General features: G+C 36.3%; 6 protein-coding genes and 1 non-coding gene across 8 annotated transcripts in view; 3 read left to right on the top strand and 4 right to left on the bottom strand.

Moving 5' to 3' along the window:
* The first annotated feature begins 4,919 nt into the window (after positions 1-4,919).
* Positions 4,920-5,026, top strand: LOC127125143 (small nucleolar RNA R71). Its single transcript, XR_007804601.1, has one exon. It is a non-coding gene; the product is annotated as a small nucleolar RNA R71 (small nucleolar RNA).
* A 9,442-nt stretch (positions 5,027-14,468) lies between these two features.
* LOC127121952 (uncharacterized) lies at positions 14,469-15,575 on the bottom strand. Its single transcript, XM_051052373.1, has one exon. It carries the CDS (start codon positions 15,573-15,575, stop codon positions 14,469-14,471), a length of 1,107 nt encoding a protein of 368 aa, XP_050908330.1.
* A 2,778-nt stretch (positions 15,576-18,353) lies between these two features.
* LOC127121953 (uncharacterized) lies at positions 18,354-19,424 on the bottom strand. Its single transcript, XM_051052374.1, has one exon. The coding sequence runs from the start codon at positions 19,422-19,424 to the stop codon at positions 18,354-18,356; it is 1,071 nt and encodes a 356-aa protein (XP_050908331.1).
* Positions 19,425-21,345: 1,921 nt separating this feature from the next.
* On the bottom strand, positions 21,346-50,239 carry LOC127121954 (ubiquitin carboxyl-terminal hydrolase 9). Its single transcript, XM_051052375.1, has 9 exons — positions 50,174-50,239; positions 46,313-46,411; positions 45,663-46,049; positions 45,390-45,530; positions 44,063-44,233; positions 25,422-25,679; positions 25,186-25,331; positions 24,277-24,470; positions 21,346-21,416 (listed from the first exon to the last, which is right to left on the bottom strand). The coding sequence occupies exons 1-9, from the start codon at positions 50,237-50,239 to the stop codon at positions 21,346-21,348; spliced, it is 1,533 nt and encodes a 510-aa protein (XP_050908332.1).
* Positions 49,602-51,779, top strand: LOC127118146 (uncharacterized). Of its 2 annotated transcripts, none has more exons than XM_051048295.1 (3): positions 49,602-49,888; positions 49,962-50,106; positions 50,544-51,779. In XM_051048295.1, the coding sequence occupies exon 3, from the start codon at positions 50,558-50,560 to the stop codon at positions 51,689-51,691; it is 1,134 nt and encodes a 377-aa protein (XP_050904252.1). In that variant the 5' UTR covers positions 49,602-49,888; positions 49,962-50,106; positions 50,544-50,557; the 3' UTR covers positions 51,692-51,779. The 2 variants fall into 2 exon arrangements, with proteins under 2 accessions (XP_050904252.1, XP_050904251.1); XM_051048294.1 differs by having other exon boundaries at positions 50,557-51,779.
* An 11,984-nt stretch (positions 51,780-63,763) lies between these two features.
* Positions 63,764-65,911, top strand: LOC127118147 (uncharacterized). Its single transcript, XM_051048296.1, has 2 exons — positions 63,764-64,108; positions 64,686-65,911. The coding sequence occupies exon 2, from the start codon at positions 64,687-64,689 to the stop codon at positions 65,818-65,820; it is 1,134 nt and encodes a 377-aa protein (XP_050904253.1). The 5' UTR covers positions 63,764-64,108; position 64,686; the 3' UTR covers positions 65,821-65,911.
* Positions 65,912-70,751: 4,840 nt separating this feature from the next.
* Positions 70,752-72,089, bottom strand: part of LOC127121955 (uncharacterized) — a 1,383-nt gene continuing 45 nt past the window's right edge. Inside the window, exons 1-4 of the mRNA XM_051052376.1 lie at positions 71,922-72,089; positions 71,234-71,555; positions 71,118-71,138; positions 70,752-70,909 (exon numbers count right to left, since the gene is read on the bottom strand). The exon at positions 71,922-72,089 is cut by the window's right edge and continues 45 nt beyond it. Of these exons, the coding sequence (XP_050908333.1) occupies positions 70,752-70,909; positions 71,118-71,138; positions 71,234-71,555; positions 71,922-72,089 (669 nt within the window). The remainder of the gene's footprint in view (positions 70,910-71,117; positions 71,139-71,233; positions 71,556-71,921) is intronic.

The raw sequence follows: 72,089 nt of genomic DNA on the forward strand, positions 1-72,089 counted from the left end.
TAAATTAATATAAATTAAGAATGAATACTAAACAGAAATTAAAAGAATGATTAAGGAAAAAAATAGAAAAATAATAATAGAATAAGGAAATAATAAAATATTTGTGGGTTGTCTCCCACTAAGCGCTTTGTTTAATGTCGCAAGCTCGACATAAAAACAATCAATTACAATCTATAATTTCTGGAGGCATTTCGTCTAAGTGTAGGATTTGCGAATCTTCGTTGGTTTCCGCACAGTGATAGTGTTTTAGACGTTGCCCGTTTACGGTGAACGGTTCTGTGGATTTTCCTTTAATTTCTACCGCTCCACTGGGAAAGATGTTAGTGATATGAAAAGGACCTGACCATCTGGATCGTAGTTTTCCCGGAAATAACTTTAGCCTAGAGTTAAATAAAAGGACTGTATCGCCTTGCTTGAAGATTTTCCTTGATATGCGCTTGTCATGCCATTGTTTTGTTCTTTCTTTGTAGATTCTGGCATTTTCATAGGCGTCTCTTCTGAGTTCCTCTAATTCGTTTATGTCAAGGATTCTCTTTTCGCCGGCGGCCTTATAGTTTAGATTCAGATTTCTAATAGCCCAATAGGCTTTATGTTCTAATTCTACCGGGAGGTGGCAGGATTTTCCATAAATGAGCTTAAATGGGGTCGTCCCTATGGGGGTTTTATAAGCAGTTCGATACGCCCATAAAGCTTCTGGTAGTTTTAATGACCAATCTTTCCTTGAGGTGGCGACTGTTTTTTCTAATATTTGTTTAATCTCTCTATTGGACACTTCCACTTGCCCACTGGTTTGCGGGTGGTAAGGTGTCGCTACTCTATGCCTTACGCCATACTTAAACAGTAGTTTTTCGAGTACCTTGGATATGAAATGTGATCCACCATCACTGACTACTATTCTTGGGATGCCAAATCTCGGAAATATTATATTCTTAAAGAGTCTAGTTACTACTCGGGTGTCATTTGTTGGGGAAGCTATAGCTTCGATCCATTTTGAAACGTAGTCTACTGCCACGAGTATGTATTTGTTACCGAAAGAGGATGGAAAAGGTCCCATGAAGTCTATTCCCCACACGTCGAAAATCTCTACTTCCAAAATACCTTTTTGTGGCATCTCGTCACGTCTAGATATGTTTCCTGTGCGTTGACATCTGTCACATTCCTTAATAGCCGCATGTACGTCCTTCCATATACTTGGCCAATAAAAACCGGATTGTAGGATTTTAGAGCAGGTCTTGGATGTACTTGCGTGTCTACCATAAGGAGCGGAGTGGCAGTGTTGGATTATATTTTCTACCTCTTCTTCGGGTATACATCGACGGAAAATACCATCGGGGCCTCTTTTGAAAAGTAAGGGATCATCCCAGTAATAGTGTTTTATGTCATAGAAGAATCGTTTCTTCTGCTGGTAGGATAAAGTAGGTGGAACTATTCCGGCAGCTAAATAGTTGACGAGATCAGCGTACCATGGCGTAACAGATATAGCTAAGGTGGTTTCTACTCGCTTGTCAGAGTTATTCTCTTCCAAAGTAGCTATAAGTTTATCGTACGAGAAATCATCATTAATTGATGTTCTTTCTGGTTCAAGGTTCTCAAGTCTAGAGAGGTGGTCTGCTACTACGTTTTCAGTTCCTTTCTTGTCTTTGATTTCCAAATCGAACTCTTGTAACAACAAGATCCATCTTAGGAGTCTAGGTTTAGCATCTTTTTTTGTTAAGAGGTATTTGATAGCAGCGTGGTCAGTGTAAACTATTATTTTGGCTCCGACTAAGTAAGAACGAAATTTATCTAGCGCAAACACAACTGCTAGGAGTTCTTTCTCGGTTGTGGCGTAATTCATCTGTGCTTCATCTAGAGTTCTACTTGCATAATATATGACATGAAGCTTTTTATCCTTTCGTTGTCCTAAAACAGCACCTACAGCGTAATCGCTGGCATCGCACATTATTTCGAATGGTTCATTCCAGTCGGGTGTCTGCATTATGGGTGCGGAGATCAATGCTTGCTTAAGCGTTTGAAATGCTTCTAAACAGTTATTGTCGAATATGAATTCAACATCTTTCATCAATAGTCCGGTTAAAGGTTTAGTTATTTTAGAGAAGTCTTTGATGAATCGTCGGTAAAAACCGGCGTGTCCTAAGAAGCTTCGTACTTCTCTCACGGTTTTAGGGGGTTGAAGGTTTTCGATTACTTCTATTTTGGCTTTGTCTACTTCAATTCCTCTATTTGATATAATGTGTCCTAAAACAATTCCTTCTTGTACCATAAAGTGGCATTTCTCCCAGTTAAGTACTAAGTTTACTTTTACACATCGCTCAAGAACTCTTTCCAGGTTCTCAAGGCATTCTTCAAAACTTTGTCCGCATACGGAAAAGTCATCCATAAATACTTCCATGATGTTTTCGAGAAAATCGGCGAAAATTGCCATCATGCATCTTTGAAAGGTTGCAGGAGCATTACACAAGCCAAACGACATTCGTCTATAAGCTAAGGTACCAAAAGGGCATGTGAACGTTGTCTTTTCTTGGTCATCAGGGTGAATTGGTATTTGAAAGAAGCCTGAATAACCGTCTAGATAACAGAAATGTGAATGTTTTGCCAATCGCTCTAGCATCTGGTCAATGAATGGTAAAGGGAAGTGATCTTTTCGGGTTGCTTTGTTTAGTTTCCTATAGTCAATGCACATTCTCCATCCCGATTCGATTCGTTTGGTTATAGTTTCTCCTTTTTCATTTTCAATGACTGTTATACCACCTTTCTTTGGTACTACGTGTACAGGACTAACCCATTTGCTATCAGATATAGGATATATAATACCTGCCTCTAATAACTTGGTTATTTCCTTCTTCACTACCTCACTCAGGATCGGATTTAGTCTCCTCTGGTGTTCTCTAGAAGTTTTACAGTCTTCTTCTAGCATGATGCGGTGCATACAAATAGAAGGACTTATTCCTTTAAGATCGATGATGTTGTAACCTAGTGCGGTTGGATATTTTCTTAAGATATGCAGGAGTTTTTCTGTTTCGAGTCTTCCTAGGTCAGCATTAACTATCACAGGTCGTTCAAGTTCTAAGTCTAGGAATTCATATCTCAGATTCTTGGGAAGTGTTTTCAGATCTAGGGTTGGTTTCTTAAGGCATTGCGTAGGGTCCGGTGTTATTGCTAAAAATTTGTTAAGTTTGTCTTCTACAGGACAGTCGGATGATTTGTCCTTTTCTAACTCTGTTTCTTTTATGCATTCATCGATGATATCCATGAAGTAACATGTATCTTCTATTGCAGGTGCTTTCAAAAATTGGGAAAGAATGAACTCAATTTTCTCTTCTCCTACTTCGAAGGTGAGTCGTCCTCGTTTTACGTCTATGATTGCACCGACAGTTGCTAAGAACGGTCTTCCCAGTATAATGGGTGTAATATCATCTTCTCTAATGTCCATAATTGTAAAATCAGTTGGGATGTAGAATTGACCTATGCGTACGGGAACGTTTTCAAGAATTCCTACAGGGTATCTAACAGAACGATCTGCTAGTTGCACAGACATTTTGGTTGGTCTTAATTCTCCCATTTCCAGTCTCTTGCATATGGATAAAGGCATAACACTAATTCCGGCTCCTAAATCGCATAAGGCTTTGTCGATGACAAATTTTCCTATGTGACAGGGTATAGAGAAACTACCCGGATCCTTGAGTTTAGGAGGCATGTTCTGGATTATAGCGCTACATTCGGCAGGGAGTGTAACAGTTTCGCTATCTTCAAGTTTCCTTTTATTAGAAAGAATTTCTTTTAAGAACTTGGCGTATGAGGGCATTTGCGTAATAGCTTCTGTAAACGGGATTGTAACGTTTAATTGTTTAAGGAGGTCAACAAATTTTTTAAATTGGCCCGCATCTTTGGTTTTAACAAGCCTTTGAGGGTAAGGGACAGGTGGTTTATAAGGTGGTGGAGGTACATAAGGTTCCTTCTTTTCTATGGTTTCCTTATTACTCTCTTCCTTTTCCTTAGGTCTATTTTCTTCCTCAGTTGACTTTTTAGGGTTTTGGTTTCCTATCCTTGGATCAGATGGTCCTTCCACTTCCGTTCCACTTCTTAATATGATTGCATGAGCGTGGCTTCTCGGGTTAGGTTGGGGCTGTCCAGGAAATGTACCAGTTGGGGCAGCAGTAGGCGCTTGTTGTTGAGCTACTTGTGATATTTGTGTTTCCAGCATTTTGTTATGGGTAGCCAAGGCATCTACTTTACTTGCTAGTTGTTTAATTTGTTCACCAGTGTGTACATTCTGGTTTAAGAAATCTTTATTGGTTTGTTATTGAGAAGCTATAAAGTTTTCCATCATGATCTCCAAGTTGGATTTCCTAGGGGCGTTATTGTTATGTGTAGATGGGTTCGGTTTCTGATATCCCGGAGGTATAGCTGGGGCTTGATTTGGAGACTGTCCAGGTGCGTACAAAGCATTATTACTCTTATATGAAAAGTTTGGATGGTTCTTCCAATTTGAGTTATAGGTATTCGAGTAGGGGCTTCCTTGAGCATAGTTTACTTGTTCTGCTTGGATTCCTGTTAAGAGTTGACAATCTGTAGGAGTGTGACCTTGGATTCCACAGACTTCGCAATTCTGAGTTATAGCAACCACGGCGGTTGGAGGTGATACATTTAAACTTTCAATTTTCTGGACCAGAGCATCCACTTTTGCATTAACATGATCAAGGTTACTTATCTCGTACATGCCGGTTTTCGTTTGAGGTTTTTCCACCATTGTTCGTTCGGTTCCCCACTGATAGTGGTTTTGGGCCATGCTTTCGATAAGCTGGTAGGCATCAGCATAAGGTTTGTTCATTAGTGCACCACCTGCAGCGGCGTCTATTGTTAACCTTGTGTTGTACAAGAGACCATTATAGAATGTGTGAATTACTAACCAGTCTTCTAAACCATGGTGTGGACAAAGTCTCATCATGTCTTTGTATCTTTCCCATGCTTCGAAAAGAGACTCGTTATCTTTCTGTTTAAATCCATTTATCTGGGCTCTTAACATAGCTGTTTTGCTTGGCGGAAAATATTGGGCAAGAAAAACTTTCTTCAACTCGTTCCATGTGGTGACAGAGTTGGAAGGGAGAGACTGAAGCCATCTTCTAGCGCTATCTCTTAATGAGAAAGGAAAAAGACGAAGTCGAATTGCCTCTGAAGTGACACCATTAGCTTTAACAGTATCAGCGTATTGGACAAATACGGATAAATGAAGGTTTGGATCCTCGGTAGGATTTCCAGAGAATTGGTTCTGTTGCACTGCCTGCAACAATGAAGGTTTGAGTTCGAAGTTGTTTACTTCGATTGCGGGCGGAGCAATACTTGAATGCGGCTCATCTTGTGATGGAGCGGCGTAATCTCTAAGAGCACGAGCTGGTTCTGCCATCTTGGGTATCGAAGGGAAAATGTTTTAGAAATCAGGAAGTTCGACAGGAGGGAGATTGTTTGCAGCACGATATTCCCGAATTCGTCGTAAGACTCGGAGATATAGTTCGATATCGTTGATTCGTAAATAGAGCGGTTCGCCTTGTGAGCGAGTGCGTGGCATACAAATCGACGATAGAAAGAAAAGAAAAAGAAACCTTAGTCTCTACAGCGTAACGGAAGAGTTACGATATCGACTAAACAAAAGTCCCCGGCAACGGCGCCAAAAACTTGATCGAGACTTTATGAGTCGAATTTGGGGTACAAACTGCAAGTGCACAGTTCTATCGCGTAGTTTTAAAAGATATCGATCCCACAGGGACTTATGAATCGATATACCGTTATCTAAGGTTACTTCGTAAAGCTAAGGTGGATAATGTTTGATTGTTTGGGGAAAAGCTAAAACTAAAAAAATAGAATCTAAATTAAATATTAAATAAACGGATATCGGTATGTAGTTCGTCGTAATTAGGGAATCAATTCTTTGTCGGTTTCTTGGTTTTAAAATAAATCATTTCAGTTGACTTTATTGATTAAAAGTTCTATCTCAAACTCTCGCTCTGTTGAATAAACCATGATTTTATGTTAACGTAGCTGTCACTTATAATTAAGTCAAAAACCATTTTTTGAAAGCAATAAAGTCCGTAGAAACTCTTTTTAAGAAAACACTAACCGTTTAAACACCCTTATCTCAAACTCTCGCTCTGTTGATTTAGGTTATACAATTAAATTCGAATGCTTAACTCTCGTCCTCACATTCAATCTTTAAAAATACTTTTTGGAAAAGATTAGAATTTAATTAACTCTAAAAATTGCTCTCGCCCTGATCTAGAATTAATATCCAATTTACACTGTCCAGTTAAAACCTCAAACTTTCGCTCTATTGATTTTAACCTCTTTATGTCCTTTACTCTCGTATAAAAACTTTGTTATTAAACCTGTAAACTGAGACCGTAAAAAGAGTGATTTTAATTTCAAATTTAAATAAACCGACTTAGTTTTGATCCCTTATTCCGCTTACTCTACATAACGATATCTAGGCGAATTAGCCAGACATGCTAAACGAACTTAAATAATTATCATGCATAAACAGACTCATCTCAAGCAAATAATATAAATAAATAATAAAACAAAGCATTAAACAATAATGAACCTGAATAATTTAAACAGTAGTCTCGAACACTCCACCACAAGCCGGTAGGATTTGTTCTTGAATTCTTCAAATAACCAACAAATTAAAACGAAGGAATAAAAAAAACTAGATTCTAACGTAAGGTTAGATCCGGTGGAAAAGTTACACAATAGTTTCCGGTGTGGAAACTATTATGTGAAAATAAATTAAGTGCTAGAGAGGAAAATAGAGTTGCAAGAGAAAACAATAAAAATTGCCAAAGCGGTATGTAAAAGGTATGCTCAAACTGCTGAAGAAAATAAAATTGGAAAATGCCGAAATCTGGAAAAAGCGTGGAAACGTGGAAGTGTGGAACCTCTGCAGGGTTTGCAAAGTTGCTATTTATAATGATGCTTTCCGTAACGGTTTTCAAAGCAGTCCGCGTCAAGGAGTCTTCACGTAACGGATGCATCGCCGTGGAAATAGGATTCAGCGTGTAAACGTGGACTCTCAACGTCTCTGAAGTGCAGAAATGTAGGGGGATGGTGTGACGTCCGTCACACCATGTGTGACGCTCGTCACATAAGTGTATGCAGCGTGACGTTCGTCACAGCATCCGTGGCGGTCGTCACAGGCACGACGCCTGTGTCTTCTTTGGGCTGGGCTTGGCTTTTGCTATTTAGGCCTTTTCATTCCTTTTTGCACCTCCTTTTCTTCCTTTTTTTACTTGTGCTTCAAATAAGACACCTGAGACAAATAGAAAGGAAATACCGCGTAATATCTAATAAAATGCAATAAATTGAAATAAATAATAATATAATTTAATTGAATTAAGTCCTAAAATATGATATAATTTCATGTTATCAAACCTCCCCCTCATTCACCTTGAGTTCATTTTGAAAAATGTTATTTACTTTGCAAACAAAATTAGAGGTGGTAAGAGGGGTGGTTGAAGATCTACGATCACTAAATAAAGTTCTAATGATTAAAGAAGAAAATGCAGATAACAAACTAAAGAAATCTTGTCAAGAATTGAACGTGTACTTATTTTCTAATATAACTTTATCTATCATATTATAATCTTTTAATGCAATCTAAAAAGTTACATGTTCGGTAAGAGATTGGAAAAGCAGTCAAACTAAATAATATATAATAAACTCATATTTTAAACAAACATTAACAACAACATTCATCAACACCAAACCATAAACAACATAGATGATACACCAAACATATCAACTCATAGAATATTTTAGAAACTTACATGTCTCATAATGACATCCACAGTGAAATAAGGATGAAGTTGAAGTTAGAACTTTAAAATGTGTCTATTTTGAATAGATGTCATTCAGAGCCTTTCACACAAGTTTGCAACGTTCACTTTAGCTTCGTCCTTGTTATTGAAACAAACATCACTACCTACATAAGAAAATAAGAAGAAAGTTCAAAACATGATGAAACAAGATATTGAAACATAAACAATAATAGATAAACAGATATTGAAACATAAACTATAGTGAAGACGAACTTGTAAAGTAGCCATTTGCCAAGATTTGATAAAAGAAAGGATACATTCGAAGAAGGCGATTTGGATGGATAAGATTGGGGTTTCAATATGAGAGAGACGAGTGAGAGAAATGTTAGGGTTTAGTTTTGAGAGAGACGCGTGAAAGAGATGTTAGGATTTTATTTTGAGAGAGACGACTATAATGAACTGAAAAGATAGATAATTTCGCTTATATATAAATAAGTAACATCTTTCACCGCGGTTGACAATACGAACTGAGTTTATTATAAATTATGTGGAATTCTTATTTTTCCAATGCTCACTAAACATATATTCTTTCAATCTGATCTAAAATATTATAATATGACAAATTAAGTTATATTAGAAGAAAAACTTCACGTTAAATGCTTGACAATAGTTCTTCAACTCCTTATCCATATTTGCTCTTTAACAGTTAAAATTTTGTTTAATGATCCTAGTTCTTCAACCTCCCCCTCATTCACCTCTAGTTCATTTTGAAAAATGTTATTTACTTTGCAAACAAAATTAGAGGTGGTAAGAGGGGTGGTTGAAGATCTACGATCACTAAATAAAGTTCTAATGATTAAAGAAGAAAATGCAGATAACAAACTAAAGAAATCTTGTCAAGAATTGAACGTGTACTTATTTTCTAATATAACTTTATCTATCATATTATAATCTTTTAATGCAATCTAAAAAGTTACACGTTCGGTAAGAGATTGGAAAAGCAGTCAAACTAAATAATATATAATAAACTCATATTTTAAACAAACATTAACAACAACATTCATCAACACCAAACCATAAACAACATAGATGATGCACCAAACATATCAACTCATAGAATATTTTAGAAACTTACATGTCTCATAATGACATCCACAGTGAAATAAGGATGAAGTTGAAGTTAGAACTTTAAAATGTGTCTATTTTGAATAGATGTCATTCAGAGCCTTTCACACAAGTTTGCAACGTTCACTTTAGCTTCGTCCTTGTTATTGAAACAAACATCACTACCTACATAAGAAAATAAGAAGAAAGTTCAAACATGATGAAACAAGATATTGAAACATAAACAATAATAGATAAACAGATATTGAAACATAAACTATAGTGAAGACGAACTTGTAAAGTAGCCATTTGCCAAGATTTGATAAAAGAAAGGATACATTCGAAGAAGGCGATTTGGATGGATAAGATTGGGGTTTCAATATGAGAGAGACGAGTGAGAGAAATGTTAAGGTTTAGTTTTGAGAGAGACGCGTGAAAGAGATGTTAGGATTTTATTTTGAGAGAGACGACTGTAATGAACTGAAAAGATAGATAATTTCGCTTATATATAAATAAGTAACATCTTTCACCGCGGTTGACAATACGAACTGAGTTTATTATAAATTATGTGGAATTCTTATTTTTCCAATGCTCACTAAACATATATTCTTTCAATCTGATCTAAAATATTATAATATGACAAATTAAGTTATATTAGAAGAAAAACTTCACGTTAAATGCTTGACAATAGTTCTTCAACTCCTTATCCATATTTGCTCTTTAACAGTTAAAATTTTGTTTAATGATCCTAGTTCTTCAACCTCCCCCTCATTCACCTCTAGTTCATTTTGAAAAATGTTATTTACTTTGCAAACAAAATTAGAGGTGGTAAGAGGGGTGGTTGAAGATCTACGATCACTAAATAAAGTTCTAATGATTAAAGAAGAAAATGCAGATAACAAACTAAAGAAATCTTGTCAAGAATTGAACGTGTACTTATTTTCTAATATAACTTTATCTATCATATTATAATCTTTTAATGCAATCTAAAAAGTTACATGTTCGGTAAGAGATTGGAAAAGCAGTCAAACTAAATAATATATAATAAACTCATATTTTAAACAAACATTAATAACAACATTCATCAACACCAAACCATAAACAACATAGATGATGCACCAAACATATCAACTCATAGAATATTTTAGAAACTTACATGTCTCATAATGACATCCACAGTGAAATAAGGATGAAGTTGAAGTTAGAACTTTAAAATGTGTCTATTTTGAATAGATGTCATTCAGAGCCTTTCACACAAGTTTGCAACGTTCACTTTAGCTTCGTCCTTGTTATTGAAACAAACATCACTACCTACATGAGAAAATAAGAAGAAAGTTCAAACATGATGAAACAAGATATTGAAACATAAACAATAATAGATAAACAGATATTGAAACATAAACTATAGTGAAGACGAACTTATAAAGTAGCTATTTGCCAAGATTTGATAAAAGAAAGGATACATTCGAAGAAGACGATTTGGATGGATAAGATTGGGGTTTCAATATGAGTGAGACGAGTGAGAGAAATGTTAGGGTTTAGTTTTGAGAGAGACGCGTGAAAGAGATGTTAGGATTTTATTTTGAGAGAGACGACTGTAATGGACTGAAAAGATAGATAATTTCGCTTATATATAAATAAGTAACATCTTTCACCGCGGTTGACAATACGAACTGAGTTTATTATAAATTATGTGGAATTCTTATTTTCCAATGCTCACTAAACATATATTCTTTCAATCTGATCTAAAATATTATAATATGATAAATTAAGTTATATTAGAAGAAAAACTTCACGTTAAATGCTTGACAATAGTTCTTCAACTCCTTATCCATATTTTGCTCTTTAACAGTTAAAATTTTGTTTAATGATCCTAGTTCTTCAACCTCCCCCTCATTCACCTCTAGTTCATTTTGAAAAATGTTATTTACTTTGCAAACAAAATTAGAGGTGGTAAGAGGGGTGGTTGAAGATCTACGATCATTAAATAAAGTTCTAATGATTAAAGAAGAAAATGCAGATAATAAACTAAAGAAATCTTGTCAAGAATTGAACGTGTACTTATTTTCTAATATAACTTTATCTATCATATTATAATCTTTTAATGCAATCTAAAAAGTTACATGTTCGGTAAGAGATTGGAAAAGCAGTCAAACTAAATAATATATAATAAACTCATATTTTAAACAAACATTAACAACAACATTCATCAACAACAAACCATAAACAACATAGATGATACACGAAACATATCAACTCATAGAATATTTTAGAAACTTACATGTCTCATAATGACATCCACAGTGAAATAAGGATGAAGTTGAAGTTAGAACTTTAAAATGTGTCTATTTTGAATAGATGTCATTCAGAGTCTTTCACACAAGTTTGCAACGTTCACTTTAGCTTCGTCCTTGTTATTGAAACAAACATCACTACCTACATAAGAAAATAAGAAGAAAGTTCTAACATGATGAAACAAGATATTGAAACATAAATAATAATAGATAAACAGATATTGAAACATAAACTATAGTGAAGACGAACTTGTAGAGTAGCCATTTGCCAAGATTTGATAAAAGAAAGGATACATTCAAAGAAGACGATTTGGATGGATAAGATTGGGGTTTCAATATGAGAGAGACGAGTGAGAGAAATGTTAGGGTTTAGTTTTGAGAGAGACGCGTGAAAGAGATGTTAGGATTTTATTTTGAGAGAGACGACTGTAATGGACTGAAAAGATAGATTCCATTGCATAATACAAACTCGATTTCATCCATTTCATCATCAATTCATAATCACTTTCAAATCATAAACGAAATCCATTTCGTCATCGATCCAAAACAATGATTAAACCATAAAAAATCATAATTCTTGATTCAATGTCGAGCACATTTCCAAATACCTTTGTAAGTCGATTGTTTTTAGCATCGTCATCAACCTCACATAGCTTACTCTTGGGCTTTCTTTCAATGAGACCTATTCGGTTATTAATTAATCGAGTAGAATATTGAGTCATTACAATCTAATTTATTCACAAATGCACATCCCAGCCTCGACTCAACATCGAGTATTTCTATTCAAATTAAATTAAAATACCCAATCACCAATCAAATACCATTTTGGAAACGAAAAGGGGGATGGCTTTGAGTTTTCAACTCCTCTCCTTAATTATTTGAATACGAGTTCTCTTACTCGGTTAGTCAAATAGTCATCATTTCTATCCATCTAAGCACAAACAAATCGAATCATTTCATAATAAGAAACGAAAAGGGGGATGACTTTGAGTCTTCAATTTCTCTCCTCGATTATTTGACTACAGGTTCTCTTACTTGGTTAGTCAAATAATTGTCGTTCCTCTACAAACTTCCAAACCCCGATTAAATAAAAAACACTCGTATAATAATCTAAATTAAAAGGGAGATGACTTTGAGCCTTCAACTTCTCTCCTCAGTTGTTCGAATACGAGTTCTCTTACTCGGTTAGTCGAACAACTATCATTTTTCCACAAACATATAACTTAATCAAAATATTTTCACAGTAAGCTAAATGAAAAGGGAGTTGACTTTGAGTTTTCAACTTCACTCCTCAATTGTTTGAATACGAGTTCTCTTACTCGGTCAGTCGAACAATTGTCATTTTTCACCAACTCATACCGTAAGTCAAATCATTCTCAATCAAAACTATATGAAAAGAGAGATGGTCTTGAGTTTTCAATTCCTCTTCTCAAATGCTTGGATATGAGTTGTCTTACTCAGGCATTCAAGTACTTGTCGTTCTTTCTAAAATACATCAACCATATACAACCTTATTTTCATAAATATTCAAATGAAACAGAAAGCGGTCTAGAGTCTTCTATTCCCTTTCCCGATTATTAGGATACGAGTTGTCTTACTCGATTATCCGAGTATTCGTCATCCATTCAAAATACCTTAACTATTATCAAATCCTTTCTATAATTAAGGATGAAAAAGAAAGTGGTCTAGAGTCTTCTATTCCCTTTTCCGACTGTTAGGATACGAGTTGTCTTACTCGACTATCCGAGTAATCGTCATCCAACAAAAAACGTCTCAACCAATCAAAATATTTAACATATTAATCCAACTTGTCACCCTCGTGTGATCAAAACTCTTTTCAGAAAGAACATTATTTAATCATTTCTAATGCGCGACAAACTAGTGCTTAAGCCTCCGTCGAGAGTAGACAAGTCAACGTTTAGCCTTTAGAGCGCGATCTACACAGCTGTTCGGTAAAAGACACCAACCAACCGTAGTTTCCCGAATTACGAATGCTCTGATTTCCTTATTGCACCATAAGGATACGTAGGCAGGAGATTGCTGTATCTTCACGAGCACACTAATAAAAAAATCCCCCTTTCTCCTTTCTGAGATTCTCATCCATTTTTATTTTCAACATTTTATAACCCAAAGATAACAAACAAATATAAATTAACACTCGAAACGCAAATTAGAACTAAAAGGTACCCGTTGATTACAACGGACGTAGGGGGTACTAATACCTTCCCCTTATGTAATCCACTCCCGAACCTAAATATGGTTGCGACTACCATTATTTTATTTCCTAAAGGTTTTATTGATATTTTCCTATTCCTTCATTGGAATAAATAAAGTTCGGTGGCAACTCTATTCGAACATAAATTTTTCCACGACCATCGCGAGGAATCGTATTTTTCGAGATGTGACAAGGAGGTAGTTTGAATTTAGAATTAGACAACGCTTCGTAAAATGTCGCAGAATGCAGTCAAAATATGCACATTTGAAAAGTGTTGCTGTAAGCGAAACGATATAACGTTTGAAAAATATTGCCTTAGGAGAAACAGTGCAACATTTAATAAAAACATTGTATTGCGTTCATGATTCAAACCTAGATCTATTCGATTTTGAAAATTTATATAACGCTTCATGTGTTGCCTTTGTAGTTTAATGGTGATGAAGGATGTAAGCAGCAACACTGCCACCACCACAAACACCACAACTATTTTCGTGAATTTGAATTAGATGGATTCAACTTTAAGAACTACAGTGGAGAGTGGTAAAATGGGACAGTCCGGCCTCGTGTATTCAATTTAGTGTGAGGAGGTTTGAGGAAACTAAGTTGAATAACGGAGTTTTGAAAAAGAAAGATAAAAATAAAGAGAGTTTGTTTGGGGCAGAAGATTTTATGCGGATGGTTTCAGCCTAAGAAGAATGAACCTTTGTAGCCTCCATTCCTTTGGTTACGGTATCATGTACTGTATTGACAATTGCTAAAAGTCTGGAGCTAATTTTCTTGTATCATGATGCTTCAACACTTTATTATGCTTCTCTAAGATGATGAAATCATTCTAACATCAATCAGAAGAACTAACATGAATAACATTTTTCATGTTCTTGAAATCAACATGAAAAATCATGATAAAATTTTCTAAAATAAAATATATACCTCAAATTAGATTATTCCAACAAATATACAAACAATTGCAAAGTGTAAACATAAATATCAGTATAACAAAATCAGTAAATAAACATGAAAAACCAGAAAATTTTAAACCTACTAATCTCATTGAAAAGGAAGTGCAACCCAAAGAGGAGGTGGCACATGTTTGAGGAAAGAACATTCTGCATATTGATGACAAATGCTTCCATCTTTTACATTATATATTTCTACATTGAATGTTTCCCAATAATGTCCAAATGACGTATAATGTTTAGCCCTGTTAATATAATAGATAGAATCTTGTTTCAATCGACCAGAGAAACAAGAAGCTGACGCAGAAATCGAATCACAATCTCCCACGAATAAAACGTTGTCCCCGAGACTTTTAAGTTTTACTATCCGCTTGACCTTTTGCCTTTGAGCATTGAGTTGTACCTTGAACACTTCAAATTTGATCATTATCCTATCATTCAGAAGCTTTCTCACCATCCACAAATCTCCCTCTAATGACATCACAAGATAACATTTCAAATCTTTACGAAAAGATGAATTGGAAATGCAATTTATTGTCGTTGTGATATCTCCTTTGTGTAAATAACTAAGATCGGAGGATAATAGCATGTGATGTTTTGTTAAACCATATACTAAATCTCCGTCAAACATGACATCCATAAAGATAAAACCGTAATAGCTTATGGAAGTCCAACGGGGTTGCCCCGCATTAAAAATAGCTAGAGTCCTATGATAAATTACTGCAACTACGTAATCATTTGGGCTTGTTATAGGGTCAGCAGAAAGAGTAACCTTAGGCAATAGTCCTTCATAATAATCACTATATGTTCTGAGAGGTGGAAGAGTAATAGGAGAAACAGTCTTAAAAGGATTAAACATAGTTATGAATATATCCATATCAGAGTATGCATGGTATTTTGTGTGGATTGTTGTAATCCATCCATGGCTACATCCACAACAGTTATCATAATAAGGAATTGGAAATTGAAATTCATATGTGGTGTTGGATGAAATGCCATACAAACATAGGTTTGTTTTAGGGATCATAAGCATGGGTAATACATTATTTCTCAACTCTTGATTTTGATGGTTAAGCTTTGCAACTGATAGCCAATTCTTGCACACAGCACCAAACCAGATTTGATCAACCCTTTCATATAATTTATCTAAAATCAATCCGAGTGCAAGCGCTTCTAAATTTGCCCAATCTGCCTTCATTCTAACAGTAAAATAATATAAACAAATTAAAGAGAGTTAGACATAACTAAACCCTAAAAAACTAATGATGGTAACACGCAGAAGAAAGATTTAATCATATAAATAGTATAAAAAGAAGTGATAGTAAATATGATTTACCTCTTCAATGAGAGAATGTTGTTCACCACTGCTGAGTTACAATAAGGATACGTGATCTTCTGTTGTGAATTCCTCCTATTTAAGCTTTTGAGCTATCAATATTTGAATGTTTCCTATGTCCCTAAAAAGAAGGAAAAGATGCAGCAATAATCACGGAACGTATACCTAAATACTAATGTTGATCTTTGAATATTAAAATAAAATAAATAAAAACGGAAAAAAGAGCGAAATAACAGTGATACGGTTGTTCAAAATTGGAAGTCATATGTAATCAAATTTAAATGTTAAATAGATACACTAACATTTATTTTAGAGTAAATTTTAATAATTTTAAATTTAATTAATTATATTTAAGGATTCGAAATTTATTAATTTTCATTTTAGTATTTTTTGTTGGATTTATATCTCTAAAAATTCACGGTCATTCTTCTTCTCATCGAATTTGTTCTTTGATATATTTTTTTTAATAAGCAAGATGTATTATAAAATATAGTACAAATGGTACTCTAACCTACATACAAGTGACAAACTATTTAAGAAAATTCAGCAAAAATTTACACCATTAGTAGAAGTTACAAGATCTCTTAGATTTTACATCAATAATCAACCATAACCATGACATAAGTTTTGCATTAACACCGCTTCATTAACCTCGCACTCTTCTAGTTTAAAGATTTTGATATTTCTTGCTCTCCAAAGGTTTCAAGTGACTGTCATCCAAATAACACTCTCTTTATTACTCCCTGTTGAACCTTTTAATGTGTTATGTGTCTTTAGGAAATTACCAGCTTGGTCGAGTCCTACCAAGGGTGCCATATCGAGTCAAGTGTGAATCTCCTGCCATACAGAAACAGAGAAGGGCAATTGAAAAATAATAAGTGAAAAGCGTCTTCTTCATTTGCAACACATAATATGCACTAATTTTCTATTGAGTTTGAGATTACTGATCTCTAGATCAGCTGGATCATGGTTGATAACCTGTCTAACAAAAGTCTCCATGTGAATATTTTCATTTTTGAAGGTGCCTGAACCTCCCTCATCATTCTAGGACTTCTTTAATATTAATTTCCAAGGCTGAATTTTGGTGTTCCTGCATAAATTTTTTGTAGCAAGAATGCATAGAAATTTTTTTCAATGGACAATCAGTCCAAATAAACTTATCATATTCATCTCTGCCTGGTTGGATATCCTTCAAAATTTCCACCAAATATTTTTCCTCAGCTGCAACTGTATGAACCCCTTCAACTTCTGATTCAACAACCTACAAAGACCAATCCCTCCAATGACCACAATCTTAAACCTTCACAATTGGGTACTTTATAGTTGCATAGAGTGCTGGAAATTGTTTTACTAAAGGTTCTGCCCCAATCCACTTTGATTTCCAAAAATTTAAATTCACTACTACTGAAAACACCTATCACAACGGTTCAAAAAGGGATATCACCCTGTTGGACCAGCCGTTGTGAGTTAATGTGTGGTTGTATCTACGATGCTTTCCACCACGGTCGTTGTAATACCCCATATTTCCTTAAATACCCAAATTCCTATTGTAAGATCCCAATTTTGACCCTAAGATCCCTCATGCAATTTCATCATAAGCATTAGCATTGAGATCATATCTTGGCATCCTCCTTACCCCTCTTTCATTGGGTTTGTTTTGGGAGGGATCACCAAGCACTTTGTGATTATATCATACTTGTATATTATCATTTTACTAACTAAAATACCAAAAACATGTCTTTGCATCTATCTAACTCTTTTGTAGGTAGGGCATGATCTCATTTGATTCATCAAGTTCACATCTAGGGTTTGAGACCCTCATGAACAAAGAGCAAAACCAATAATTGATTCAAGAATAGTTATGAACATCATATATGAGTCCCAATGATCTCTACATGTTATATTGATAAAGTTTTCTTCAAGAGTTTGTGGGTTATTTGCCTTGGAAACCCTAGTTTGACTAGGTATCTTGAGTAACTTCTCCAACAAGCTATCTCATCAATTGATCAAATTTATCAAGGGATACTTCAAATTTCATCATCTTATGCATATATTATCTACCATGAGCCAAGAAAGTCAAGAGAATTGGAAATTAGCAAGTTGGTTGAGGGTGGTTGGCCAGATGAATTCATCTGATCAAAACTGGGTCTCCCTAGACCCTATCTCCTACAATTTTCACCACATAAAAATGCTTCCAAGAGTAAACTTACTCTAAATGATATTCCAAACAACTTTCATGTTGAGACCTAGAGCTAGTTTTTCTTGGAAAATCATTTTCTATGTTGAAACATTATAGGTCATTTTGTCTAAACCCTAATTTGAAAGTCAACTTCCCAAGGCCATAACTTGCTCAATTTTTATGAGACGAAAGATTTACAAGTTGCGAAATCAAATTCAATGTGTCTACTTCAACTTTTATGTTTGTAGTCGGAACTAATTCAACTTTTTTGAGCATGTGATATGAGGCTACATTATAGGTCACATGAAAAATCATGATAAAATTTTCTAAAATAAAATATATACCTCAAATTAGATAACTCCAACAAATATACATTCAATTGCAAAGGGTAAATATAAATATCAGTATAACAAAATAAGTAAATAAACATGAAAAACCAGAAAATTTTGAAGCTACTAATCTCATTGAAAAGGAAGTGCAACCCAAAGAGGAGGTGGCACATGTTTGCGGAAAGAATATTCTCCATATTGATAACAACTGCTTCCATCTTTTACATTATATATTTCTACGGTGAATGTTCCCCAATAATGTTTAACCTTGTCAATATAATAGATAGAATTTTGTTTCAATCGACCAGAGAAACAAGAAGCTGACGCAGAAATCGAATCACAATCTCCCACGAATAAAACATTGTCCCCGAGACTTTCAAGTTTTACCATCCGCTCGACCTTTTTCCTTTGAGCATTGAGTTGGAACTTGAACACTTCAAATTTGATCATTCTCCCATTCAGAAGCTTTCTCACCATCCACAAGTCTCCCTCTAATGACATCACAAGATAACATTTCAAATCTTTATGAAAAGGTGGATTGGAAATGCGATCTATTGTCTTTGTGATATCTCGCTCATGTAAATAACTAAGATCGGAGGATAATAGCCGGTGATGTTTTGTCAAACCATATACTAAATCTCCGTCAAACATGACATCCATAAAGATAAAACCGTAATCGCTTAAAGAAGTCCAACAGTGTTGCCCCGCATTAAAAATAGCTAGAGTTCTACGATAAATTACTGCAACTACGTAATCATTTGGGCTTGTTATAGGGTCCGCAGAAAGAGTAACCTTAGGCAATAGTCCTTCATAATAATCACTATATGCTCTGAGAGGTGGAAGAGTAATAGGAGAAACAGTCTTAGAAGAATTATACATGGTTATGAATATATCCAAGTATTTTGTATGGATTGTTGTAATCCATCCATGGCTACATCCATAACAGTTATCATAATAAGGAATTGGAAATTGAAATTTATATGTTGTGTTGGATGAAATGCCATACAAACATAGGTTTGTTTTTGGGATCATAAGCATGGGTAATACATTTGTTCTCAACGGATGATTTTGATGGTTAAGCTTTAGAACTGACAGCCAATTCTTGCACACAGCACCAAACCAGATTTGATCAACCCTTTCATATAACTTATAAAGAATTAAACTGAGTGCAAGTGCTTCTAAATTTGCCCAATCTGCCTCCATTCTAACAGTAAAATAATATAAACACATTAAAGAGAGTTAGACATAACTAAACCCTAAAAAACTAATGATGGTAACACGCAGAAGAAAGATTTAATCATATAAATAGTATAAAAAAAGTTGATAGTAAATATGATTTACCTCTTCAATGAGAGAATGCTATTCACCACTGCTAAGTTACAATAAGGATACGTGATCTTCTGAACTTTTGTGATTTCCTCTTATTTAAGCTTTTGAGCTATCAATATTTGAATGTTTCCTATGTCCCTAAAAAGAAGGAAAAGATGCAGCAATAATCACGGAGGGTATACCTAAATACTAATGTTGATCTTTGAATATTAAAATTTAATTAAAAAAAACGAAAAAAAAAAGCGAAATAATAGTGATACGGTTGCTCAAAATTGGAAGTCATATGTAATCAAATTTAAATGTTAAATAGATACACTAACATTTATTTTAGAGTAAATTTTAATAATTTTAAATTTAATTAATTATATTTAAGGATTCGAAATTTATTAATTTACATGTTAGTATTTTTGTTGGGTTTTAAAAATTCAGACTTTCGGGAATATTCACGATCATTCTCGTTGAATTTGTTCTTTGATTTTTCATTTTCTTTAGAAACCAGATGTATTATAAAATAGAGTACAAATGATACTCTAACCTACATACAAGTGACAAAATATTTAAGAAAATTCAGCAAAAATTTAAACCATTCATAAAAGTTATAAGATCTCCTAGATTTTGTTAAGAATGTATCAAGTGTGAGTAATGTGATTAATAGTCCCACATTGGTCGAAAATATGGATACTTGAGCATTTATAAGTGAGAGAACTCACTCATTCATCATTTTAAGATTTATGGCGAATATGTGGTGTGTCTCTCACAAAGGTGTTGCTATAAAATAGAAAGTCTCACAATGTTCAATACTCGCTAGTGAAACAGAGAAGAGAAAGGCATTGAAATAATAAGTGAAAATTGTCTTATGAGATTAGAGATCAGCTGGATCCTTGTTGTAATTTGTCTAACATAGAATTTTTTTTTGATTCAACAACCTACAAAGACCACTCCCTCCAATGACCACAATCTTAAACCTTCACAATTGGGTACTTTATAGTTGCATAGAATGCTAGAATTTCCAGCTCGATCGTGCGATCGTGATTATAAACTATGTAGTGCGCAAGCAAAATATAACAACGGTTGGTATACACAACTGTTGTGATATATACAACTGAGTTTATTATAAATTATGTGGAATTCTTATTTTTCCAATGCTCACTAAACATATATTCTTTCAATCTGATCTAAAATATTATAATATGACAAATTAAGTTATATTAGAAGAAAAATTTCACGTTCAATGCTTGACAATAGTTCTTCAACTCCTTATCCATATTTTACTCTTTAACCGTTAGAATTTTGTTTAATGATCCTAGTTCTTCAACCTCCCCCTCATTCACCTCTAGTTCATTTTGAAAAATGTTATTTACTTTGCAAACAAAATTAGAGGTGGTAAGAGGGGTGGTTGAAGATCTACAATCACTAAATAAAGTTCTAATGATTAAAGAAGAAAATGCAAATAACAAACTAAAGAAATCTTGTCAAGAATTGAACGTGTACTTATTTTCTAATATAACTTTATCTATCATATTATAATCTTTTAATGCAATCTAAAAAGTTACATGTTCGGTAAGAGATTGGAAAAGCACTCAAACCAAATAATATATAATAAACTCATATTTTAAACAAACATTAACAACAACATTCATCAACAACAAACCATAAACAACATAGATGATACACCAAACATATCAACTCATAGAATATTTTAGAAACTTACATGTCTCATAATGACATCCATAGTGAAATAAGGATGAAGTTGAAGTTAGAACTTTAAATTGTGTCTATTTTGAATAGATGTCATTCAGAGTCTTTCACACAAGTTTGCAACGTTCACTTTAGCTTCGTCCTTGTTATTGAAACAAACATCACTACCTACATAAGAAAATAAGAAGAAAGTTCAAACATGATGAAACAAGATATTGAAACATAAACAATAATAGATAAACAGATATTGAAACATAAACTATAGTGAAGACGAACTTGTAAAGTAGTCATTTGCCAAGATTTGATAAAAGAAAGGATACATTCGAAGAAGACGATTTGGATGGATAAGATTGGGGTTTCAATATGAGAGAGACGAGTGAGAGAAATGTTAGGGTTTAGTTTTGAGAGAGACGCGTGAAAGAGATGTTAGGATTTTATTTTGAAAGAGACGACTGTAATGAACTGAAAAGATAGATAATTTCGCTTATATATAAATAAGTAACATCTTTCACCGCGGTTGACAATACGAACTATGATGAAATGATTTCAACTTACACCATATTTGATTATAAAAAATATGGTGATATACAAGGTCAAACACATTATGTCACGATAAATGGAAAATTGTTTGATGTTGTGATTCGAACCATTTCAGTCCAGGTTTCTTTCACTATGGTTGATACCTATGACCGTTGTGAAATGTCCTTTCGTAAATACCAAAAAAATAAGCGCCTAAAAAAGAACTATTACAATGGTTAACAAGAAAACCGTTGTAAAATTGGTGTTATGAAATGTCTATTTCCTAGTAGTGATTGCTCCCATCTCCTAGTTTACAAGAGATTAAATTTAAGAAGCTATCTTCCTTAAACACCTATTCTCTGTCCACCAACTGGATTAAATTTACAAGAGATTAGAAGAGACTGACTTTTATTAATTAGTACCCGAAGGAACAAGTTGATAACATTGATAATGAGTCAATTGGTCTAGTAGTAAGAAAAATATCATTTGAGATATTTTATTACTAACTTTTAACTTTAACCATACATTACATATTATATTATATATATGTATGCGGTGGGAGAAGAAGAGGAGAGATATCATTAAAAAGAAGAAAAGTGAAAAAGAAAGAGAAAGGGGAAAGGAGAGAAGAAGAAGGAAGGAAGGAAAAAGAAAGGAAAAGCTCATGGATTCTTCACCATCTTCATCCTCATCATCACCAAATTATCTCTATTTCATCAATTTTATCATCCTCTTTTTGAATCAAGGTGAGTTCCTAGATAGTTGTAGCTTGGGGGAAAGAATTTCATGGAAGTGGGATTAGGTTTTGTGAATTTGTTGTTGTTCATGCTTCTATGTCTCATACAACGATTCCTACACGCTTTTGTGTGAGATATCTTGATTAAATATAATGATAGGTAGTGTTTCATGATTCTTGGTGTTGGTTCATGTTGAGGATATTGAGATTGGTACCATGTTATGTTGTTGTGTTGGAACCATGACGTTTTGTTTGGTTAATGTTAATTCTTGTTGGATAGTGACAAAAATTCATGAATCTATGCTAGAAAATATGAAGACATGAATGGGTATAAGTTAGGATGGTTTAGGGATGTTAAATGTGGAAGAAAAAGTGTTTAGAAAAGGTATATTTGGACTTTCTGCAGGTGTCAATCGATTGGGTGCAAAAAAGTTACAAAACCAATCGATTAGTTCATGATTATGTGAAGAAAAGTTGAATTTTTACTCATGTCAATCGATTGACATGACATACCAATCGATTGGTCCTGTCAATTTTGTGAAAAATATGTTACAGAAACTTCATGTAATCGATTGGGTCACAACTCAATCAATTGGTTCAGTCTTGTTTTGCCTAAAACCATTTCTTCCATGTTTGTAAACCACCTTGAATGTATTATAACTTGTATCATGATGTGTATGCATTAGGTTAACATTAATCATTCGATTTATATGAGTTTGTGTGTGTGTTAACCTAGAATCCCGACTAGGTTAGAATGATCGATTAATGAGTTTGATAACTCGTATTGATGAATAGATGGATGCGTTAGGAAGCTAAAATAGAGGCGTATTATATAGAGAGATGTCTATATGGATTATTCCACTAAATATTTCCCTTTTAGTCTGATAAACCCCTATCTTAGGATGATCAGACAAATGTTGTTTGAAACTTGAAAGTGGAATAAGTTAGATTGTGGTGGGTTGAGTGATAACCTTGCTTATGGACCTTGTAGCATGTTATGTCATCTTGCGGACTTTAATCTATGCTATGAATTATATGCTAATGTATGCTATATATACTGATGATTGTGTTACTTATGTGTGTGTGTGTGTGAATTATTAAGAGCTTATGATTGGTTGATTGTATTGGTTATACAATAATATGACTAAAACTTATGAGTGAGGTAAACCTAGGAGAATACTAGGTAAATGACTTAGAAAGATAACTTAAGTCATGAAATGATTTAGATAGTGATGCTTGGACGTAATCGTACTGCGGTGTGTACTACGAACCAATAGTCGCAAGAATGATGCATTGACATGCTTTGTATGGAACATGTGTGATTTATGTAATGAGAATAAATCACTACAACAAACAAGACCTTAGACAGCGCTTTTTTTAGCCTTAGACAGCGCTTTAAAGCGCTGTCTAAACCTCCGCTGCTAAAGGTTTAGACAGCGCTTTTTTAAATCTTAAAAGCGCTGTCTAAGCCCCCCCCCCCCCCCCTTAGACAGCGCTTTGGCCAAAAGCGCTTTATAAGACCCTCTTACTTTAAATTTTTTAGGTATACCTTAGACAGCGCTTTTGAAAAGCGCTGTCTAAGCCCCACCCCCTTAGACAGCGCTTTGGCCAAAAGCGCTTTCTAAGACCCTCCTATTTTAATTTTTTTAGGTATACCTTAGACAGCGCTTTTCAAAAAGCGTTGTCTAAGCCCCCCCCCCCCCCCCCCCCCCCCTTAGACAGCGCTTTTGCCTAAAGCGCTTTCTAATCCCCCCCTTAGACAGCGCTTTTTACAAAAGCGCTCATCACTACCACCTGAGATGAAACCATTTTCCTTCCCTTCATGAGACCTAGTTGAAGAATGTGCTTTTCCTAAAGGTGCCAACATTCTATGTACATATGCCTCAATGTTTGCTCCATATTGAGGATCTTCTACCAAATAAGTAACCAAGGGAGTTCCAAAGATCTTCCTGTCTCCACCCTTCACACTGTCCAGTGAGAGTCAAGATAATTGATAATCTAATTGACTAGAAATAGAGATTAAAGCGATATAATGTTCTAAATCAATGCACTATGTACGGTGAAATCTAAATAACCGGTTGGGAAATCATGCTATGGCAAACTTCTTTATACTAAGCCACAGCACCAAATGTTTGTGCATACTTTTCCTAATCCACATATAGCAGGTACCAACTTTAGTGGTGCCTGCAAAATTCTGTTAATAGTTGAAATTCCTAATAGTGGAGAAAATGACCAAAGCATCAGAAAAATGATGGGAGTAGTATTTTGGGTTATAAATAAATGTAAGGATAAAAAATTGATTGCATTGAAGAGTTAATGTGTTCAGACATGAGGCATTAACCACCATTATCAATTTCTGATTGATTTATTCCTATTTGTACTTTGGAAGAGTTCAATGGGTAAATCAAACTGCTAAAACCAAACTTTAACAGTCACCACTCAGTTGCTTTCAAGGAGGAAAAATCAATTTAACCAAGTTTATTACAACTAGAGCAGAATTCAAGTAACCAAGACGAATACAAAGGAGCCTTCAGAATAAATTTATCAAGAATTATTTAACCCAAATTTACTGTAATGTCAAGGGCAATGAAAACTATCATATATAGGAACCATGACTCAACAGGGCGTTGTGCCTTTCACATTAAAGAGTATATCTTAACACGCCAAAAGAGGTATACTTACTTATCCGGACATCGATGCAATATTTCTAGTTTTGTTTTCCTGGCTCCATTCTTGAGTCGATAGGCCACAATATGTTCTTCATCCTTGATAGAAGTCAATGACTCTAACGGGTTCTCTAGATATCGATAAATCTTATTCTCATAAACCTGAGAGATAGACAATATAAACATTAACAATAAAATAAAATTGAAGTAGAAAAGCCAATAGTAGATCAAACTTTTCTGAGAAACACTCGCCTCTGCAAGCAAAAGCATTTCATCACTCTTCAAACAGCATGCAGTGCCCAATGCTTGGCAAAGATCTCTGCAGCAACCATGATTCAGAACATTCACTGTGTACGGCATGGGAAGACCACTCCCATCACAATAAAAGACAGTAACTGTCATTGCCCGGGTGACAGTTGAAGGAAGTGGTAATGATAAATACATAAATGGATCAAAAGTAATTGAAATTTTGCCACATTCAGGACAAACCAATGTTGATTTGTATTGACCCTACATTTTATTCAAGCAAAAACAAAATGTTAAGCTTAAGGAAGATAACGAGTATGTACTTAAAATTGAAACTCTAGTCAAGCTTTAATGGAAACTTAAGCTCAAGAGTTGATAGAAATCAAGAAGGTTTATTGAGATGTGAAGAAAACTCAACAAAGCATGTAGCTACTCAGCTTATCAATGGAAGGGCAAATGGAATTCATCTATTATGCGACTGAAACAAGAACATATTGTAACACCTCAAAATTTGCCCTCCTCTCTTGGGACTAGCATTATCATTGTGCATTTCATTTTAGGACATTAGGCATTTCATATTGCATACCATGTGGCTACATTGTGCAAGCCATCTTCCCAAGTCTTGATCAGAAGATGAGGAAGTCAGAGGGTGCAAGCCTAGGGTTTCACTGACTGATCATGGCCATCTGAGGATTGGGCTGTGAATTAGGGTTTCATGATTCTCAAGGGTATTGGTCTTCATCTTGTTTGAATTGATACATCATCATCATCATGGTTGGATGTCATCAGGAGATTGGAGAAGATTCCTTGAGATTAGGGTTTTGACCACTGGTCAACCCTAATCAGTTGTATTGGGCCAATCAGGGCTGGATCAGGAGATGGGGTTTGTGAAGGAGATGAGGATAATTTTGTGATTATATTGTGATTATTGAGGCTAGGGTGTCACCCTTGAGCCATTTCAGTTGGAAATTGGGGTTTAAATTGATCTATGCATTGCCAGATTCATCTGTCAGATGAAAAGTCAACTGTGGTCAACTGTGCATGATCTGATGGATTTGGAGGTGGAAATGAGTTGAAGACACTTCATTCATGTTGGAACAAGTGTTGAATGACATCTCAATGCTTAAAAATGAAGAAAATCAAGTCAGGACAGAAACTGCCAAAAATAGCAAGTGACTTGCAACTGAAGTTTCCAAAAATGGAAAGTTTTTGACCTCGAAAACAGATGTCCAAGGAAGCTTCAAATGAAAAATTGTTCAACATGACAGATGTAGATCTTGCTCTCACCTTTCCAAAAAGTCCAAGAACTTGAAAATCCAATGTACGGTTTGCAAAATATGGCTCAGTGAATTTCAGAAAAGACCCGTAATCAGGAGGCCATAACTACCACATACTTTGTCCAAATTGCAAGTTCTTTATATGCACAAACTCCATTTGACATGTACTTTGAGGGTGCATCATTGGATTTTCCCAAAAATGGCCAAGGCGAAAAGTCACTTTTCAACTGGACAGCTGAATTGGACCAGGGGCAAAATTGTCCAACTCTCAAAATAATTGGAATTTTTGAATGGGACTTTTTCCAACACCTCAGGAATGGCATTTTAAGTGTGTTTGAATATTCATTTCATGGCTAAGGCAGGTAAATTGGATTTTGGCTTGGAAAGTGAAAGTGCTAAAAATGGACATTTTGCAAATACATGGTGATTTTGAGATTTACACAACCAATGAGCATGAGGCAAGTTTCTACAGCTCACATGTGATAATTGAAAGGTGTATGTGCTGTCAAAACAGGTGGCACTAGCTGGCATAGTGAAATTCCATTTTTGCCCTCACTTGAAATTTCACATTTTCACTAACAATTCCAATTTGGCTAATTACATGATTAATTGGTGATTAAGCATTCATATATAAACCTAAACACTTCCTAATCATAACAGAAATCACACTTCCCCAAATTGGATCTCAAAAACCTCTCACATTCCTCAAAATCTCAAGAACACTCCAAATGCAAAACTTCATCAATCTTCCTCAATCTTGAACCAATTCGTGAAATTCTTTTTGTAATCACTTCCTCTACTCATCTTCTCGGACTGTTTTGGGAGATTGCAAGGAAAAGTGCATCGAATCTCGACTGTTGCATATGGAGCATCAATGGTGAAATGTGGATTTCATGCTCTAGAGACCATAGCAATTGATTCTGGACACACCTATCACCTTCCTCATCATACTTCTACTTCTGTTTGAAGAAAAAAAGCGCGAAGAACAGCTCTATCGACACTGCATTTCCAGGTTTGAGCAAAATTCGATCATCACCATTTGCTTAATAATTATATGCGTTAGAAAGAGCATGAAATGTAGGTTATAGTGATACTCTTAGATTTGTGAATGATGAACCATAGGAGGAGAAATCTTGATTTGAAGTTTTGTTGTCCAACCTTTAATCGTCCGATCCGTAGGATATAGTGAGTGTTAGAGGAAGTAGGTAGCATATTCGTCATGTACGTCGCGAGAGGAAGAGAACGGTTATTCATTTGTGCGTTTTGGTGATGAAATGAGCAAAACCGCATTTACCGTTCCAAGAACATGTTGCCGCGCGAAGAAGAAAGCAGTTCTGGAAAATATGTGGAGTTTGATCTGTTTTCGCTGGCTGTGAAATTTGAAAGCTGTTTACCGCGCCAAATTGCTGTAATTACCATATTGCCGTTAGTGATTTCAATTAATTAATATTAATTCACAAAAATTCTAAAAAATTATAAAGACTTTAAAAATTCGTAAAAAATAGTAAAAAAAATCAGAAAATTATGAGAAAAATTTTGTTGACTTTGTCTTTGACTGTAGAATTTTTTTGACCTATTGGTCAAAGTTGTGCTTGGCAAATGTTTTAGTTGACCTAGGGTTTTCTCATGTATGTCCATTTTTGATACATCTCACCAATTTGATCATGAAATGTCCATAATGTAAAATAAATTCTTGAAAATTTTTGTGGTGGTTCTTGACTCATTGAGGATTATTTATATGTAAATTTCATGAATTTTTGATACCTGGTCAATGAGCAGCAAATTCTGGAACTTAGGTGTGACAATTTGTGTCACACCTCATTATGTCAACTTGCTGGATTTTTTTGAGTGACCTATACTTGTTGGATTAATGTGAAATTATGCATGATGGTTTATTAACATGTTAAGATGCTATGTGAATTTTTGTAGAATTTTTCACTGCCTTTTCTAATTGATCATGATTTTTCATTTCTGGTGATTGAATTTGCAAGTCCATGTGACCTAGGTTGGTAGAATGATTGAGAAATGCTCATGTTGTATTGTATGGCCATGAAATTTGATATGCATGAACTAGACACATGTTAGGACCTCCCTGTTTTGGTCTCATCCATTTCTTTTTTGTTTTCAATGAGATATGAATTTTTGAAGTGGATGTATGCATTGATGGCGTGAATTGAAGCATGAAATTGTGTCTGTTTTTGTTGATTTTCATTGACATGGTTCCAGTTGCCCAATTAAGCTCAAATTTGACATGGTAGACCTTGATTGATCCCTGTTTAGGTGTAATTAATTTGAGAATTTTTGGATGTGTTTTGACGTGGTTTTGAATGCAATACTTCTGTTTGTGTGTTTGATGCTCCATATGGACCAATAGGGATTGTTTTGTGCATGAATTGAACATGATGGATGATATAAACATGAGACCAATGATGTTTGCTCTTGTTTGATGTTAATTTGAGATTGGTTGATGAATACCTTGCTGTTTAAATTTTTTTCTTGCTTTTGGACCCTAGGCTTAGCCTAGTGGTCTAGTTGCTAATGTTTGCTTGATTTTTCAGGATCAAAAGCATAATGCACATGGAGAATGATCCAAATCAATTTTAATTGATGTTGTGGATGTTTGTACACTAACATAACATTGTTTTGTAGGTGTTGGAGCTTGGGCTTAAGCCTTGAGCTTGCTTTGTGTTGTATTGTTTAAACTGTTTGTTTGCTGTATAGTTTGTCTGATTGAGTACTGACTGAGTTTGATTGTTTCCAGGTACTTTAGTTGCTCAGTTCCTTGTGAACTATTGCTTTGCTTTGCTTTGCATAAGCAACTTGCATTGAGGTAACTTCCTAACTTCATGTAGTCTGGAGACCCGGCTGTTACCGGGCCGGGCAAATTGTCTGAAGTCCTCCTTAAGAGGCAATGATTGTGGTTGTTTATTTTTAAGCCCAAGCAGGTGAAAGTCCTTTAAATAAGGCAATTGGTGGAAGGTAGGGGTATGCAGCCTACCCCCCACTATTCTGTGAGTCTTCTCCTTGCTCCCATTACATGGTTGTAGCATTGAGATCAAAAGCCCAAGATCTTGTGCAGTGCACATTGAGTCAGAGTCATCGAGTATAGAAGGGTTCCCCTATTCTGGACCCATGCTCATTTGTCAGACGCTCTCCCTGGTTAGGGATATGAGCTGTGAGGTCTGATCCTCACTTCACCTATCATCTGCTTCACCTTAGCCTCGTAATGGCAAGGTTAAGAGCAAACACAGCCCGTACAGACGACTTGCTGAGGCAGTCAAACCTATTGTGTGAGCCCCTTGTTTGGCTATAGTGCGTGCTATGTGGATATCTGATTGACATGCTTGTTTGAGATGCCTGTTCTCATTTGATATATGATGTATGCTTGTATGCTTTCTTCTTTCCTGGTTAGGATTAGATCGCACTAATGCAAGTAGGTAGAAACTGAACTTAGGGTGACTTTGCATGACAACATTAGGCTCGAGTCTCAGCTCCCTAGTGTCGTGTTTTCCCCTCGGTTTCTGGTTAGCAATTCAGTCCCTTTCAGGGGAACTACATCGCCCTGATCCTCGTGCCAGACGAGGTATGTAGGCAGGTGGTCGTGCGAGACCTCTCCGGGCAACCTTTTTCTTTTTTGCGTGTGTTTAATTGTTATCTGATTGTGTGTTTTGGCTCGGATGCCGACGTAAGCCCAGTGATTGGCTGTCGGGCTCCACGTTTGCCCTTTTGAGTGTGTTTTGGTTCGGATGCCGACGTAATTCCATCAATTGGTTGTCGGGCTCCATGTTTGCCACCCTTGCTTGTTTGTATGTTTTGTGTTGTTTGGCGTGCGTAAGCCGAACTACAGTGGCTCTGATTCTTGTTCCAGACAAGATATGTAGGCATAAGGTGCGATACCTTATCGAGCTCGTTTCTCTTAACCCCACCTGCGTTCCCCGCGTGTGTGTGTGATGTATGTTTAGCAACCTATTCTGTATTCTAGGACGTGGATCCCTAGGAGTACCTAGGACGTGAGGGGTGCTAATACCTTCCCCTCGCGTAACCGACTCCCGAACCTTTTCTCTCTGGTCGCGAGACCATGTCTTTCCAGGTTTCTCTGAGCGTTTCCTTTCCCTATCTTGGGATAAATAACGCGCAGTGGCGGCTCTCTGTGTGCTTTTATTTTCGAGTCTCGCCGGTTGATTTTTCGCAGGATGCGACAGCTGGCGACTCTGCTGGGGATAATACGATGTAGACCTGTGCTGGTCCATCGTCCCTAAGCGAGTCCTTCCTAGCGTTTTAGGATAGTTTAGGTTGCTTGTGATGTTTGATTTATTGCATTTATTATTCTAACCAGTGTATATATTTGCATTAATATTTGCATGCATCATACTATCATGCTGTTGCCGTCCTCTGTGCAGGTGGTTCCTCTGTTTGGGGTGGGTGTTCTGAGTGGGGCTAAAACCCAGGCCCGAGTATACACCTAGGACTAGTGTGGTCTCATGTTCCTCATTTGCTGGATCAGCATATTGTTGCAACGTGACATACCACAAGCCAGACGAGGTTCATTTGATAGTGCTTTCCTCTGTGGGGTACTCCACTTTGGTTGAGTTACTTCATCTGAACTATTGACTCTGGTGACCGATCATTTCCCGGATCTTTGGTTTAGACGATCTCAGGAGAGCTACAATGGCACACCCGAAAGGGCAAACCCATTGAGTATCTCTGCCCGATTGTCGAGACTATTATCCGCCTTAGGATGACCTGTTTAGAATTTACCTGTGAGGGGAGGGTGTTTTCTTTCAGATGCATGATCAGATGGATTCAGATGGTGACTATTTGTTCCGTGGGTCCTATTTATAAGTCGGATTTATGGTCATTTATTGCCGAGGCGCCGGAGTGCTGTCCGTGATTTATCAATGGGGATCCGTTTATTTCAGGATTCCCCGGGCCGAGTTATTTATCAGTGGGGATCCGTTTATTTCGGGATTCCCCGGGCCGTTTCAGATGATTGTGGGTGTCTGCTCAGAGACTGATGGTGATGATGATGGTGTATCTTTCTTCCGTTTATTTCGGAACCCGTGGGTCAGATTTGTGGTTAGTCAGACTTCAGATGGTTGTGATCAGTCCAGGGATCCGAGTTGTGGTTCAGAGCAACAGAGGATCAGATGACTTGGGGGATGGCACAGCGCATTGCATACATCTGCATCATTCTCATTTTGCATCCATCTGCACCAGACTTACGTCTAGCCATATGGGGAGCATTATGGATTGAGAATCTGGTTGAGAGACATCTGGATGTCAAAATGTTATTGGTGAAATTTTATCTGTCTCGATGAAACCAGAATCAAAGGACAGAATCTTCCTCATATGGATAGACGTTGCATCCATGCATATTAACCTGTTTGCTGTTTTGCAGGAATCATTGCTCGTGCTCGCAGAACTGTACCTTTGCACTCGACCCGTCCTCACAGATACTTCACCAGACGCAATACTCCCAGACTGATGGATCCTCCCAACGCTGACATCCTCGAACTGAAAGAGAAGATGGGAGAGCTGATCAATGTCATGCAAGAGTTCGCCTTGGGGCAGAAAGTAATTGCCGAAAAGGTGGGGAGGATTGAAGACTGGCTGAAGATGGGGAACATGCAAGGAAACGCTTCGTCGTCTGGACCGAAGAAGCCATTTGGTAATGACCAGCACAAGGATGAGGGTGAATCGAGTGCTGTGTACGCCCAGAGAGGACACGGTAGGGGTCGTTACTACCAGCACACCGCTGCAGTAACTATTCCTGCTGACAATCAGCCTGCACAACAGCAACAGCAGCGTCAGCCATTTCAGCAGAGGTCCCAGAGGGTAGGATATCCAGTCAGGAGGAGGATGAGTGATCGGCATTTTGACAGGCCGCCTGTGATATATTCTTTCCTATTGAAAAAGCTGAAAGATATGGGGCTGGTACAGTTGAGGACTTTGGCACCTATGGGACTTGATCAAAGGCCAGCCAATTTTGATGAAAATGTCAAATGTGAATTCCATTCGGGTGCTCCCGGGCACAGTGTAGAGGACTGTAAAGCTTTTAAGCACGTAGTCCAAGACTTGGTGGATTCTAAAGCAATCAACTTCGCTTCATCTCCAAATGTTAATGCTAATCCCATGCCGGCGCATGGTCAGGCAATGGTGAACGCAATTACTGAAGATTCAGATCGCGTCTGTGCGATGGGGGAAGAGACTGACAGTGACTGGGAGATTGATCAATGGATAAAGCCGTGCGTACCAGGAAGCTGAAAGGCCTAAACAAGATCGGCACTGTCACTCATCCCGAAGAGTAATATTTCTTGTTTTCAGTTTATATGCATGAAAGCCATACGTGTTGCCCGACACATAATGGTCCATTGTAAGGGCCACCTCATGTTTAAATTTGCATTTCTGCATCATAAATAAATGGATGTTTTTCAGTCAAAAAGCGGTGTTCCCTGTTTTTCATTTATTTTTGCAGTTTAAAAAACAAATAAAAATGGCAATGTTTATTTTCATTTTTCTTTTTTTGATTTGTTTCGTCCCAAAATCGAAAAATAATTCTCCGGATCTCTTTGATAACAATTTGGTTACCCCTCATATGACTTCGACAATCCGAGCAATCAGGCTGACGAAGAAGGCGAAGAAGATTGTGATCTGCTGGAATTAGCCAGGTTGTCAAAACAAGAGGAGAAGGTGATTCAGCCGCATGCAGAGCGGATTGAGGTTGTTATTCCAAGCACCGCTGAGGTCAGGAAGGAGATGAAAAATTAGAGCCGCTTCAGAGGCGAATCGAGAGCAGAATGGTAGCCTTGTTGAAGGAGCAGGTGGACGCATTCACTTGGTCATGTCAGGATATGCCAAGGTCGAATACCGGTGTCGTTGTGCACAAGCTCCCATAGAAAGGAGACTGTCCTCTAGAGAAGCGAAACGCCAGTGCCTGTATCAGAGAGCCATGGTGACTTTGTTTCATGATATGATTCATCATGAAATCGAATGCTATGACATGATAGCAAAGTCCCAAACAGAAGAGGGGCATTTGGTAGATCTGGCCAAGTTGGTTAACTGGTTGAGACAATTCAAACTGAGGTTGAATTCAGACGAGTGCACTATCAGAGTGCGGTCCGGTAAGCTGTGGGGTTCATTGTAAGGGAGGAATCGAGGTTCATCCTGCAAAAAAAAAAAAAAAAAAAAAAAAAAAAAAAAAAGAAAAACGCCTGAACCGAGAAAAAGAAAAATAGGAAAAGAGAGGTTTGTGGTTTCTTAGAAAGATTGAACTACCTGTCATGGTTCACATCTCATCTAACAGCCACGTGTGAACCTATATTCAAGATGTTGAAAAAAAAAAATCAACGGTCAGGTGAAATAATGATTGCCAAGGGGCATTGAAAATAAAAGAATAAGTTGCAGGAACCTCTGATTCCGATGTCTCCTGTGGAAGGAACAATTGTTAATCTGTACTTAACGGCCTTCGAGGGGTCCACAAGGTGTATTGGGTCAGCATGACAAGTCTTGTCGAAAAGAGCATGCAATTTACCTTAGCAAAAAGTTTACCGACTGTGAAACAATACATTCACTGTTCGAGAAAACTTGCTGTACTTTGGCATAGGCTGCTCGCCGACTGAGACAGTATATGCTGGTTCATACCACTTTGTGGATTTCTGAGATGGATCTGATCAAGTATGGGTTTGAGAATCCAGCATCGACCGGACGGGTTGTGAAAAGGCAAAAGAATATTGACTGATCAGTATACTCTCAGAAAGCAATCAAGGGAGGGGTGTATTGTCTGATTACATCTCTCTGCAACCCGTGAGGTTGTCAACCGAGGAAGTTTGAGTTCCCTGATGAGGACATCTCGAGGTACTCAAATCGAAAGATTGAGAGTGACCGATCCCGGAGGAGGGGTTTGACCTCAAATCCGAACGGATTCTGATGTCTGATGGGGAGGTTAAGGAGAATAAGATTTTGTTGCCCGGATAACGTTTGAATACACCAACGACGGTGTGATTGAGTATGAAGTTGGTATCCTGGGTATTGTACCTCGGTGCGTCTACTGGGGCAACTCCTTTCTCATTGGTATATGGGATGGAGGCTGTATTACCTGTTGAGGTTCAGATTCCCTCGTTGAGAGTCCTGAGGGACATGAAATTGCAAGAGGCTGAATAGGTAAGGACCCGGTACGAAGAGTTGAGCCTGATAGAGGAAAAAAGGCTAGCGGCCATCTGTCATGGGCAGTTATACCAGCAGTGAATGAAGCGTGCTTGTGACAAGAAGGTGCGACCTCGGGTATATCACGTGGGTGATATGGTGCTGAAAAGGATCCTTCCTCCTCAAAACGATCGAAGGGGCAAATGGACACTCAGTCATGAATCCCCAGCATGGTCAAGAAGGTTTTCTCTGGCGGAGCCTTGTTGTTAACGACCATGGATGGCAAGGATTTTCCATCCCCTGTGAATGCGGACGCAGTTAAAAAATACTTCGTGTAAAAGAGACCCGCTGGACGAAAAGAACAAAATAGTCCAGGCAAAAATGGGCATCCCGGCGAACCAAAAAACAGAAAAAAGGTTCGGGCAAAAGTTAGGGATATAAAATGAAAAAATGTACACCCGGCAAGTCGAAAACCTGAAAAGGCGACTTGGGCAAAAAGGGGTATCCCGGTGGACTGAAAACCCGAAAGGGCGGTCCAGGCAAAAGAGGGATTGAAACGAACAACTGCGTCCAGCATGATCGTTTGCGCTTTGGTTAAAGCATCATGGATAATACCCGGTGGGGATCAATCAGGAATCGTCTTGTTCAGAAGGCAGAAAGCATGGAGAGTCTGAGGACATATGGGGTGTAACCGAGTTGGAACTCGATGAGATCACGGGTTTCACATTGCCATTAGGATAGATTTTTCCTTTTGAGCGTAATTACCTCTTTTCAGGAATTGCTTCCTTTTGTATTGCTCATTTGAGCCACACTTTTCAAATCAACAAAATGCACATTCAGTCAAATAATTTTGTTTTTGTTTTTCATTACCGTTTTGATTGCAAGAACATCCAATTATTTTTGATAAAGAATCTTTGCATTTTAACACATACAGGTTCCTTCCGATGCATGTTTATAAGATTGAGAGCTTGAAATCTTATTTGGAAGGTTGAGTGACCTAAGTGTTGAAATCTTGACACGCCTGGGGCACGGTTTTATCTAACGATCTGTTTTGCAGGAACTGTTAGGTATTTTTACTCACTTGCAGGTTGTGATGTGGAAGCTGTTGACAAAACAAATCCCCAGAGAGTTCGCTTGGAGGCGAATCAGTGAAAGAATGACGAAGTGACGTTGCGGCGTACGATGATCCTTGATGTTAATCAAGAAGACTCTTCAAAATCGGAAGATTGGAAAGTATGTAATTCCTCGCAAAGTCCGATCAGGGACGAGTGCATGAGGAAAGGACGGTAGGAAGAGACGACGTGGGATGTCCGACGGCCTTTGAAATTAACCAAGAAGACTCTTCAAAGTCGGAAGATTGAAATTTCTGTATAAATCCCAGGAGTACGTTTCTCGTCGAGCGCGGGGCGATTGGGAATACAAGATGATGGAGCAGAAAAGGTCCAGACGAGTCCGGGAATTCTCAAAAGTGGAAAGTTGATGCGAGGCTGGAAGGTAGATACCGTGATTCGACGAGTCGACGGGTGTTCTGTACCAACTTTTCTCATTTCCTCAGCTAGGTCCCCAAGCAGAGTCATAGGACTAGCTCCCCAGCAGATCCGAGGTCTGTGGACTTCCCTAACCGAGTCTGAAGGTTGCTAATCCCCGAGTGGAGCGGGTCTTTTTCAAAGAAATATATCTCCAGCAGTTCCCCGAGTGGAGCGGGTTTCAATGAAATATATCTCCAGCAGTTCCCCGAGTGGAGCGGGTCTTTTTCAAAGAAATATATCTCCAGCAGTTCCCCGAGTGGAGCGGGTCTTTTTCAAAGAAATATATCTCCAGCAGTTCCCCGAGTGGAGCGGGTTTCAATGAAATATATCTCCAGTAGTTCCCCGAGTGGAGCGGGTCTTGTTCAAAGAAATATATCTCCAACAGTGTTCATCCTACCAGTGGATTGGACAAGTTCCCGTAGCGGACGGATTTTGCATCCCCAGCTGAGTTGATTCTACCTATGGATTGCATGGGTTGTCCCCAGCGGAGTAGTATGCGGTTCCCTAGCAGGGCCAGGATGGTTATCCTCAGCAGGTGGTAGAGTGATGCATCCCCAGTTGAGTCGGGAGATTGCTGTTTTCCCCAGCGGAGTATCTGTGAGCATTTCCCCAGTAAAGTCAGCAGGTATCTGTGAGGGTTTCCCGAAGCAGAGTTGGGATTGATATCCCCAGCAAGTCAAAAAAAACTATTGTATCCCCACAGAGTGTTGGTGGTTCCTATCCCCAGCAGTTTCCCGAGTGGATTGGGTGCAAAGGAGGCTCTTCCTCAGCAAGGGTTGCTATTTCCCAGCAGCAGTGTTATTCCCCAGCAGGGTGGAATTGGAGCGGTGACGAGTTCCTCAGCAGAGTGTCTCGTGCTTCCCAGAAGAGTCCCTTGAGGGGGATATTTTTTTATGCATTCATCATGTAGAGTAAGCATAGCATATTGCATAGAAAAATAATAAATCGCGTAGCATTTCCATAAGTATGGAGCATTACGCAGAAAAAGATCATGCATCATTGTTGCAAGCATAGAGCTAGTCTCAAGCCGTGGTTATCGTTTGAGAGGTGGTTTTGCCCAGAGGTGAAGATGTTACTCCGAAGAGTTTAGCCTCATGATTGGATCAGAGATGTACCCCAGTAGTGCGATACTGGAGGGAGTTTTTCCGTCGGGCAGAGATGGAAAGGTTACGCGATCAGTGCGATTCAAGCCGTGGTTACCGCTTGGGATTTGGTTTTGCCGGACAGTGAAGACGATACTCCGAGGAGTTCAGCATTGTGAGTTTGGAACCACAGTATTTCCCAGTCATCAGTAAGTGTCTGGTCGAGCTTGATTGGTGTCCTGTAAAACATCATCATTCGATGTTCAGTAAACGTCGAGTTATTTCCCAGTCATTGTTTAATGTCTGGTCGATCATTGTGTGATGCCTGTAAACATCATTGTTCGATGTCCTGTCAACATCCTCGTTCGATGTCCTGTCAACATCCTTGTTTGATGTCCTGTCAACATCATTGTTTGATGTCCTGTCAGCATCCTTGTTTGATGTCCTGTCAACATCCTTGTTTGATGTCCTGTCAACATCATTGTTTGATGTCCTGTCAACATCATTGTTTGATGTCCTGTCAACATCATTGTTCGATGTCCTGTCAACATCATTGTTCGATGTCCAGTAAACGTCGAGTTTTCTCCCAGTCATCAGTCAGTGTCTGGTTGAAAATGTTACTCTGAGGAGTGTGGTATCATGACGTCAGATCAGCAGTGTTCCCCAGTAGTGCGATATTGGAGGAAATGTTTCCGTCGGACAGAGATGGGAATGATATCAGAAGACGTTACGCGATCAGCGCGATTCCAGGGTTCAAATGAAGAAAGGGAAGTGTTACGACATTTTCTGGAGATCGGGGTTCAATCAGAGAAGAGTATATGCTGAGGCATTTTTTGGGGTTCAAATGGAGATGGAGTTGAAGATTTTATCCGGGATGAGGTCCTCAGGATTATCTTCTGTTCATGTGTCACCTTAGACTCTGGCTGAGGCCAATGGAGGTCGTCATAGGTGTCTTCTGAGGAAGAGATACACATGCTACCTTCTTTATGAAGGTTTACCCTCTGACATGTCGCCCTCAGAGTGGTTTGGTGTTATTTCCGACGTTGCCAGCGGAATTATCACGAGAGATGGAGAAAGGATATGCTGAGGCATTTCCTGGGGTTCAAACGGAGAAAAGAGATGCTGAGGCGTTTTCTGGGGTTCAAATGGAGAAAAGGAGATGTTGCGACATTTTCTGGAGAGCGGGGTTCATATTGGCGATCGCAAGTTATCGTCAGGCGACTGGGGTTCAAATCGGAGAATGGGGTTCATCATTTTGGCAAACAGGAGACTGGTGTTCAAATGCAGAGATCCGAGGATCGTTTGCGCAAAGAAAATTTCGGGGTTCAAGAAAAGCAAAAAAAAAAAAAGAGAGAAAGGAAGAATGACAATCCCGAGTGGATGTGTGGTGATCAGACCATGGTTATCCCTGAGTTACCGTTTATTTTGGTATCCAGGTCGACGCTTCAGAGACTGTTTCTTCGCCGATTCTAACAGGCGTTGTTGATTATTTTCCCATCAGAGCGCAAATTGTTCGTCTGTTCTTGGTATTCAATCACTCTTCATCCTGATCATCCGAAAGCCGAGGCTATTTCGTATCGACAGGTTCACAGTGGATTGAATAGGGGCAGCTGTAACACCTCAAAATTTGCCCTCCTCTCTTGGGACTAGCATTATCATTGTGCATTTCATTTTAGGACATTAGGCATTTCATATTGCATACCATGTGGCTACATTGTGCAAGCCATCTTCCCAAGTCTTGATCAGAAGATGAGGAAGTCAGAGGGTGCAAGCCTAGGGTTTCACTGACTGATCATGGCCATCTGAGGATTGGGCTGTGAATTAGGGTTTCATGATTCTCAAGGGTATTGGTCTTCATCTTGTTTGAATTGATACATCATCATCATCATGGTTGGATGTCATCAGGAGATTGGAGAAGATTCCTTGAGATTAGGGTTTTGACCACTGGTCAACCCTAATCAGTTGTATTGGGCCAATCAGGGCTGGATCAGGAGATGGGGTTTGTGAAGGAGATGAGGATAATTTTGTGATTATATTGTGATTATTGAGGCTAGGGTGTCACCCTTGAGCCATTTCAGTTGGAAATTGGGGTTTAAATTGATCTATGCATTGCCAGATTCATCTGTCAGATGAAAAGTCAACTGTGGTCAACTGTGCATGATCTGATGGATTTGGAGGTGGAAATGAGTTGAAGACACTTCATTCATGTTGGAACAAGTGTTGAATGACATCTCAATGCTTAAAAATGAAGAAAATCAAGTCAGGACAGAAACTGCCAAAAATAGCAAGTGACTTGCAACTGAAGTTTCCAAAAATGGAAAGTTTTTGACCTCGAAAACAGATGTCCAAGGAAGCTTCAAATGAAAAATTGTTCAACATGACAGATGTAGATCTTGCTCTCACCTTTCCAAAAAGTCCAAGAACTTGAAAATCCAATGTACGGTTTGCAAAATATGGCTCAGTGAATTTCAGAAAAGACCCGTAATCAGGAGGCCATAACTACCACATACTTTGTCCAAATTGCAAGTTCTTTATATGCACAAACTCCATTTGACATGTACTTTGAGGGTGCATCATTGGATTTTCCCAAAAATGGCCAAGGCGAGAAGTCACTTTTCAACTGGACAGCTGAATTGGACCAGGGGCAAAATTGTCCAACTCTCAAAATAATTGGAATTTTTGAATGGGACTTTTTCCAACACCTCAGGAATGGCATTTTAAGTGTGTTTGAATATTCATTTCATGGCTAAGGCATGTAAATTGGATTTTGGCTTGGAAAGTGAAAGTGCTAAAAATGGACATTTTGCAAATACATGGTGATTTTGAGATTTACACAACCAATGAGCATGAGGCAAGTTTCTACAGCTCACATGTGATAATTGAAAGGTGTATGTGCTGTCAAAACAGGTGGCACTAGCTGGCATAGTGAAATTCCATTTTTGCCCTCACTTGAAATTTCACATTTTCACTAACAATTCCAATTTGGCTAATTACATGATTAATTGGTGATTAAGCATTCATATATAAACCTAAACACTTCCTAATCATAACAGAAATCACACTTCCCCAAATTGGATCTCAAAAACCTCTCACATTCCTCAAAATCTCAAGAACACTCCAAATGCAAAACTTCATCAATCTTCCTCAATCTTGAACCAATTCGTGAAATTCTTTTTGTAATCACTTCCTCTACTCATCTTCTCGGACTGTTTTGGGAGATTGCAAGGAAAAGTGCATCGAATCTCGACTGTTGCATATGGAGCATCAATGGTGAAATGTGGATTTCATGCTCTAGAGACCATAGAAATTGATTCTGGACACACCTATCACCTTCCTCATCATACTTCTACTTCTGTTTGAAGAAAAAAAGCGCGAAGAACAGCTCTATCGACACTGCATTTCCAGGTTTGAGCAAAATTCGATCATCACCATTTGCTTAATAATTATATGCGTTAGAAAGAGCATGAAATGTAGGTTATAGTGATACTCTTAGATTTGTGAATGATGAACCATAGGAGGAGAAATCTTGATTTGAAGTTTTGTTGTCCAACCTTTAATCGTCCGATCCGTAGGATATAGTGAGTGTTAGAGGAAGTAGGTAGCATATTCGTCATGTACGTCGCGAGAGGAAGAGAACGGTTATTCATTTGTGCGTTTTGGTGATGAAATGAGCAAAACCGCATTTACCGTTCCAAGAACATGTTGCCGCGCGAAGAAGAAAGCAGTTCTGGAAAATATGTGGAGTTTGATCTGTTTTCGCTGGCTGTGAAATTTGAAAGCTGTTTACCGCGCCAAATTGCTGTAATTACCATATTGCCGTTAGTGATTTCAATTAATTAATATTAATTCACAAAAATTCTAAAAAATTATAAAGACTTTAAAAATTCGTAAAAATAGTAAAAAAAATCAGAAAATTATGAGAAAAATTTTGTTGACTTTGTCTTTGACTGTAGAATTTTTTTGACCTATTGGTCAAAGTTGTGCTTGGCAAATGTTTTAGTTGACCTAGGGTTTTCTCATGTATGTCCATTTTTGATACATCTCACCAATTTGATCATGAAATGTCCATAATGTAAAATAAATTCTTGAAAATTTTTGTGGTGGTTCTTGACTCATTGAGGATTATTTATATGTAAATTTCATGAATTTTTGATACCTGGTCAATGAGCAGCAAATTCTGGAACTTAGGTGTGACAATTTGTGTCACACCTCATTATGTCAACTTGCTGGATTTTTTTGAGTGACCTATACTTGTTGGATTAATGTGAAATTTTGCATGATGGTTTATTAACATGTTAAGATGCTATGTGAATTTTTGTAGAATTTTTCACTGCCTTTTCTAATTGATCATGATTTTTCATTTCTGGTGATTGAATTTGCAAGTCCATGTGACCTAGGTTGGTAGAATGATTGAGAAATGCTCATGTTGTATTGTATGGCCATGAAATTTGATATGCATGAACTAGACACATGTTAGGACCTCCCTGTTTTGGTCTCATCCATTTCTTTTTTGTTTTAAATGAGATATGAATTTTTGAAGTGGATGTATGCATTGATGGCGTGAATTGAAGCATGAAATTGTGTCTGTTTTTGTTGATTTTCATTGACATGGTTCCAGTTGCCCAATTAAGCTCAAATTTGACATGGTAGACCTTGATTGATCCCTGTTTAGGTGTAATTAATTTGAGAATTTTTGGATGTGTTTTGACGTGGTTTTGAATGCAATACTTCTGTTTGTGTGTTTGATGCTCCATATGGACCAATAGGGATTGTTTTGTGCATGAATTGAACATGATGGATGATATAAACATGAGACCAATGATGTTTGCTCTTGTTTGATGTTAATTTGAGATTGGTTGATGAATACCTTGCTGTTTAAATTTTTTTCTTGCTTTTGGACCCTAGGCTTAGCCTAGTGGTCTAGTTGCTAATGTTTGCTTGATTTTTCAGGATCAAAAGCATAATGCACATGGAGAATGATCCAAATCAATTTTAATTGATGTTGTGGATGTTTGTACACTAACATAACATTGTTTTGTAGGTGTTGGAGCTTGGGCTTAAGCCTTGAGCTTGCTTTGTGTTGTATTGTTTAAACTGTTTGTTTGCTGTATAGTTTGTCTGATTGAGTACTGACTGAGTTTGATTGTTTCCAGGTACTTTAGTTGCTCAGTTCCTTGTGAACTATTGCTTTGCTTTGCTTTGCATAAGCAACTTGCATTGAGGTAACTTCCTAACTTCATGTAGTCTGGAGACCCGGCTGTTACCGGGTCGGGCAAATTGTCTGAAGTCCTCCTTAAGAGGCAATGATTGTGGTTGTTTATTTTTAAGCCCAAGCAGGTGAAAGTCCTTTAAATAAGGCAATTGGTGGAAGGTAGGGGTATGCAGCCTACCCCCCACTATTCTGTGAGTCTTCTCCTTGCTCCCATTACATGGTTGTAGCATTGAGATCAAAAGCCCAAGATCTTGTGCAGTGCACATTGAGTCAGAGTCATCGAGTATAGAAGGGTTCCCCTATTCTGGACCCATGCTCATTTGTCAGACGCTCTCCCTGGTTAGGGATATGAGCTGTGAGGTCTGATCCTCACTTCACCTATCATCTGCTTCACCTTAGCCTCGTAATGGCAAGGTTAAGAGCAAACACAGCCCGTACAGACGACTTGCTGAGGCAGTCAAACCTATTGTGTGAGCCCCTTGTTTGGCTATAGTGCGTGCTATGTGGATATCTGATTGACATGCTTGTTTGAGATGCCTGTTCTCATTTGATATATGATGTATGCTTGTATGCTTTCTTCTTTCCTGGTTAGGATTAGATCGCACTAATGCAAGTAGGTAGAAACTGAACTTAGGGTGACTTTGCATGACAACATTAGGCTCGAGTCTCAGCTCCCTAGTGTCGTGTTTTCCCCTCGGTTTCTGGTTAGCAATTCAGTCCCTTTCAGGGGAACTACATCGCCCTGATCCTCGTGCCAGACGAGGTATGTAGGCAGGTGGTCGTGCGAGACCTCTCCGGGCAACCTTTTTCTTTTTTGCGTGTGTTTAATTGTTATCTGATTGTGTGTTTTGGCTCGGATGCCGACGTAAGCCCAGTGATTGGCTGTCGGGCTCCACGTTTGCCCTTTTGAGTGTGTTTTGGTTCGGATGCCGACGTAATTCCATCAATTGGTTGTCGGGCTCCATGTTTGCCACCCTTGCTTGTTTGTATGTTTTGTGTTGTTTGGCGTGCGTAAGCCGAACTACAGTGGCTCTGATTCTTGTTCCAGACAAGATATGTAGGCATAAGGTGCGATACCTTATCGAGCTCGTTTCTCTTAACCCCACCTGCGTTCCCCGCGTGTGTGTGTGATGTATGTTTAGCAACCTATTCTGTATTCTAGGACGTGGATCCCTAGGAGTACCTAGGACGTGAGGGGTGCTAATACCTTCCCCTCGCGTAACCGACTCCCGAACCTTTTCTCTCTGGTCGCGAGACCATGTCTTTCCAGGTTTCTCTGAGCGTTTCCTTTCCCTATCTTGGGATAAATAACGCGCAGTGGCGGCTCTCTGTGTGCTTTTATTTTCGAGTCTCGCCGGTTGATTTTTCGCAGGATGCGACACATATGATATATACAAGCACTCACCTGGCATTCATCAACAATCAATGAATCATTCCGAGCCATATGATTTTTCCAACACTCGTATGCAACTTCCTCATCTGGCCTATTATCTGAGTCCTTCATTTCAATGTAAGGCTTTTGTTTCACACGATTCAAATCTTCATGCAGTCCATCCAATAAAAAGGCAAGCAATTCCTACAAAAAAGTAATTCACTTTTCTGAGAACACAGCACAAGAAGCAGAAGTTCAATAGCTTTCAGAAATTAGTAGGAAAGGTAAATTTTAAAATTATAAAGTTGTCCAGACTCAATAAAGAAATGCAAGCAACAGTCAAATTTTCTCATCTCCAACATTAATGCAAACTTGGGGCCTAAGGGTAGGATGCAAATGCAAGTTAAGCAAAAGATGCCCAATTCTCCAGTCATCTGGTAAACTAAGACCTATACATAATGCAGTATAAGATTAAGTTTGCTGCTACCATTTGGATTTTAGTTCTTAGAGAAAAGGAAAAAAACTTAACATCACCAAAAAAAAAACAGATTTACTTCTACTGGCAACAGGGGCCATATATATATATATATATATTCACATCAAGATCACGGCGGGTGCACAGGGGCCATACAGGTAGAACATACTGGCAACAGACAACTTCAATGAGTCCAATAAAAGATCCTACAAATCACAAACCTGTGATTGTGATCTCCTCCTAGTCTATAACAAAAACCACATGGTCCTTAGCAATTTTCTCATAAAAACTCCAAAATCACCCGAATCAACAATAGTTAAAATGTTATGAAAGAAACCTTATCTTTCACGGTAAAAATGTCTATAGTGTAATAAATATTAGAATTTGGATTGGACCTAACTCAACCCTTACAAAACCGACTTGTAAGATGAGACGTGCACTCACTTATAAACACATTGTCAGACTATATCTCATCACGCCCAGAACTGAACATATGGAAGTGACACGAGTGGCCCGATAGCGGTGACTTGAGCTCTTGAAAACTAAAGAAAATGTCAAGTCCCACATAGAACCTTTTGGAAGCCAAATTTTAACAAAGAATTGCTAGTTGCAATTACTTTTAGACCTTCTAATAAGTGGACAAAAATAAAATAAAAAATAAAACGAAAAAGAATGATATTTCAGAGACCCAAACACGATTTCTTTGGCCCAAAATCTAGCTTGATATAAAAAATAATTGCATGCCTCCGTTCCTTATCATAATACATAATATATGATTGAAAATGCCAGTGAATAGAGTTTTTGAGGTAAGTAATAACAGCACTGGGGTTTATTTACTTCACTACATTCCCAAAAATCAAAATTGGCCAAATTGCAGAAACTAACTTGAGAATCATGTTGGTTATAACCACTGAATTGTGGAGCAAATCGGGCCAACTTTCCCTTGAACGCGCGTGGTGCAATTGCAGTTCGCCCAGAGGACCAGAGTTTCCTCAACAAGTCACCAAATGCAAGTGCTAACTCACCCTGCAGATCAGAGAAAAGTTAAAATTTCAAAATTAATTGCCTTCAAACTAGAACCATTGTGCTACACAAAGTGTAATACAAAAGAGAACAGCAGGAGAAAAAAATAAAAAGCCAACGGAAATGATCACGTACACTCATTCCTAAAGGATTGTCCCTGTTGATCTCATCGTTGTAATCTTGTAAGAAAAATTCAACAAGTGGTGGAGTGTGGACTAAACATTGAAGAGCGCTATTCATAAAGCAGGTATTCCCCAAGTTCTGCAGACCTGCTAAACCACCTCTTTCACCTCTATATATGTCATAGTTATCATCTATGGTAGTCAATGATGAACTTACAGAACTTCCCTGATACAAATTAAAACCAGACCCAGTTGAGTGACCATTTGACAAGGTAGGTCCCCCTGCAATTGACACAGATGATCTTGGAGGTTCTAATGGTACCAATGCTAATTCATTTCCTATTGAATGCACACCAGAATGAGAAGAACGATCTGTATCGACTGAAACTTCTAGAAGAATCTATGAGCGAGAGAAAAATTAGGGGAATCAAGCTTCTATACAAGAACGAATACCAAGCAATAAATTAGGATATAATAATAGCTTAACATAAAATTAAAATAATACCAAAAGAATATTCAGCACCTCACTCAACGTAAAGACACTCATATCACCCTATATTGGACATAAAGTTCCTTCTAATGGAAAACCATAATTACAGTGCATATCCATTTATACTTCAAATCAATCAATCAAAAAAATCTATATAATTCAAAGTTACTCACATCATGGTCCATTGTCATGTTTGCATCCTCCAATGTCTGGCGGTCTGAAGCCGTCAGTAATGTATGCTTTTTCAAATTGAAGTAATCCCAAATACAAGCCTAATAAATAGTTTAGAAACGAAAAACGAAGTCAACACCCAAATGTCGAGACACGTACGATTCTTCAAACACGTTCAATGATTGAAACCGAAAAATGGAAGTGTATTCGTGTTCGCTGTTATGGTTTTCGCTGATAGGGTTTCAACGTTCGCAGGAGGGAAAACAAAAGAACAGAGAACGAAAATTGAAATGGAGTCTGAAATTTTATTTTAATTAGACCTTAGACAGCGCTTTTGTGGAAAGCGCTTTCTAAGATATGCCTTAGACAGCGCTTTCCAAAAGCGCTTTCTAAACCCCCCCTTAGACAACGCTTTTGGTTTTAATTTTTTTTTTAATTTAAAGACTTTAGACAGCGCTTTATCAAAAGCGCTGACTAAGGTCTATATTTAAAAGCGCTTTCTAAAAGCGTTGTCTAAGGGGGGGTCTTAGACAGCGCTTTTAGAAAGCGCTGTCTAAGACCCCCCCTTAGACAGCGCTTTCATTATTTTTTTGGAACATTTTCCGTGTTTTATTTTAATTTTAACCTTAGACAGCGCTTTCTTTTAAAAGCGCTGTCTAAGATGCGCTGTTAAAAGTCATTTTTGGCGTAGTGAATCATGTTATGATGCCATGAGAATTTGATATTTGGTGAGGAACATTTATTCAAAAAGTCCTATTTTGGTGAGGAGCCTTGCTCCGAAAGTCCTATTTGTTATTGAGAACTAATCACGTATTCAGAATTATTTATGATTATGCACATACCACTTCAAAGGCTTAGGTAAATCGGTAAGTGGGGATGTGGCACCAATGATTCATGCCTCAATTGGGTTTGAGCCCCAGCCATGACGGACATGGGGAAAAGGTGGACACCTAGTGGGTTAGAGACATATACGGTGAAAGATACCCTAAGTGGGTTAGAGGCCCATACAGGTGACAGTTGCTTGAACTGAGGAATAATCCTCATAGAGGACCCGATATCCACTGTGAAAGTCGAATCATACGAGCATGCGTGAACCGATCCTGACTTAGACGTAAATCCGTTTGGGGATTGATGTTTCGTGAATCCGAATAGTGATTTATTGAGTCATGTGAACTCAAGTGACATGTTTTCATACATTGCGAACATCCCTCGGTTGCTCAAGTCCTAGTTATAATGTGTGGGTGATACACAAGTAACAGAAGGTAAATACTTGAGTTAGAAATCAGGTAGTAACCCTGTAGTGCCGAGTGAACCCATAGGATAAAGGAACTCACTAAGATTATTATCTCACTCCATCAATGTTATTGTTTTTTAGGTGTTTTTGCGGGTTTGATTAAGAGGAGCGGCTTGATGATATTTCGACGTTGTTGTGATGTTGTGATCTTCCGTTATGAATTTTGTACAATGGTAGATATTCTACATAGATCTTAGATTTTTATTTTGGAACTTTCCATATCTTATACCATAGGTTGTATCTTGTATCTTGATCAAGTATGTAAATGATGCCTTTAGGCTCTTATGTTGTATCAATACCAAATAATAACACTTGTATGATATTAGTCTAGATACATATTATACGAATCGTTACACCGCGGGTTGAAAAACTCAAACCCGATACCTGAACCAAAACTATACGGGTTGTTATGCGTTGGATTGAGTATACCCGTAAATTAATGAATTCGGATAATTTGTCGATTGGTTCGATTTGGATCAACGGATTCGTGAGTCGATCCGTACCTATGAACACCCCTATTTCTTATGAATATTGGACCTAAACTTATATGATTCATTAGTGTTTCTGATGCATTCGTCATCATAATTTTTTTTAATATTATTAATCACGTTACAAAATATCATAATTATTTATAGTAAGAATTTATTATCATATATCTGTCACTGATATCTAAAAATTAACAAATACTTGTTAAATTAAAACTATAATATAGAATTGTTTTACAATGTACATATTTATTGTGTGTTAATAAGTAGTTGTCTTAATTTATTTGAAATAAATTTGAAGTTATTAAATTTATTCGTTAATTTCAAAATTTAGTGAGTAAATAAATATGGTACAGTTATTTTTAATTGAAATTAAAATTAATTCAATTATTTTAAGATAAGTTATATAAAGTTTTAAAATTTGTGTGAATGAACATGGGAGAGTGCACATTTTAATATTGTATTATCTCTATTCTAAAATAATAATTAAACTTATTTGAAAGAAAATAAATTAAAATAAATGATTTATTGGATATTTTTTATTTTTGTATTTTAAAGTTCATTTGCATAACTTTGTATTCAAATTATTTTATCAAAAAAATTTATATGATAAAAATAATGATTGAATAGACATGTGTTAAAATATTTTTAAATTAATGATTTGATTATATTTTGTGAAATTCAATTATTTTAATTAATTGAATTGAAATATTCTAATTACTCATACTTTATTTTTTAGAGTGGGGCGAGATTGGGCAAATTTAGAGGCACCTGCACTCATGGTTAATTTTTAAAAAATTGGATGAATGGACAGATCTTGTTTGGTCTGGTGCCGTGTGCAAGAATTGGCAATCAGTAGCAAACCTTAACCATCAAGATCAATCAACAGAGTGGGGCAGCTTTACTTTCTCTTGTGACAGAATAAGAGAACAGATTTTGAAAGCTGACAAGTTAAACACTTACAGGTCTCATAAGATAGCAGTGGTTAACAACATTCTGGCATTCAAACGTTAAATCACATTTACGTCTAATATTCATTTTAAAGTTGCTATCAAAATAAAAATTCATACTCCCTCCGTCCCATATTATAAGCAAATTTTACCTTTTTAGATTCATTAAATAATTAATGTATCTGGTCTATATATAGATTAGATACATTAGTTATTTAATCAATCTAAAAAGATGAAATTTACTTATAATATAAGACGGAGTGAGTAATTCACTAAAATCATCTCCAACATCACTTCTGGTGGCGTCAGAATATTGAGATGGAAAGGTATTGACAAAAAAAAAACAATATAAAATATATAAAAAACAAAATATACGGATTTTTTTTGACTGACATTAATAATTAGAGGATGAATGTCGAAAATTTTTAATTTTCTCTAAATTATTATAAATAGATTTATTTTATTTTTCTTTATGGAAAAAAAGGAATTAGTTTATGATGTGGCAACATTTAAAAAGATCATATAGTACTAGAGAGATGTTCTTAAAACAAACCTCCACCAATTTTGAGCAACCGCATCGGCTATTGCTTCGCTTTTTTTCATTCAAATAATAGGATATAACTTATATGATCCGGGATTATTGCAGCATTATTTGATTCATTCAAATAGCAGGATATCATGTATCAGAATAAATGGAAATAATATTCAAAATATATGAGATTAATTGGAGCCATCTTTTCTTTCTTTTTGCGTCCTAGATTTTGAAAGCTCAAAAGTATAAATAAGAGGAATTCACAACAAACAAGTATAGAAGTTAGCAGTGGTGAACAACATTCCGGCATTGAAGAGGTAAATCATATTTACTATCAATTCTTTTTATATTTTATTGATCATATCATGAAATCCTTCTTCTGCGTGTTAGCATCTTTAGCATGGTTTTAAATTGCGGCTGCGTGCGGGAGTTGCGGATGCGGCTAATACGGTTACTGTGATGCGAATTGCGGCTGCGTGCGGGTGTTGCGGATGCGGCTAATACGGTTGATGTGATGCGAATTGCGGCCATTGCGGTATGAAATACTTTTATACTCGCATCAAACACAAAATTATATAAAAAAGAGTATGACTTCTTGTTACCGCAGTGATGCGGTCCGATGCAGCGGTGATGCGGTGCAGTGCGGTGATGATTCCATGTAATTTCATTTCACACCGCAATTGCGATGTGTTGCCGTTGCGGTGCCGTCCGCATCCGCAATATTGCGGCCGCATCAAGTGATGCGCAATTTGAAACCATATTCTTTAGTCACCAAATCATACTTTTATATTTTATACTATCAACCAATCAACCAATGACGACGGATTATTCGACCAAATTAGATTGAAAATTCCTATTGGATAACATTATAGAATTTACATTATCAAAGCATTATCATTAAACCTTTTATTTATACATGATAAGTTAAACCTTTTATTTATTCATGATAAGTATTTACTTTGATTTTTAAAGCTCATTTGTTTAGAATGGAGCGAGATTGGGCAAATTTAGAAGCGCTTGCACTCAGTTTAATTCTTGATAAGTTATATGAAAGGGTTGATCAAATCTGGTTTGGTGCTGTGTGCAAGAATTGGCTGTCAGTTCTAAAGCTTAACCATCAAAATCATCCGTTGAGAAATAATGTATTACCCATGCTTATGATCCCAAAAACAAACCTATGTTTGTATGGCATTTCATCCAACACAACATATGAATTTCAATTTCCAATTCCTTATTATGATAACTGTTGTGGATGTAGCCATGGATGGATTACAACAATCCATACAAAATACCATGCATACTCTGATATGGATATATTCATGGATATATTCATAACTATGTTTAATCCTTTTAAGAGTGTTTCTCCTATTACTCTTCCACCTCTCAGAACATGTCCTGATTATTATGAAGGACTATTGCCTAAGGTTACTCTTTCTGCTGACCCTATAACAAGCCCAAATGATTACGTAGTTGCAGTAATCTATACAAAGTGGAGTCGTCTTTCAATTTTAAAATCGGGGCAAACCAGTTGGACTTATATCGGCAATTACAATTTGACGGATGTCATAGTTTTGGGAGATTTCTTTTATGTTTTGACTCAAGAAAAACGTCTATTATCCTTCAATCTTAGTTACTTAGATGACCCTGATCGCGCAAAGACGATAAGTCCAAGTCCGGTTCATGGTATTGGGTTTCATAAAGATTTGAAATGTTATCTTGTCAAGTCATTAGAGGGAGATGTATGGTTGGTGAGAAAGTTTTTGAGTGACTCCGATCATAATGGATTGATAAAATTTGAAGTGTACAGGTTTGAATTCGAATTTCAAAGGAGAAAGGTTAAGCAATTGGTGAAACTTGAAAGTCTCGGAGACAATGTTTTATTCGTAGGAGAATGCGATTCGATTTCTGCATCAGCTTCTCATTTCTCTGGTAGTTTGAAACAAGATTCTATCTATTATATTAACAAGGTTAAACCTTATACGCCATTTCATCAGTACTGTGAACCATTCAATGTGGTAATATATAATGTAAAAGATGAAAGCATTTGTCATCAGAATCCAGAATATTCTTTTGTCAGACACATGCCTACTCCTTGCTGGGTTTTGATGCCTCTTCAATGAGAATAGTAGGTTTAACATTTTCTTGTATTTTATTCAATGACATAGTTTTCCATGTTTCTTCATTGTTGTAATTATATTGATATTTAAAACTTGCAAAGCATCATGCTGATTTCAGCCTCTTTGAAAAGATCTGTGAGTTATTGAAGCATCATGCAGCTAAAAGAAACAGATAATAAAAATAAATGCAAGTTTTTATACAATTCTACAAAGTATTTGTAAATGACTACAAACTTTGTCTATTGTCTATTGTTCATTCGAATGCAACACTACTTAAAAGACATGGATATCCAGGGATGTTCAAAAAATTATATTGTACTAACGGTTTTAAAAACTAACAAAAATTGAAATCAAAATAAGATCGAGCTGAATCAAAATTGAAAATGATAAATAGTTTTAAATTATTCAAAAAAATTATAAAAAAAAATCTAATGGTTTGGTTCTTTAATAAATTATTCGATTTAGAAAAATTGTTTTTTAACGGTTTGGTACGGCTCCAAATTTTTAAACGGTATAACAAACCAATAGTTTCAGTTTGGTTTGGTTATGAGTAAAGTGAAACGGTTCAGTTCGGTTCAGTAAGATTTGGTTCATTTCGGTTCAATTTTTTCATAAAACCATACCATGAAAAATCATATATATATATATATATATATATATATATATATATATATATATCCCTTTGATTGATGTTGATGTTATTAAACCGTTGGAAAAGTATCGGTTATAATACTCTGAAAGAGCGCTTACCTAGAGTGGAGAAACTGCACAGAGAATTTGGAATCATGGACAATCAAACAAATTTTATATGGTTAAGTTTGATCAAACTACAGATAAAGAAAGAAACGTCTTAGATATGCCAGAGATGATTTTTGAGCACCACCTTGCGGGCTCTCATTGAACACCAAAATTTTATTCACCAAATGCATGTGTGAAGAAAATCACCGTCTGGATATAGTTATCTTCATCGGAAAAGTGAGTACAAATACAACAGGGAGGTGAATTGTGTTGCGTTGAAAAATAATGTCAAATTAAAAATCTTTGATAAAAAGAATTCTTTAAAACAATTTTGAGAAGAGTCGGCAGTGGAATAAATAAAAAGAATAAACTCAGTGTTAAAAATATATTTGTATACAACGGAAATAAGCAAACAATGGAAATAAAGAGAGATAATGGATAAGAAAAATACACCAGAGATGTATAGGTTCGGCCTAACCACCTAGCCTACGTCCTCTCCTTAAGAAATTCTACTTGAATGTTCCACTATATGATTTATCTTTTCATAGGATATGGCCACAAACTTTTTTACAAACAAACTTTGAATTTTCTATTGAATTTCCTCCAAACCAAACACGAGATTTTATATCACGCTAATCTCGAACCAAATGAGAGCTTTTATACCAGACACATCTCATGAACCAAATGGATATATTTATCAACAATCTCACAAACCAAAAAAAAATATGTTTTAACAGGTGAAATTCACAAATCAAACAAAAACTATTTCACTTGGTTTAACTTAGAATCAAACAACGAAACCTCATAAGAGATATTACAAAAAATGTCCCAACACAAAACCCAAACACCTGACAAGTAAATTTCACTCTCAAACCACTAAGGCAAAAGTGAAGAAGAAATAAAGAAAGAGAAGAGAATAGAGTATTTGGCGAAAATATGATAATACAATGGTCTAGAAGGGGGGGTTGAATAGGCCTCCTTAAAATTTTTACTGATTAAAAATTGTTTATTTCAAAAGGTCAGAGTTTGAAAAGAGTTCGTGTGATGGAAAAATATGCACACAAAATATATACATTTGGACGAAATATACATAACACTCAATCAGTATACAAAATTGAAAATAAACAAAACAAACAACCAAAATCAATCAATATATTTATTGAATTACAATCATTTTACACGAGTTGTGTAAACGAATAATTTCTATACAAAACAAAATATACTATCATTGTCTTAAGGTTTAATCAACAACAAGAACAATTCAAAGTCCCAATCTAACTAAACCAGCAATTATGAATGAAATTGCTATTAATGAAAAAAAAAACTAACCACATGTGATTCTATGAAAGTGATAAACCTAAACATGTAATTATACAGAAAACTAAAAGGCAGGGATAAAGAAGATTGCAATAGGATTTATATTGGTTCAAGACTTTCGTCCTCGCTTGCGCCTAATCTAGTATGTCATTGTTGCATATTAAAAAATGATTGTTCTTCCACTATGATTTTGATAAATTTATACAAATTTGTCTTGTACAATCACAATAAAAAAAATTCTAAAAATAGAAACCTTCGATTTGAATCCATGTTGACTTGTATGTGGTATTTAACACTGAGCTCTTGCGAAATATTCCCTCGAAATTGAGTTAAATATTCCATCTCCAAGAATGGTGCTTCATGTCTCTGTTATGTAGTTATCTTTGGTTGGTTATACCGGTATCTCGAATCTTGGATTGTCTGAAGATGAGAAAAACACGACTTTCTCTACATGTTTCCACACTACTCTATCAAAGTAATTCAGGAGAGAATAACCACATTCTTTTCCGTTGGCTTTGTCAATCCCAATCACAATTACAAACACGAACGTAAACCCTTGAAATCCTCAAGAAATATTCAAAGAAAATGTTAATCACAATAATGATCATCCTCACAATCTCACCCTAAAATGAGTGCTAGATCCAAACGATAATGGTTGATGCAAGAGGTTGAAGATGAAGATATTTCGTATAAAAATTCAAAACAAGATTCAAAAATCTTTTGAAAGATGAGAGAAAAAGCGTGTTGTGAATTCTAAATCAAAAGTGGATGTGTATGGTTTCTACATTGTGAAAAATGATTTGAGAAAAAGGTTTATATATGTTTAGAGATTTAGCACAAAAATGAGAGAGAATTGTTATTTGATTTGAGCCATAAGAAAAGGGTACGAGACGAGTTAAGAGATCAAATGATTTGAATCAAGATCCAAGAACCAATAAAAAATGACCCAATGATTCGAGTCAAGTTTTTGTTATTCGATTCAAGAAAACCTCTAATTCGAATAATAACACATAACCAAAACCCAAAAATTGTTATATGTGTTTAATTCGAGTAACACAGTTTGTGATTCAAATCAAATCTCTTTGATTCGAGTCATGTACTGCTGTGATTTAAATCACACAAACAAAAGTAAGTCACACTTTTCAGAAATGTGTTTGATTCGAGTCAAGATATCTAGGATTTGAATCATGACTTCATAGAAGCAATACCTGGCTATTATGTATCTTTGATTAGAATTATGTAAGCTTGTGATTCGAATCACACTTTCAGAAAATTAATTTTTGTAAGAATCATTCTCAAAAGTGGTACTTGATTCAAAATTGACATGACTTGAACCATTATTAAATGTGGATCTTGATTCAAGACTTTGACAATTTGACTAGAAGCATATTGCTCAGACTACAATTAACTAGTTTGATTTATGCATGTGTAAAAGATGGATTAAGAACTCAATCATAAGATGTGAAATCATCGAAATAGACTCAATAATGATAAAATCTAAATCTAAATCTAAATGACAAGCAACAAAACATAAACCCTAGGAGGCAGAGATAACTTTAGTCTCCCTATTTTTGGTTGCTTGGCAAACTTGTAACTTTTTCCATTGAAATTGAGTTGACTTTAAGCACAAGCAAAGTGGGATGAGTGATTTCCTCCATTTTCTTGTGCCCCCCTAAAACATTTCATAATATCACGAACAACATAAAATGCATAAATAAAATATAGACACACATTAAAACATCTCCCCCTTTGATAAGATCAAAACGAGATAAGCACTAATGAGACTAAACGCAAAATAACCAACAATACATAATATAATCCAGAGAAACAAAAACAAAGCTAAATTGCAAAGAATGATATACATCAAATAATTATATATCTCATATATATATATATATATATATATATATATATATATATATATATATATATATATATATATATATATATATATATATATATATATATATATATATATATATATATATATATATATGTATATATATATGTATATATATATATATATATATATATATATATATATATATATATATATATATATATATATATATATATATATATATATATATATATGTGTGTGTGTGTGTGTGTGAAGAAAGACATGCCAAATTCAACAAATATGTGCAATATGACATGAAACAAATTCGTAACAAATTTATACATGATCAAGATATATATGAATAAAAGATTAAATAATGCATGAAAAAAAATCAAAGATGCTCGAAATATGCATCTTCACTTCTTCCTCTTTGGCTAAGGTACACATTGAAGAGTATACAGTTTCTTGAGAGCTCCACATGCAGCAGTTGTCTTTGGACCTAACTCCCCTCATGATTACTTCATTTTCCTTGTTAGTAATCAGACATTCAGTTCTGGTGAAGTTTACATTCAGACCTTGATCACACAGTTGACTGATGCTTATAAGATTAGCAGTTAATCCCTTAACAAGTAGAACATTGTCAAGGTCAGGAACTCCAGGGCAGTCCAGCTTACCCATTCCCTTGATTTCACCCTTTGCACCATCACCAAAGGTAACATAACTCATGGCATGACGGTGAAGTTCAGTTAGCAGATTTTTGTTCCCAGTCATATGTCTGGAGCAACCACTGTCAAAATACCAATCTTCTTTGGCTGAAACTCTGAAGGAAGTGTGAGCTATTAGACTTGTAACCTTTGTCTTAGGAACCCAATTTTTGTTGACAGTCTTGTGATGCTTGGATCTTGATTGGTATTGAGACTGAACAGGGCTAGGATAACCATATAACTTATAACAGAAGGGCTTCAGGTGACCAAATTTTCCACAGTATTGGCATCTCCATTTTTGATGTTTCCCTTTATACTGTTGTGACATCTGATGTGACATCTCAGGTTTGCTTTTAACATGGATGCACTTAGGTTTGGATTTTGGTTTGCAACCAGTGTAACTGCACTCAGCCTTGAATCCAATGCCTGATTTGTTTCCTGTTATTTGGCCAGTCTGGAGAATCTTGTCTAAGATGGCAGATCCATTGTTAAGCATTCTTACATACTTAGTCATCTCAGCTAGTTTGGAATTCAAGAGTACAGCTTCAGTCTTCAATTCTGAGATGGTTTCCACATACTCTTCCTTTTCATTTTCCAGTTGAGCTATTACTTTCTTCTGGCTTTCAACTTGTCTGCACACTCCTGCACTTTTGTGGCACAACTCTTTGTAGGTAGTGGCCAGCTCTTCAAAGGTTCTTTCATTATCTATTGACTCTTCCTCCGACCCCCATCTTCCTGTCAATGCAGTCACATGGTTTGTTGTTTCTTCTGTTTCACTTCCATCAGACCAAGAGGCAACAAGACTCTTCTTTTGTTTCTTGAGGTAGGTCCCACATTCAATTTTAATATGACCATACCCATTACACTCATAGCACTGAACTTCTTTGGGCTTTTCTTCAAACTTTGTTCTCTTCCCAAAGTTGTTGGATTTACTGATGTCAGATGAGATGTTCTTGACATTGCCCTTTGCTCTAACATCTACCTTTTTCATCAGTCTGTTGAACTGTCTTCCCAGCATTTCTATCTCCTTTTCCAGATCTTCATCAATATCTTGACCATCTTCCTCATCTTCCTCTTCAGTGTTTGACATGAATGCTATGCTCTTGGCTTTCTTTTCAGCTCCATCACATATTCCCATCTCAAATGTTTGGAGGGATCCAATTAGCTCATAAACTCTCATATTTGAGATGTCTTGAGATTCTTCTATGGCTGTTACTTTCATAGCAAATCTCTTGGGGAGTGATATGAGTATTTTTCTTACTAACTTTTCATCTGACATCTTCTCTCCCAAAGCTCCAGAGGCATTAGCAATTTCAAGGATACTCATGTGAAATTCATGAATGTTTTCATCTTCTCTCATCCTTAAGTTTTCAAACTTGGAGGTGAGCAGCTGAAGCCTAGACATCTTTACCCTAGAGGTGCCTTCATGAGTGGTCTTGAGAATGTCCCAAGCATCTTTGGCCACTTCACAGTTGTTTACCAACCTGAAAATATTCTTGTCTACCCCATTAAATATGGCATTCAATGCTTTAGAATTTCCAAGGGCTAGATCATCCTCCTCCTTGGACCATTGTTCTTCAAGCTTCTTCTCGGTAGTGGCTTCTCCTTCTTTAGTTATTACAGGATGCACCCAGCCTGTCAACACAGCTTTCCAAGCCTTGTTATCAAGAGATTTTAGAAATGCTACCATTCGAGGTTTCCAATAGTCATAGTTAGAACCATCCAAAATTGGTGGCCTGTGGACAGATCCTCCATCTCTATCCATTGTACCCGAAAGTTTAGTCCCTAGATCTCAGCCAGAAACAGAGCAGGATGCCTGCTCTAATACCAATTGAAATTCTGGTATCAGATATAAGATGTCGAAGATAATGTCACGACACTAATATCTGCTAACACAAATAGGATAAAGATACAGAATGGTAAAGCAAATCACACAAGCAATTGTTAACCCAGTTCGGTGCAACTCACGTACGTCTGGGGGCTACTAAGCCAGGAAGGAAATTCACTATAATAGAATCAGTTCAAAGACTCTCCGTACACTTCAACAAGTTACAGTCTTTCTCACCTAATCTCTACCCGTGCAATTTCTACCTAAGCACTCTTAGATATGAGAACCCACTCACTTCCCTACAATCGCACCTGTGATCTTAAACAACAATCCCTTGAGAAAAGAAAACACTTTTCAATAACACACTCTTGATTTTACTTCACAGTTTCAATCAAGAAGACACACTCTTGATCTTGCTTAACAGCTTTGATAAAAAAGACACACACTTGATCTTGCTTCACAGCTTTGATCAAGTAGACACACACTCTTGCTTAACAGCTTTAGAGTGACAAATTACAACCACAAATCAGTCCAATTCAACCATCAAAAGATGACTTGAATGGCTTACAAGTCTCACGACTAAACAAGACACAAACCCTAACTCTCTCTCTATATTTCGCTCAGTATTGGTTGTATTCTAAAACAGGTTTTCTAAGTCCCTTTTTATAGAAGCTTTCAGCTGGGCTTGGACATCTTGAAAACCCTAAATCTATTTTCCAATTAAATCTTTTCATAGCAGCTGGTTAGATCTCCTTGGAAAATAAGTAAATCAGGTTGTAATCCATGATTGAATGCGCCAGCTAATCAGATCTTCAATCATACATAGATTGCCATTAATTGTGCAATCACAAAACACCAGACATTCATACTGAATGTTCTGTGTACAGGATGTCATGACATCGGGTCTGACATCCTGGAAAAATCCTGCATAATTCCATAATTCCTTTTATAGCTTCCAGCAGGTACAAAAAGACACCAGGTGTCATGACATCGTGTATGACATCCTGATACAGTCTTGCATAATTATGTTTTTCATTTCAATTCCAGCAGGAACACAATATCAGAAGCCATGGCATTGTATATGGCATTCTGAAACAATCCTGCATGATTATGTTCTTGAACTCCAGCAGGTACATATGATATCTTATGTTAAGACATCACACATAACATCTTGTGAACTCTCTTTGTTTTACCAAAATTGCTGCCAACACTTAGAACCAACAATAACTATAACGTAAATAGAATAAAGATATGAGATATATGGGATATCGGTATGTAATACATCAAACTTCGGGGATTCGATAGATAGTTGGTGTAATCTTCTTGGTTAAAATATTCTTTAGTAGAAATTATTTATAGATAGGACTTAGTCTCACACTCTCTTTTTTGTTGACTCTGACCATACTCCTAAACCAGAATGTTTGGCTCTCGCGGTCTCATTTTGAATTTAAAAGTAATTTTTGAATATAAATAAAGTCTAATTAATCCTAAAGCGCTCTCGCTGTGTTTAGGGTTAATGCCTAGTTTCAGCTATCTAGTTAAAATCTCAAACTCTCGTTCTTGTTGACCGTAACCTTAGTTTGTTTTGTACTTTGGTACGAAAAGCTGTTTGATTAAAATAAGAAACTAAAACCGGAAAAATAAGTTTTATAAAAACTAACACCGATTATTTATTGAATCCCGTTGTTTCAACGATCTTTGCATACCGATACCTAAGGGTTTAGCCGGACATGGATCCAGTAACAGACATGGTATTTGGGAAATTAAACATGAAATAAGGCATAGATTAATAAAACAGTAATCAAAATAAAATCTGGATTGCGAATTAAGAACTGGAACTGAATCTTGATTCTTCGATTAAAATAATTCTGGCAGGCTTTGGCAATGAATAATGCTTACAATTGAATCCCAAATATGTAAATAATAAACCGCAATAGTCCCCGATATGGAGAAACTATCACTTTTACAAAGTAAGAAAACTGCCTAGAAAACTAAAAGAAAATAAATGCTGGAAAAATAATCGTCGCTTGAAAACTGGAAAGAAGAGAGAGTCCCTGCGAGTCTGAGAGATCCCTTTTTATATATTTTCCATATTCCCTACTTTGTAGCAAGGTGGGTGCATTCGTGGCTATAAAGGTGGAGAAAATGGTGGAAGACTAGGTTGTGGCGGTTGCCACAACCCTAGCCTTTGAAAGAGTGGCAAGCGCCACCTTTTTAGGAACTGAACGCCACTTCTTAAGGCTTGGTGGCGGGAACCACCTACTCCTTGGGCCAATGTGGCGGGCGCCACACTCCCTAATAATGGGCACCACAAACGCATTTGCTTTGGTAGCCCATTATCTCTATAAAAGCTCCATTTTCTTCTCTTTTTCTTTCCTTTTTCTTTCTTTTTTGCTATTTTCCATTTTGCTTGCGGTAAACCTTTTAATCGATAAATACCTGCAATAAACATAAGATATTGCATAATAATAAGCATTAATCAAGTAAAAAGCAATGCATATGGAGCCAAAAATACGATACGTTTTCGCGTTATCAAACTCCCCCATACTTAAACCTTTGCTTGTCCTCAAGGAAATGCCGCGTACATGAATAAAAAAGTTTTGTAAAATACTTGCAGCATATATTATCAAGACTCGTAGAAAACACAATTGCATTCGGATACTCATTCTAGTCTATAAACTTTACTTTGGTTCAAAGTTGTATTAACAGGTACTCACTTCCACACTAAGGATATCGTTGGAACACATAGTCGCACTGTTGCAACCATAAGTCTCCCTCCTATACAAACCAATCCGAATCATGTTGTCATACCTAAGTCTACCTTACTAAACCTTCTTTTTATCCTTTTTCATTCTAGCGCAATCACATTAAGCCCGTTATCCTTTCACATTCATAGCAAGATAGTCTGTTAGTGACTATGATCTCATCATTATTTATTTCTTTCTTTTTCGCACTTTGGCTCAACTAACAGTTGAAGATGGTTATATCGTTGGGCTAAATGATCGGGTGATGGTCACCTAACTTAGAAGCAACAACATTTTTCACACATTTCGTAATCTTTTCTTCTTTTAAACCTGAAATCATACACTTATTTGCATCGACTTCTTGCGTAGTGTGTGCTTAGGATGGTGCTGACTGCTAGATAAACTACTTAAGGAATATTAAAGGATAGAATTTAAGGCTATGGCATGACAAGTACTCAAATCGATCTTATACTTGGGAGATTTAAGGTGTTAAAACAATACCGATCTTATAAAGTTTTTCCAAATCTCTACAATTCAACCTCTGTTTTATTTATAGGTTAGAACTTTCAAAAGGTGTATGGTATCTCTAAGTCTAGATTTTTGCGAAAATTTTGTATGGCTTAAGTAAATAGGAGAATTAGTAAATAACGGAAACCACGCATAAAGACTCGATATCACATTGATATTTAACTCGACTAACACGTTAACAAAAATTAAAATAACCAAACAAAAAATAAAATAACTAAAGGAAATAACAATAATTTAAATCTAACTAGAAAGCGGTAAATAAAAAGCGGTAAAGTTTCCTCCCCCATACTTAAATCTTGCATTGTCCCCAATGCAACGACATAAGATAAGAAAGAAAGATAGAACCTGGGTATCCTGCTACTGGCGCCTTCTGCCACGTGTACGTGCACGTCCACCGCTTCCTGGCTGGTGAGGTGACGTGTAGTTTTGGAGATCTTCCACACGCATTATCAATGTTGCCATTTCATCGATCAATCCAGGCATGTCCTGTTCGATTCTGAAGGCGTAGCCGTGCTGATCATGCTGCATTTGGCGAAGGATTTTCATCATTTCAGTTTACTGAGCTTCCATGTTTTGGATTTGTAGGTCGCATTGAGCGTCTAGTTCGCTACGTTGCAGCAGTTCAACATAGATCTCATCAAGAGTGGCTGGTGTCACATTTCTTCTTCTGGATCTTTGACTAGAAGATGTACCTGCAACATTTTCAAAGGACATGTGTGTGGTGTGTGGGTCAGTAGCGGAAGCAGTTTGCTTCGGAATGTGATCCTCATCGATGTCCCCGCCAGCAGCTACATTCTCAGGAATGTGCGCGGGGACTTAGTTAGGCACTAGATCATTAGTATAACAATAGTTATTCGGGTTGCGCACATCTATGCAATTTGGATTTGGGATGATAAAATCTTATAACACATTATTAGCAATTATTAAATTAAATTTACCGTCACTCATTCGTTTTACTAGTTTTTTATGTTATATTTTATTTATAGTAATTTAAATAAATTTATTAATTAATTTATAATTTTTTAAATAAAGTAATTAATTCACTTAGGATCATTATAACACTTTAACTTTAATGATATTCAAATATTTTTATAACATTATTATATAAGGAAAGTAGTTGTTCCGGAAGATATTACTATGCCTTAATATTTGTATATGTGAAAAATCTATATTGAAAGATATTTGCTTAATCATTTTCAAATATTTGTATATGTGGAAATATTACATTTATATTTTAAATATAAATAAAATTTTGTTTTGTTATTAAAAATAAAAATAAAAATTGTTAAATAATTTTGTTTTTCCGATATTTTTTATTCTCATTATATTTTAGAAACAAATATACGTATCAATAATAATGTGAATTCACCTGAATTTAAACCCGAATTCGTATAAATTGATAGGATATTACATTTTTTTTTATAGAGGATATTAATAACACATAAGTATTCCTAAGAACACACAAAATTGGATGAATGGACAGGTCTTGTTTGCTTTGGTGGCGTGTGCAAGAATTGGCAATCAGTAGCAAACCTTAACCATCAAGATCTGAGTTTTTCCCATTATAGAATTGCCATTATAAATACCATGAAAGTATTTAAAAGTATTAATTACCATTAAATACCATTATAGAATTACCATTATAAATACCATTAATATTTTAAATACCATTAAAGTATTTAAAATATTAAAAAAAAAAAAAACAACTTCTTCATTGCCTCGTCACTTTAAGTGACGAGCTCACACTGTGTAAAATTCATTTTCATCCCCTCGTCACTTCAAGTGACGAGCCCTAACTGAAAAAGGGGGTAGATTGGGAAATAATTTTCAGACTGAGACATATGGGAATAAAATTTCAGTACTAATGCAGGCAGGAAAAAAATCTCAAGATCAACATTTGAGAATGGGGCAGCTTTACTTTCTCTTGTGACAGAATAAGAGAACAGATTTTGAAAGCTGACAAGTTAAACAGTTACAGGTCTCATAAGATAGCAGTGGTTAACAACATTCTGGCATTCAAACGTTAAATCACAATTACGTCTAATATTCATTTTAAAGTTGCTATCAAAATAAAAATTCATAATTCACTAAAATCATCTCCAACATCACTTCTGACGTCATCTATGATGCCACCTTCAAATAGAATACCTCTACAAAAGCCGTTTGATTGAAAAGGAATATTGAGATGGAAAATGCAGTAAGGTATTGACAAAAAAGCAATATAAAATACATAAAAAAATAATAACACACGAATTTTACGTGTGATATTAATAATTAGAGGAAGAATGTCGACATTATCTTAATTTTCTCTAAATTATTATAAATAGATTTATTTTATTTTTCTTTATGGAAAAAAGGAATTAGTTTATGGTGTGGCAACATTTAAAAAGATCATATAGTACTAGAGACATGTTCTTAAAACAAACCTCCACCAATTTTGAACAACCGCATCACTATTGCTTCGCTTTTTTTCATTCAAATAATAGGATATCACTTATATGATCCGTGATTATTGCAGCATTATTTGATTCATTCAAATAGCAGGATATCACGTATCAGAATAAATGGAAATAATATTCAAAATATATGAGATTAATTGGAGCCATCTTTTCTTTCTTTTTGCGTCCTAGATTTTGAAAGCTCAAAAGTATAAATAAGAGGAATTCACAACAAACAAGTATAGAAGTTAGCAGTGTTGAACAACATTCTGGCATTGAAGAGGTAAATCACATTTACTATCAATTCTTTTTATATTTTATTCATCCTATCATGAAATCCTTCTTCTGTGTGTTAGCATCTTTAGCATGGTTTTAAATCGCGGCTGCGTGCGGGTGTTGCAGATGCTGCTAATACGGTTGCTGTGATGCAAATTACAGTTATTGCAGTATGAAATACTTTTATACTCGCACCAAATATAAAATTATATAAAAATGAATAGGACTTCTTGTTACAGCAGTGATGCGGTCCTATGCAGCGGTGATGCGGTGCAGTGCGGTGATGATTCCATGTAATTTCATTTCACACCACAATTGCGGTGTGTTGTCATTGCGGTGCCGTCCGCATCCGCAATATTGCGGCCTCAGCAAGTGATGTGCAATTTAAAACCATGTTCTTTAGTCACTAAATCATACTTTTATATTTTACACTGTTTACCAATAACGAATATATATTCTGCCAAATTAGATTGAAAATTCCTATTGGATGACATTATAGAATTTACATTATCAGAGCAGTATAATTAAACCTTTATTTATACATGATAAGTATTTACTTTGATTTTTAAAGCTCATTTGTTTAGAATGGAGCGCGATTGGGCAAATTTAGAAGCGCTTGCACTCGGATTGATTTTAGATAAATTGGAAAGGGTTGATCAAATCTGGTTTGGTGCTGTGTGCAAGAATTGGCTATCAGTTGCAAAGCTTAACCATCAAAATCAAGAGTTGAGAAATAATGTATTACCCATGCTTATGATCCCAAAAACAAACCTATCTTTGTATGGCATTTCATCCAACATAACGTATGAATTTCAATTTCCAATTCCTTCTTATGATAACTGTTGTGGATGTAGCCATGGATGGATTACAACAATCCATACAAAATACCATGCATACTCTGATATGGATATAGTCATAACTATGTTTAATCCTTTTAAGACTGTTTCTCCTATTACTCTTCCACCTCTCAGAACATGTATTGATTATTATGACGCACTATTGCCCAAGGTTACTCTTTCTGCTGACCCTATAACAAGCCCAAATGATTACGTAGTTGCAGTAATCTATACAAAGTGGAGTCGTCTTTCAATTTTAAAATCGGGGCAAACCAGTTGGACTTGTATCGGCTATTGCGATTTTACGGATGTCATAGTTTTGGGAGATTTCTTATATGTTTTGACTCAAAAAAAAAGTCTATTATCCTTCAATCTTAGTTACTTAGATGACCCCGATCGCGCAAAGACGATAAGTCCAAGTCCAGCTCCTGGTATTCGGTTTCATGAAGATTTGAAATGTTATCTTGTCAAGTCATTAGAGGGAGATTTATGGCTGGTGAGAAAGTTTTTGAGTGACTCCGATCATAATGGATTGATAAAATTTGAAGTGTACAGGTTTGAATTCGAATTTCAAAGGAGAAAGGTTCAAAGGAGAAAGGTTAAGCAAATGGTGAAACTTGAAAGTCTCGGAGACAATGTTTTATTCGTAGGAGAATGCGATTCGATTTCTGCATCAGCTTCTCATTTCTCTGGTAGTTTGAAACAAGATTCTATCTATTATATTAACAAGGTTAAACATTATACGCCATTTCATGAGTACTGTGAACCATTCAATGTGGAAATATATAATGTAAAAGATGGAAGCATTTGTCATCAGGATCCAGAATATTCTTTTGTCAAACATATGCCTACTCCTTTCTGGGTTTTGATGCCTCTTCAATGAGAATAGTAGGTTTAACATTTTCTGGTATTTTATTCAATGACATAGTTTTCCATGTTTCTTCATTGTTGTAATTATATTGATATTTAAAACTTGCAAAGCATCATGCTGATTTCAGCCTCTTTGAAAAGATCTGTGAGTTATTGAAGCACCATGCAGCTAAAAGAAACAGATAATATATAAAAATAAATGCAAGTTTTTATACAATTCTACAAAGTGTTTGTAAATGACGACAAACTTTTGTCTAAGGTTCATTCGAATGCAACACTACTTAAAGACATGTATATCCCTTGGATTGATGTTGTATGAAAGATCGAGTACCTAGAGTGGGGAAACTGCAAAGAGAATTTGGAATTATGGACCAACGAATTTTATATGGTTAAGTTAAATCAAGCTACATAGCACTACCTTGCGGTCTCTCATTGAACACCAAAATTTTATTCATCAAATGCATATGTGGAGGAAAACATTGTCTGGATATAGTTTTCTTCATTGGAAAAGTGATTACAAATACAAAAAGGAGGTGAATTGTGTTGCATTGAAAAATAATGTCAAATTAAAAGTCTTTGATAAAAAGAATTCTTTAAAACAATTTTGTGAAGAATAGGCGGTGGAATAAATAAAAAAGATAAATTCATTGTTAAAAAGATATTTCTACACAAAGGAAATAATGAAAATAAGGAGAGATAATGGATAAGAAAAATACACCAGAGATTTATAGGTTCGGTCTAACCACCTAGCCTACGTCCCCTCCTCAAGAAATTCTTCTTGAATGTTCCACTATATGAGTTATCTTTTTATAGGTTATCCCCACGAACTTTTTTACAAACAAACTTCGAGTTTTTCATTGGATATCCTCCAAACCAAACACAAGATTTTATATCATGCTAATCTCGAACCAAATGAGAGCTTTTATAGACACATCTCATGAATCAAATGGATATATTTACCAACAATCTCACAAACCAAATGAAATCTTTTATAACAGGCGAGACTCACAAACCAAACAAGAGCTTTTTCACTTGATTTAACTTAGAATCAAACAACGAAATCTCATAAGAGATATTACAAAAAATGTCCCAACACAAAAACCAAACACCTGACAAGTAAATTTCACTCTCAAACCACTAAGGCAAAAGTGAAGAAGAAATAAAGAAAGAGAAGAGAGTATTTGGCGAGAATATGATAATACAATGGTCTAGAAGGGGGGTTGAACATACCTCCTTAAAAATTTGAAAAATTGTTTATTTCAAAAGGCCAGAGTTTGAAAAGAGTTCGTATGATGGAAAAATATGCACACAAAATATATACATTTGGACGAAATATATATAGCACTCAATCGGTATACAAAATTGAAAATAAACAAAACAAACAACCAAAATCAATAAATAGATTTATTGAATTACAATCGTTTTACATGAGTTGTGTAAACGAATAATTTCTGTACAACACATAATATACTATCATTGTCTTAAGGTTTAATCAACAACAAGAACAATTCAAAGTCCCAATCTAACTAAACCAGCAGTTATGAATGAAATTGCTATTAATGAAAAAAACCCTAACCACATGTGATTCTATGAAAGTGATAAATCTAAACATGTAATTATACAGAAAACTAAAAGACAGGGATAAAGAAGATTGCAATAGGATTTATATTGGTTCAAGGCTTTCGTCCTCGCTTGCGCCTAATCTAGTATGCCATTATTGCATATTGAAAAATGATTGTTCTTCCACTATGATTATGATAAATTTATACAGATTTGTTTTGTACAATCATAATTAAAAAAATGCTAAAAGTATAAACCTTCAATTTGAATCCATGTTGACTTGTATGTGGTATTTAACACTGAGCTCTTGCGAAATATTCCATAGAAATTGAGTTAAATCTTCCATCTCCAAGAATGGTGCTCCATGTCTCTGTTATGTAGCAATCTTTGGTTGGTTATACCGGTATCTCGAATCTTGGATTGTTTGAAGATTAGAAAAACACCAACTTTCTCTACATGTTTCCACACTACTCTATCAAAGTAATTCAGGTGAGAATAACCTCATTCTTTTCCGTTTGATTGTCAATCCCAATCACAATTACAAACACGGATGCAAACCCTTGAATTTATTCCATAGTCTTGTTTCTTTCTATAGCCTCAAGTTCTTCCTGCATCTTCAGACACACTTTCTTATTGATAGCTTATTCAGTACTTACTGGTTCAGAGTCTACCAACTAGGCACGATGATTGACTTCCCCTTCAGAGTCTATCTCAGTATCTTGCAACATGTTAAATTCTGCAAATCTCTATGGTATTTATCTGATTCTTTGTGGTCTTTGAACTTGTTAAAAATCTTCTTCAGATGCTGAAACTGTATTAGATGTTGAACTATCTTTAGAGTCTGGTCCACCTTCAGATTATGTTTGGATTGATGGAACATAACGGAGCGGAGCGGAATGGAACATGATGAAGTGGAACGGAGCGGAGCGGAATGAAATATAAATCCCACTCCATTGTTTGGTTATTTTATTGAAAATATTTCACTCCATCACATACACCCCAAATTGGATGGAACAAAAAATAGAGATTTGGATGGAATGGGTTCCATCATGTTCCATTCAATTCCATCCATTATTTGTAAATCCAAACGATGGAATCTTATTAGTTACCACTCCATTCCATTCCATTCCATCCCATACCACCAATCCAAACATACCCTCAAAGGCATGACCACCTTTAGAGGCATGATTACCACTAGAGTCATGATCATCATTAGAATCTGGATCCAAATTAGATTCATCTTCAGAGTCAGATTCAGTATCAGAGTCACTTTCAGACTCTGACACATCTTTAGACTCAGAATCTCCTTCAGAGGCAGATTCCTCTTATGAGTTTGAAAATGTCTTTAGAAGTTAACTCAGGCGTTAACACTACAACAAAGTTGTATTGAGACTTGTTCCAATCCCATGCTTCTAAATATTTTACAATGACATCTCTATTGAATTCAACTTTGTTAGTGACTAGACAATGGAGCTTATAAGCACCTGTACTGTGGTACCCTACAAGAAACATGACTCTGCTTCTGTCATCCAATTTCCTTCTCTTAGCATATGGGACATATTTATAACAAACAAAATCAAAAACCTTTAGATGGATAACCCTTTGCTTATCTCCACTCCACTTCTTAAGAGGAATAATTTCCTTAAGCTTCTTAGTTGGACATCTGTTGAGCAAATATGTTGTAGTAATAACAACCTCACCCCACAATGTGTGAGGAAACTTTCTCATTTATCATGCTCCTTGTCATATCAAGCAAAGTTCTGTTTCTTATTTTAGCAAGACCATTATGCTGAGGAGTGCATGGAGCAATGACCTCATGTTCAATTACATTATCCTCACATAACCTTATGAACTCTATAGAACTGTACTCACCTCCACCATCAATTCTGATAATTTTCAGCTTTCGACCATTCTATTTTTCAACCTTCACCTTAAAATTCTAAAACTCAGCAAACACCTAATGCTTAAACTTAATGAGTGTTACCCATGTCATTCTTGTGAACTCATCCATAAATGACACAAAGTAATTATTTCCTCCAAGTGAAGGTACTTCAAATGGTCCACATACATCAGAATTCACTACTCCTAAAGCATGTTTTGCTCTTGGAGCCACTTCTGATGCAAATGGCAATATAGGTTTCTTACCTTTCATGTCTATCTCACATGACTTCTTAGGATTCACAATCTTAGGAATGCCATGCACCAGCTTCTTAGAACTTAGATGCTCTAAGATTTTGAAGTTCAAATAACCCAATCTCTTGTGCCACAACTCAATGTCATCTTTAGTACCTTCTGCACTAACACACTTAGTTTCAGTTGTTTCCAGATTCATGATCGGGAAAATATCAAATGTACTATTTTGCCAATGTAGTAATAATAGGGACGTTTCCCAAATATCGATCTCGAGGACTGCGCAGTAATATTAATTTAAATTGTGATTCAATTAAACAAAAACAGTAGTTTGAAGGTTTAGAATAAATCCACATTCTAATTGAATTAGACAAAATACAACTTTTACACAAATGATAAAATTATGCCAAGGACGGTGTGTGATTATCTCCTGTAATGACCTTGAATGTATATCTCCTTAACCAGTTCAAATATGCAATTACCAGATCTTAAAATTGTTTCCTCCTAAAACCTTAGAGGGAAACCTTTGGTCATTCATTCTAATTTCTAAGTCCTTAGGGAATTATGATGAAACCAAGTCTTTTGAAATAACAATATATAACCAATAATCATAGGGTATCCCTAGTCATAGGTGCTATCTACTACAATTTAATTATGCAAAAACCTTAACAATTGCAATCCTACAACTTGTTAACCATATAACAATCCTTATTTTTCTGATAATGAAAGCGTTAAAAACATTGCACAATGAAATTGAATAACAAACATAAAATTGAGGGAATTACAAATTCAGAGTCATTACACAATCAAATCAGGGACACCCCCTGGCATTGGGGGGTTTATCCGCTCATATTATTCAAAGAAAATACAACATTTAAATTAGACATTACAAGAATAAGAGGATTCCGTTGATCTTCAATCGCACCCGCTCTTGAAGGACCCCCGTTCTCCGAAACTCTTAATTGTTCTAATCTCAATCGTACCAATTCTTTGTCGTGCAAAAAGTCTCGTTCTCTTTCTCCAAAAGTACCCTAAATAGTCACTAACCAATTATTCGATGTAGAAAATACCCAAAATTCTCTCCGGGATCAGCAATTCCAAAAATCCGATAAAATTAGAAGATGAGGCGTCCAAGCCAACACTGGCCGTGTCAAGCAACACGATCGACCGTGTTGGCTTACTGCTTGCTAGCTTCCCAACACGCCCATGCTAGGCCTGCTGTTACGGGTCGTTTAGCTGACACGGGCACCCGTGTCAGCCCACTATTTTAACCTCTTTTTTCCTTCCCCTGACACGGGCCGTGTCAGGAAACACGGGTAGCCGTGTCAGAGCTACTGTAACTTCAAAAACTTCTTCCCGTGAGCCTGGAACGCCTGATTCCCTTGACGAGTCTTGGGCATTCTTGCTTGCACCTGAAAACCAACAGAACTACCAAAATAAAGCATAAAATGTAATGCATTGACGAAAACTAAAGATAATAACCAAACGAGAATGGAAATGCGAACATCTAATTCACTTAACAAAATAACACAAACACGTAAAATAAAGTGTTACCGACTTCATGAACTAATGTCGAATGAGTGTCAAAAAACTAGTAGAATTGGTGACCTATCAATTCACCTTGAATGTTTTGTTGCTTCCCTGTTCATATTGCAAAATTAGCATCTGATTAGAATCATACAACTTCAAGAGATTGTCTTTCATAGTAACTGAGAAACCTTTCTCAATTAGCTGACCTACACTCATTAGATTGCTCTTTATGCCAGGAACATACCAAACATCCTTGATTAGAAAATTTTTCCCATTCTTCACTCTGACCTTGACATTTCTCATTCCTTTAGCATTCAGATACTTATCATTAACACATCTGATTTTTGTCCTCTTTCTAGAGTCAAAATTAATTAGCCATTGCTTGTTTCCAGTTAGGTGATTTGAGCAGCCAGTGTGCATATACCACCAGTCTACCAAATATCCACCATCAGATTCAGAAGCCATCAATAGCACAGGTTCATCATCAGACTCTCCTCCAACTATGTTTGCTTCTTCTGATTTCCTTTCCTTGTTTAACCAACAGTCAGCAACAAAGTGACCAAACTTCTTACAACAATGACATTGAGCCTTCTTCTTGTCAAACTTCTTATTTACCTTCCGATGTTTCTTCTCATCAGAGTTTGAGACTTATGACTTCTGAGAACCACCACCATGTCTCTTCTTGGCCTCTGACCAAGAGCTCTTCTGATTCTTCTTACCAGAAGATGCTTTCGGAGCCTACTCTACCTCTCTTTCAGAGTTTTTCTCAGTCAGACGCAACTCTTGTGCTTCTACACTGCTTTGCAACTCCTCCATTCTCATGGTGCTTTGGTCTTTAGAATGTTTAATTTCTATAACAAGTTAATCAAACTGAGGAGTAAGTGATCTCAATACCTTTTCAATTATTACTTGTTCAAAAAGAGTCTCTCCGTAAGATTTCATCTCATTAGTAATCAGAATTACTCTGGAGATGTAATCTGGTATTTTCTCATTATCCTTCATGTTGAGATTCTCGTACTGCTTATGCAGAGACTGAAGCTTCACCTTCTTCATTGATGCATC

Source organism: Lathyrus oleraceus, chromosome 2, assembly GCF_024323335.1.
Source record: "Lathyrus oleraceus cultivar Zhongwan6 chromosome 2, CAAS_Psat_ZW6_1.0, whole genome shotgun sequence".
In the NCBI taxonomy this organism is placed as follows: domain Eukaryota; kingdom Viridiplantae; phylum Streptophyta; class Magnoliopsida; order Fabales; family Fabaceae; genus Lathyrus; species Lathyrus oleraceus.

What these genes read in the sequence shown, in the direction of transcription:
- LOC127121952 (XM_051052373.1), bottom strand. Translation starts at nt 15,575, where the DNA reads ATGAAGGCAGATTGGGCAAATTTAGAAGCGCTTGCACTCGGATTGATT.
- LOC127121953 (XM_051052374.1), bottom strand. Translation starts at nt 19,424, where the DNA reads ATGGAGGCAGATTGGGCAAATTTAGAAGCACTTGCACTCAGTTTAATT.
- LOC127121954 (XM_051052375.1), bottom strand. Translation starts at nt 50,239, where the DNA reads ATGAAATTACATGGAATCATCACCGCACTGCACCGCATCACCGCTGCA. An exon ending in ACATGACAATGGACCATGAT is followed by an intron (nt 46,050 to 46,312) that starts GTGAGTAACTTT and finishes TCTCGCTCATAG; the next exon opens with ATTCTTCTAGAAGTTTCAGT. An exon ending in TGATTGTTGATGAATGCCAG is followed by an intron (nt 25,680 to 44,062) that starts GTGAGTGCTTGT and finishes AATAAAATGTAG; the next exon opens with GGTCAATACAAATCAACATT.
- LOC127118146 (XM_051048295.1), top strand. Translation starts at nt 50,558, where the DNA reads ATGGAGCGAGATTGGGCAAATTTAGAAGCGCTTGCACTCAGTTTAATT.
- LOC127118147 (XM_051048296.1), top strand. Translation starts at nt 64,687, where the DNA reads ATGGAGCGCGATTGGGCAAATTTAGAAGCGCTTGCACTCGGATTGATT.